Source organism: Peromyscus eremicus, chromosome 5 (assembly GCF_949786415.1).
Source record: "Peromyscus eremicus chromosome 5, PerEre_H2_v1, whole genome shotgun sequence".
Lineage (NCBI taxonomy): Eukaryota > Metazoa > Chordata > Mammalia > Rodentia > Cricetidae > Peromyscus > Peromyscus eremicus.
Genome location: NC_081420.1, coordinates 90,879,047 through 90,949,465, shown reverse-complemented (window position 1 = coordinate 90,949,465; position 70,419 = coordinate 90,879,047). Strand labels below are relative to the sequence as shown.

General features: G+C 46.0%; 4 protein-coding genes across 7 annotated transcripts in view; 1 reads left to right on the top strand and 3 right to left on the bottom strand.

Annotated features, from left to right (window-relative positions):
* Atmin (ATM interactor) overlaps window positions 1-15,853 on the top strand; it is an 18,969-nt gene extending 3,116 nt beyond the window's left edge. Inside the window, exons 2-4 of the mRNA XM_059263948.1 lie at window positions 7,952-8,077; window positions 9,720-9,919; window positions 11,580-15,853. Coding sequence (XP_059119931.1) covers window positions 7,952-8,077; window positions 9,720-9,919; window positions 11,580-13,383 — 2,130 coding nt within the window. The 3' untranslated portion in view covers window positions 13,384-15,853. The remainder of the gene's footprint in view (window positions 1-7,951; window positions 8,078-9,719; window positions 9,920-11,579) is intronic.
* A 10,659-nt stretch (window positions 15,854-26,512) lies between these two features.
* Window positions 26,513-39,876, bottom strand: C5H16orf46 (chromosome 5 C16orf46 homolog). 4 transcript variants are annotated; one of them, XM_059263944.1, is made up of 3 exons: window positions 39,642-39,876; window positions 29,047-29,294; window positions 26,513-27,579 (listed from the first exon to the last, which is right to left on the bottom strand). In XM_059263944.1, exons 2-3 carry the CDS (start codon window positions 29,254-29,256, stop codon window positions 26,542-26,544), a joined length of 1,248 nt encoding a protein of 415 aa, XP_059119927.1. In that variant the 5' UTR covers window positions 29,257-29,294; window positions 39,642-39,876; the 3' UTR covers window positions 26,513-26,541. The 4 variants fall into 4 exon arrangements, with proteins under 4 accessions (XP_059119927.1, XP_059119925.1, XP_059119926.1 ...); XM_059263942.1 differs by having other exon boundaries at window positions 39,662-39,874; XM_059263943.1 differs by lacking the exon at window positions 39,642-39,876 and adding an exon at window positions 39,468-39,582.
* Window positions 39,877-45,069: 5,193 nt separating this feature from the next.
* Gcsh (glycine cleavage system protein H) lies at window positions 45,070-57,502 on the bottom strand. The gene is made up of 5 exons (XM_059263946.1): window positions 57,234-57,502; window positions 52,665-52,744; window positions 51,016-51,079; window positions 47,103-47,234; window positions 45,070-45,849 (listed from the first exon to the last, which is right to left on the bottom strand). Exons 1-5 carry the CDS (start codon window positions 57,370-57,372, stop codon window positions 45,752-45,754), a joined length of 513 nt encoding a protein of 170 aa, XP_059119929.1. The 5' UTR covers window positions 57,373-57,502; the 3' UTR covers window positions 45,070-45,751.
* Window positions 57,503-59,990: 2,488 nt separating this feature from the next.
* Window positions 59,991-70,419, bottom strand: part of LOC131911091 (polycystin-1-like protein 2) — an 87,543-nt gene continuing 77,114 nt past the window's right edge. The window contains exons 37-41 of the mRNA XM_059263053.1: window positions 70,181-70,341; window positions 63,703-63,913; window positions 62,698-62,799; window positions 62,096-62,227; window positions 59,991-60,275 (exon numbers count right to left, since the gene is read on the bottom strand). Of these exons, the coding sequence (XP_059119036.1) occupies window positions 60,114-60,275; window positions 62,096-62,227; window positions 62,698-62,799; window positions 63,703-63,913; window positions 70,181-70,341 (768 nt within the window). The 3' untranslated portion in view covers window positions 59,991-60,113. The remainder of the gene's footprint in view (window positions 60,276-62,095; window positions 62,228-62,697; window positions 62,800-63,702; window positions 63,914-70,180; window positions 70,342-70,419) is intronic.

Below are 70,419 nucleotides of genomic sequence, written 5' to 3'. Positions count from 1 at the left end.
TTGTTATTCTATTTTTCCAGCCATGATAGTCTTTATTCCCTCTCCATTAGTTGTATGGTTATTTTATTCTAGTCCACCCCCAGCCGAATACCTAAGCTTCTGAAGGAAGCCGAGTGAGGTGGAGGAGCTGGAAGCCACCTTTGGTTTTATGTGGGTTCTCAAAATAAATGTCTGTATTCCACGCCCTGAAAGAAAATCTGGACGTGTCACCAGCCAGCTGTGCCTGGAGTGGGCTCGGCCGAGAAAGGGAGCAGTGATGCTTTGGAGTGAGAGCTAAAATGATCCAGAGGAAGAGTGGGAGGAAGCAGACTCTGCCTGACTGCTGGAGAAGCCTGTGAAAGCAGGGCAGGGGCAGGTGGGCACTCACGAAGCCTGTCACCAAGCAGCATTCATGTTTTAAAGCCTGGCTTAGCGGGTTCTGCATTCCGCTCCATCCAAGGGTATGTTTTCAGCAATTTCCTGGGAAGTTATTTCAGAGAGGAAAGAAAGGCCGTGGCAGGTTGCTCTGTAAACCATAGTGTGTGAAGATCTACTGACTGTCAGTTTAGAATAGGTTAAAAAAAAAAGTGGACTGGGCTCCTTGGGTGCTTTCTGTAAGGGGGGTGAGGTGCTAGGCAGTTTCTGCCGCCATCTTTATGGTCTTCTCCTTCCTTGCCTCTCCTCTTCAGCCACGTCCTTCCTTACCCTCCTTTTTCTGTTGTTTAAAGTGTGTGTGTGTGTGTGTGTGTGTCAAAAGTGTGGGTGCTTATAGAGGCCAGAACCCGGCACTGGGTCCCCTGGAGCTGGAGGGGGCCCCAGGTGCTTGTTACAGGTGGTTATGAGCTGCCGCTTGCTGTGAGCTGTGGGTGCTGGGAACCGAGCTCTGCAAGAGCAGCAGTGCTCTTAACCATGGCACCATCTCTCCAGCCCCTCCTCCTTTCATTTGTGTGGTTTTCTCCCAACCCTGTTTTTTGGGGGTTTTGTTCTGTGGTGCTGAAGATGGAACCTGGGGCTTCACTTCTTGGCCCCCACCATCCTGTTTGGAATTGTCTTTTTCTTTTGTAAATCTTTAGAATATACAATTATTGCTATTATTTAAATGTAACTGTTTATTAAATTTAATTATTTACTTGTTTAATATTAATGTCACTTAAATAAAGTATTCCCACGTTTCTATCTGAGAAAGGAGTGTTTTGTTGGAGTAGAGCACCCTCCAAGAAGAAAACAGAGCATGGAGCCAGCAGCAAGGCAGGAGGGTAAACATGTAGCGGTAGAGTGTGGACCATCTTTAATCGTACACACAAGACGTAGGCCCAAACTGGCAAGTGTTTGTGACTGTAGAGACTGCAGGTAACTGCTTTCCCGCTGTGATTCCTGGTGTGGTGTAGCATCGTGTCTCCTCTCCCTAGCCGACTTTGAACTCACTGTCTCACAATGCAAGTAGAAAGAAATCCCAAAGCCCTGTGGGTCTCTGTAATGATCTGTGATGAAGGAGTTGGCCCCCTGAAGGTGGGGATATGTGTGACGGTGGGTGGTTGCTGTGGGCAGGGGTTTTAGCATCCACTTGCACAAGTGTTGAGGTCTCATCTCCACATAAAGTACAGTTCTGGCTCAGGCAGGCCAGGTGAACAATATACAAGCTCGTATTGAACATTTACTGGTTCTGAATAATCCTGGAGCCACCAGGTAACACAAATGAAGAGGTTGGGAAATTAAAATTACAGGCTGAGCATCTTAAATGCCTCCAAATCCAGAACTCTTGGAGCACGAAGCTCGAAACCTTCAGATTTGGGAGCATTTGGGGGTTTTTAGCTCAGCAAGGGAAGTCTGTGCAGACATTTGAGTCTCAGGTCAGTTCTAGTCCCAAGCACTTTGTGAAGGATATTTCAGTCTGAGTTCCATTAGGTGTAACAACAGTACAAGGAAGGGTGGGGACTTTGAGTGTCCAGGCTGCTGAGGTCTGGACGTGGGGTGCACCGGAAGCTGGTGAAAATGATCTGAATGAGGCAATGGCATGACTGAAGGTAAGTTTTAAAAATACTAATCTGAGCTGGGCAGTGGTGACGCACACCTCTAATTCCAGCACTCAGTATCTATGAGTTCGAGGCCAGCCTGGTCTACAGAGTGAGTTCCAGGACAACCAGAGACACAGATAAACCCTGTCTCAAAAAACAAAACAAAACAAAACAAAAAACAAAAAAATTACTCTGGAGGCTAAAAATGTTTTAAAATTATTTTAAAAATATTAATTAAAGAGATAGCTCAATGGTTAAGAGTGAGTTCTGCTACCCCCCACCCCCAGCTGAGGACCAAACCCAGGGCCTTGCATACCACTGAGCTAAATCCCCAACCCCGAATGCTGCTTTTAAAGCAGACCAGGTTTGGTTCCTAGCACCCCCATAGATGCTCACAGTCACATGTAACACAGATTCCAGATAATCTGATGCCCTCTTCTGCCCTCCACAGGCCATGTTTGTGGTATGCAAAAACTCATGCATACACACACAGTATTTCAGAATAAATTTTTCATACAAAATATATATCTGGCAAAATATGCAGGATGCCATATTTGGGGCAATTTAAGAGCTTAGAATCTGATGATGGAGACAGCTCTGAGTATGAATTGGCTGGAAGGAACTCCATCGTGGACATGTGAGATAAGGAGTTGGGAAGCATCTTTCAGTTGAACACACACATATCCTTTTTCTCTAATAATACTAGATGGGAAAAGTATGAGTCAATTCAAACATTTTCTCTCTATCTGTCTCTGTTGAGATAGGGTTTCTCTGTGTAGCCCTGGCTGTCCTGGAACTCACTCTGTAGACCAAGCTGGCCTCGAACTCATAGAGATCTGCCTGCTTCAGCCCCCTGAGTGCTGAGATTAAAGGCTTGTGCACCACCACACCCCACACAAAAGTTTTCTATTAAAAAACATAACTGGGGGTGCAGCAGGAATCTATCCAAGCGCCCACCCCCGCCATGGGGCTGCTATGAAGAGCGAATATGTGATGGAGAGACAGGAAAGGTGGAGTATGAGGTGGAGAGGTGGGAGAGCTGGCCCCATCCTTTGACTGCTGCTGTGCCAGCGGGGGTGGGGACAGCAGAGACCTAAGCTGACCAGCTCAACCACCACCCAGGCCCAGATCCAGGGCCCTGAGTTGGCCCACCCCAACTCCCATCAATGGGCTGCTGGAGCACATGAAGGGGCTGGTCCTGCAGAACCGAAGCCACAGGATCTCCATGACCCTGGGCAACAGCAGGATATCCAAGAGGCCCAGTATGGCTAGTGTAGCTGAAGCTAGAGGCCCTGAACCAGACCAGCAACTCATTGCAGTGAAAGCCATTGGGACAAAAGTGTATACTGTGTGACACACCACAGCACCCAGTGCCACTATGACAAACAAGTGTGTGATGGAGAGACGGGGGCAGAGTGGGGCAAGTCCAGTGACAGCTGTGACTGACTGGGGTGAGAGAAGACTGTGATTGATTGATAGAGGAGCAGGTTGTTGCCCAGAGGGGTCGGCGAGTTTTTTTTTGTTTTTTGTTTTTTTTTTTTTAATCTTAATTTTTATCTTTTTGGGAGGGGAGGTTACAGGAGTGGAGGGCAGAAGGACTGGGAAATGAGTGGGATTGGGGTGCGTGATGTGAAATTCCCAAAGAATTAATTAAGAAATTATGTTTCAAAAAAACTGATGGGGCTGGAGAGATGGTTCAGTGGTTAAGAGCACTCACTGGGCTGCTCTTCCAAAGGACCCAGGTTCAATTCCCAGCACCCACATGGCAGCTCACAATTGTGTCTAACTCCAGTTCCAGAGGATCCAACATCCCCACACAGACATACATGCAGAAAAAAACACCAATGCACATAAAATAAATAAACCTTTTTAAAAAGCTGATAAATTGGTCAAGGAAATGAGGTTGGTGCTGAGGGACATTGTCGGTTGTCGTCACCCAGCAGGTGCCAATGTTCAGCAGAAACTGAATTCACAAGGGAACTAAGACGCCAGTTTAGTTTATTGATGGTAAGTCTTTTGGCAAAACACAAAAGCAAAGGTTTGGGGAGTGGCTCGGTTAGCCTCACAAAACAATACAACAACAACAAAAAAGATAAAGATTGAAGCTAGAGAGAAGGCCCAGTGATTAAGAGAGCTTTCTGCTCTTGCAGAGAACCGGAGCTCAGTTACTAACTCCCACATCAGTTCATTCACAGCCACCTGCAACTCCAGCTCCAGGGACTCCGATGCCCTCTTCTGGCCTCAGTAGGCACTGCACACGTGTACACATAACACATACACATAAATAAAAATATTCTTACAAATGATGATTATACAGGCAAAATGAGTAAAGTAAAAGCTGTGAAATCCTTAAAGGTGATTGGGGCAGTGCATGAAGAAAGAACAGAAAAAGACGATTGTAGTGGCAACTTAGATCAGGAGGAGTTGGAATTACATACTTCAGTTAAATAGTGATAGATAAATACTTTCACTGGAAACCGAAGAGAATGGAGAATTTTGGGGGGAGACCACTTAAATATCCAAATGAGCATGAGTCTAGTTAAGTGGTTCTCAACCTGTGAGTCTCAACCCTGCATATCAGATATTTACATCATGATTTATAATGGTAACAAAATTATAGTTGGAAGTAGCAACAAAAATAATTTTATGGTTGGGGTCACCACAACATGAGGAAGTGTATTAAAGGGTTGCAGCATCAGGAAGGTTGAGAACCACTGCTCTAGACAGTGCCATGGCATGGTCCTGATGGAGTAGGCCAGCACTGAAAACCTGGAGGGATGACTACATCCAAAATGAACAGAGGCAAGTGATAGAGTTTGAACAAAACGAGGCTTCTTTCCCTCTCAGTGAGTGGGCCGTCATCAAAGTCCCATGTTCCTCTTCAGAACCAGGGGAACATCTATGATCTGCTGGAGCACGTAGGGGGCTGGTCCTGCAGTCCCTAAGCTGCGGGATTTCTACGACACAGGGCAACAGGATAACCAAGAGGGGGTTCCAGTGAGGGCCCAGCATTGATAGTGTAGCAGGAACCAGAGGCCTTGAAACAGACCAATGACTGCAGTGAACACTTACAAGTACAAATACATGGATAAAAGGGTTTACTGCGTGACTCACTGTGTCACACTACAGCTTCCATGACTAGATTTTCCTTTTTTTTTTTTTTCTTTTTCTTTTTTTAGATTTATTTATGTATACAGCATATATGACTGCGGGCCAGAAGAGGGCACCAGACCTCATTACAGATGGTTGTGAGCCACCATGTGGTTTCTGGGAATTGAACTCAGATCCTCTGGAAGAGCAGCCAGTGCTCTTAACCGCTGAGCCATCTCTCCAGCCCCTTTTTCTTTTTTCTATTAAATTTTATTTTATTTTGGAGGGGAGGTTGCTAGGACAGAGGGCAAAAATGCAGGGGCGGGAAATGAATGGGACTGAGATGCATGATGTGAAATACACAAAGAATAAATAAAAGAAAGTTTTAAAAAAAGGACGAACCATGGGAGGACTTGGGCCAGGTAACTAGTAATGTCTCACACCCTGAGTGCACAACAGACAGAGAGAAGGATGTATCCCAGGACCATGTGCCTCTAAAAAGACTGGTCACCATTCCTGAGAGTATTACCCAAGGTGTTCTCCAGCCTCCACACATAGGACATACATATGCATTTAGATTTTTTAAATTTCCGGTTGACATCACTTATAGCCTGGTGTGGTAGTATGTATAAGTATAGACCTGTCTACTCTAGAGACTGCAGAGGGAGGCTTACTTGAACCTCAGCAATCCTGAGCAACGTATTAAAAACCATGTCTCTTAAAATACATTTTTTAAAATTGTTATTATTATTGAGGGGATGGCTCATGTATGGATGTCAGAGGACAACTTTCAGGAAATGGTTCACTCCTGTCTGGTTCCAGGGATTGGACTCAGGTCATCAGGCTTATGTAACAAGTGTCTTTACCCATGGAGCCATCTCACTGGCCCAGAATAAAAAATAAATAAAATAAAACATTTCAAAAGCTAGGCATGATGACACAAACATTCCAGGCTACTTCTGAGACTGAGAACAAATTCAAGGCCAGCCTGGACTACTTAGTGAAGACTTGTAAAGGGAAGTTCGGGAGGAGGAACTGGAGATGGGAGAATATTGGGTTAGGAAAAAATGAATTACATGTAGCAAAAATGTTAATGGACTAGACATTGTTAATGTAATTCTTGACTGTATATATTGTATATACTTACTGTATATACTTTATCTTATATTAGTTATAAGCTTCCTTTATTATTTAGAAAAAAAGGGGAAATGTGGTGATATTGTGTCCCCCAATATATTGTGCACCCTAATAAACTTATCTGGGGTCAGAGAGCAGAACAGCCACCAGATAGACAGAGAGGCCAGAAAATGGTGGCACACACACCTTTAATCCTAGCATTCTGGAGACAGATCCATCTGGATCTCTGCGAGTTCAAAGCCACACTGGAAACAACCAGGCATGGTGACACACACCTTTAATCCCAGGACTTGAGATCTCATATCTTGCTTAGGAAAGACTCATGCCTTTAATCCCAGGAAGTGATGGCAGGAAACAGAAAGGTATGTAAGTCGTGAAAACCAGGAACTAGGGCTTTTGAAGCCTTTAGGCTTTCGGCAGCAGTTCGGCTGAGATCTATGCGGATGAGGACTCAGAGGCTTTCAATTTGAGGAAACAGGATCAGCTGAGACGTTATCGAATTGAGGTTAGCTGTGGCTTGTTCTGTTTCTCTGATCTTTCAGCGTTCACCCCAGTATCTGGCTCCTGGGTTTGTTTTTATTGATAAGACCTAACAATTTGTGCTACACAAAAACTTACCAGAACTGGGGAGGTGGCTCAGTGGTTAAGAGTACTGGCTGCTTTTCCAAAGGACCTGCGTTAAATTCCCAGCACCCTCATGGCAGCTTATAAGATCTGGTGCCCTCTTCTGGCCTTGGTGGGTACCAGGCACACACAACACCAGAATTGGGGAGGTGACTTCGTTTATAAAGTACATGTGATGCAAGCATGGGACCCAAGTTTGGAGGCCATGCCTACATTAACACTGGAAAGGTAGACAGGAAGATCCCTGGAGCCCAGTGGAGTTGATGACCAATCAAAAGATCTCTCACAGGTGTGCCCTCCATTTCTGGACTATAGTTCATTCTAGATGTAGTCAAGTTGACAACCAAGAACAGCCATCACAGTGAGGGACTATTATCTCAAAAAAATAGGATAGAGGGCCAGTGAGACAGCCCACCAGGTCAGGGTGCTGCCTGCCAAGCCTAATGACCTAAGGGTAACCCCCTGGGCCCATATGATAGAATGATAGACTCTTTCAAGTTGTCCTCTGACTTCTACATGTGTGCTGTGGCACATGCATGCACATACTAAGTATATAAACATAATTTCTAAAAGTAAATAAAATGGAGACTGATCTAGGAAGCTGCCTAATGTTGACCTCTGACCTCTATACACTTGCACAGGATGCATGAGCACCTTCGTGTGTGAGGACTCAGACACCCATCCTGAAAAATGGAAAGCCACAGTGCTCCCAATGAGGCCCAGGTCCTATTCACAGGAGGTTTTCTCAGGGGCTCAAACTAAGAATGTGGGTGAGGATTAGAAACAGGAGCAAGGACAAGCCTGGGGGCTGGGGAGCGGTTCTACTTGCAGACATGCTGGCCGGGAGGGCAGGTGGATGCCTACTTCCGATACTTCTACCACCAGCCTGTTGTGATGGGCTTTGGGAGACGATTGCCGAGCCAGGTGTGGAGCACCCCTTAATTCCAGCACTCCAGAGGCAGAGACGGCAGAACTCTGATTTTGAGGCCAGCCTGGTCTACATAGAGAGTTCCAGGCTAGATAGGACTACATAGAGAGACCCTGTCTTGAATGAATGAATGAATCAATCAATCAATAATGATAATTGCTGGATTTTACTTCTGCAGGACGGCATAGTAAATCCAACAATAAGAAAAGATTTGAAAACTGTCCCAAAATTCTACTGTTGTCCAATCAAAGGATGTCCTAGAGGCCCTGACAGACCATTTTCTCAGTTCTCTCTGGTTAAACAGGTATGTCACTACTGTACCTTTTTCAAAGCGGACGTGTTAATTACTTTTCTGTTGCTGCAGTAAACTCCAGGGCCAGGTTGGAGAGGTGGCCTAGTGGTTAAGAGCGTTGGATGCTCTTCCAGGTTCGATTTCCAGCAGCCACCTGGCCATTTAAAAATGTCTGTAGCTGCAGTTCCAGAAAACCCAACACTCTTCTGGCCTCTGTAGGAACTGCACACATGTGGCACATACATGCACATTTAAAAAAAAAAAAATTTTTTTTAAAGTAAATAAATAAAAACCCCATGACTAAGGCACCTTATAGAAGGAAGTGTTTATTTGGCTTACGGTTCCAGAGGGATGAGAGTCCATCATGGCAGGGAAGTGGGGCAGCAGGCAGACACGGTGGCCACAGCAAAAGCTGAGTGTTCCCATCTTAAACTGCAAGCAGGATGCAGAGGGAGCAAACTAGGGAGGCATGTGGCTGTGAAACCCCCAAGCCCATCCCCAGGGCCATACTTCCTCCAACAAGACCACACCTCCTGAATCTACCCAGACAGTGCCACCAGTCAACGGGGGACCGAGTATCCAAACATCCGAGCCTCTGGGGCCATTCTCACCCAGAGCAGCACAATGACACACAGATGGGGGAAACTCATCTGTTCTCTACCTGCTGAGCAGCCATAACCAGGCTGTCTCGTGAGGAGGGAGGGATCCTCTACTGGGGACACAGAGGTTCAAGACTGAAGAGATTGATCCTCAGGGCTGGAGAAAAGGTCCAGTGGCTGAAAGCACACATGACTCTCGGGAGGACCTAAGCTCTATTCCCAGCATCCATGTCAAGTGGCTCAGAGCCTCTGTAACTCCATGGAAATCTGATCTCTCTTCTGGCCCCACAGACACTATACTCATGTTCACATGCATGCACAGACACACATACATAAAAATAACATTTGAAAAACAAAAGTGAAATGATTCCTAAAGTTCTGCTGTAGGGTCTTGAGAAGGGCATCGCAGAGACTGTATGTCTTAGTTAAGGTTGCTATTACTGCGATGACACACCATGACCAAAAAAGCAAGTTGGGGAGGAAAGGGTTTATTTGGCTTACACTTCCACATCATAGTCCATCATTGAAGGAAGCAGATCAGAAACTCCAAACAGGGTGAGAGCCTGGAGGCAGGAGCCCATGCAGAGACCAGGGAGGGTGCTGCTTATTGGCTTACTCATCATGATCTGCTCAGCCTGGTCCCGTGTCTTATAGAACCCAGGACCACCAGCCCACAGATGGCAGCACCCACCATAGGCTGGGCCCTCCTCTATCAATCACTAATTAAGAAAATGCCCTACAGCCAGAGCTTATGGAGGCATTTTTTTCAACTGAGGCTCCGTCCTTTAGGGTAACTCTAGCTTGTGTCAAGTTGACATAAATCTAGCCAGCACACTATATTCTTGGCCCACAGCACCTAATGTGTAGTTGAGAGTCTGAATACACGGATTGGTTCCAAGGCAGCCTGCCCACTCTGCATAAGGAGAAACATATGTTAAACTGAAGTTTGTCTGCTTGCAAATGCTGTACCTGGTGATCGCTGGGAAGTTGGGTGTGTGGGTGGATCTTAATGAGATGCTGTCTTCTTGTCTTAATCCCAACTGTGTTTTTTGCAGCACTTTATGAAAATGCATGCAGAAAAGAAGCACAAATGCAGTAAATGCAGTAATTCCTATGGCACCGAGTGGGACCTGAAACGACATGAGGAGGACTGCGGCAAGACCTTCCAGTGTACGTGTGGCTGTCCCTACGCCAGCAGAACCGCACTGCAGTCTCACATCTACCGAACTGGCCACGAGATCCCTGCAGAACACAGGTAAAGCACCAAGAGATGGTGTTGAGGAGCTGTGAGGGTAGGAAAGAGGGCTTCCTGGGGAGCCAGCCACATCGGGAAAGAGCCTGTGGCTTTGAAAAGGTTCTTTTGGAGTAGCAGGGTAATAACAGAGGAGCCCCCTGGCCAGGATCTCTTTTTATTTTTGTGTTTGAGGCTGGGCTGATGGTCCTCCTGCTGCAGCCTCCCGGGTGCTGGGGTTATGGGTGTGTACCCCAGTGCCCAGCACGGAGCCTGGGATGCTGACTGCTTGCTTTGTATTTCTCCTAAAGATTTTTATTTTTACTTATATGTATGTGTGTATGTCAGTGTGTGTGTGTGAATGGCACATGTATGCAGGTTGCTGAAGAGGCCAGAAGAGCACATTGGACTCCCTGGAGCTGGAGTTACAGGTGGTTGTGGCCTGCCCAGTGCAGGTGCTGGAAACCAAATTCAGGTCCTCTGGAGAAGCAGCAAGTGTCCTTAACTGCTGAGCTAGCTCTCCAGCACATGGTTCCTGAGGCTCCTTTCCTATTCCATTTGAAAATGTCAGCTTTCAGCATCTTCTCTCTAGAGAAATGGATTACTGGGCACTAAAAGTTGTATTGTAACTCAGTTTCATTTTGTCTGTTCACTTACATTCCATGGTGCTAAGGATTGAATTCGGGGCCTCATGCATGCTGGGTGAGTGCACAGCCCTAAGTCACATCCCGTCCTCATTTTACTTCCCTTTTGACACTGGCCCTGAACTCACTCTGTAGCTAAGGCTGGCCTTAAACTTCATGCCTCAGCCTCCTGTGGAGCTAGAGTTATAATTATAGGCCCAGCTTTAAACTTCATTAGTAAAGATCAGATTTATATTTGGTGTGATGCTTTCTGCTGTAGGTATGGTACTTACAAGTTTCTTGATCTGATTTGAAAGATCTAAGTTAAGGGGCCAGTGGGACGACTCAGTGGGTAAGGGTAAAGGTTCTTGCCATAAACCTGATGACCTGAGTTTGATCCTCGGGACCCACATGGTAGAAGAGAGAACCGATTCCTGAGAGTTGTTCTGAATTCCACACAATACATGTGCTGTGGCACATGTGTTTACACACAATAAATACATGTAATAAAAAAGTAGAAGAATTTTAAAACCCCAAGTTGAGGATGGGGTGTATGTCACATATGCCTGTAGTCCTTTAGGAGGCAGAAGCAGAAGAGGTCCCACAAGTTAAGGCCAGCCAGAGCTATATTGAGTTGCTGGAGAGAGGGAGTGAGAATGTTTCTGAGTGCAATTCTAACTCTCAGGGATGCTGAAGGGATGCATCGGCACTGTCTGGATCCCACCTTTCCTGTGGGAAATGGCATTAATAAGTAATGAAGATAATAGTATTGTCGTCAACAAAAGCTACATTTTAGGGGCTGAAGAGATGGCTCAGCAATTATCCAGAGAGCTTTCCACTCTTACAGAATACCTGATTCTGGTTTCCAGGACATAGGCCAAGCATCTCACAAGCACCCATAACTCCAGCTCCAAGGGAGCCTATACCCACTTCCAACCCCTGTGGCCATGTACACATACTGACACAGAGACACACGCGTGCACATACATTTTTTTTTTAAAATAAACCTTTGTAGTTTCATTTTAAAATTGGTTTTATTTTTGTTTTGTCACTGTTTCCAGAGACCCACCTAGTAAAAAAAGGAAAATGGAAAGCTACCTACAAAGTCAGAGGTTGTCCAGTAAAACCACTGAACCACTGAGTGACCACCTAGCCCCTCACCAGGATGTTCATGAACTGGAAGCATCGGCAGTAAAGCTGGTGGCGTCGTTTGAAGACTCTTGCAGCCCTCATGCCAAGAAGCCGAACATCGCAGCGCCTCCCCGCTGCCCCCAGAAGTTGCTTTTACCAAAGCCCAAGGTGGCTCTGCTTAAACTTCCCGTCATGCAGTTTTCCCCCGTGCCTGTCTTTGTGCCTACAGCGGACGCCTCGGCCCAGCCTGTGGTGTTAGGTGTGGATCAGGGTTCTGCGGCAGGGGCTGTGCACTTAGTCCCCTTGTCAGTAGGAACCCTGATCCTCAGCCTGGATTCAGAGGCCTGCTCTCTGAAGGAGAGCCTGCCTCTGCCGAAAATTATCAGTCCTGTTGTTGAGCCAATCAGTACAGGTGTTCCGGTGAACTTAGGGAAGAGCCCTTGTAGTCCTTTACAAGAACTAGGGAATGCATGTCAGAAGAACGGCATCTCCACCAACGTGCAGACGGATCTGTCCTACGCCTCCCCCAACTTGATACCTTCTGCTCAGTGGCTTGGCCCTGATTCCTCCGTGTCCTCGTGCTCTCAGACTGACCTGTCATTTGATTCTCAAGTGTCCCTTCCTGTTAGTGTCCACACCCAGACATTGGTGCCCAGCTCTAAGGTCACTTCATCCATAGCTGCTCAGACAGATGCATTTATAGATGCCTGTTTCCAGCCGGGTGGGATCTCCAGAGAGACCCAAACCATCAGGATGCGAGACCCCACAGATGACCCTGTGCAGGTGGGCCACACTGGCCTGTGTGGGGACATTTTTGAAAGTGTCCATTCATCATACAGTGTTCCCACGGACAGCATCATCAGTGGTGGTTTAGTTTCAGAGACAGTAACTCATGGTCTGTTACCTCAGAATGACCCTAAGATATTAAGCCAAGTCATTGAAAAGTCTGCACCCTTGTTACACTTCAGTGCCCAGAACAGCATGCTTCCCTCACAGAACATGACAGATAATCAGACCCAAACCATAGATTTACTGAGTGACTTAGAAAACATCTTGTCAAGCAATCTGCCTGGTCAGACACTGGATAACCGGAGTCTTCTGTCTGACACGAACCCAGGGCCTGATGCCCAGCTCCCATCAGGCTCAGCCCAGAATTCTGGGATTGATTTTGACATTGAAGAGTTCCTCTCAGCCTCAAATATCCAAACTCAGACTGAAGAGAGTGAACTCAGCACCATGAGCACTGAGCCTGCCTTGGAGTCCCTGGACATCGAGACCCAGACTGACTTCTTCCTCACAGACCCCTCGGCACAGCCCTATGGGTTCAGGGGAAGTTCAAGCTTCTTAGGCCTAGAGATGTTTGACACACAGACACAGACAGACTTAAACTTCTTCTTAGACAGTAGTCCTCACCTGCCCCTGGGCAGCATCCTGAAACACTCCAGCTTCTCCATGAGCACTGACTCTTCTGACACAGAGACCCAAACTGAAGGCGCCTCCCCGGCTCGACACACACCCGCTCTGGAGAGCAAGGTCCAGCTGAACAGCACAGAAACACAGACCATGAGTTCTGGCTTCGAGCCCCTGGGGAACTTGTTCTTCACCAGCAATGAGACTCAGACAGCAATGGGTGACTTTCTTCTAGCCGATTTGGCCTGGAACACAATGGAGTCCCAGTTCAGCTCTGTGGAAACCCAGACATGCTCAGAGCTGCATGCTGTCTCCAGCTTCTGAAGGTGCAGCCAGCTCCCCTCTCCTTGTGGGTTTAGAACTCGGGGACAGGACCGCTGCACCAACTGAGGATGTAGTTGGTGGGACAGCTCTGTAGATTCTCTGCAGTTCTTGGCGTTTTGTACTTGTGAACACAATTGGTGTACAAATGTGAGTGTATTATAAAGTGTAAGGTGTTAATCTAAAAAGTTTCAATGTTGCCTAAGTTTGCTCCTGTGTAGCTATTCTTTTCATCTTTAAAAAAAAAAAAAAAAAAAGCATTTCGCACTGTAAAACTTACAACCATTTAGCCGAAGCCAAGCTTATCAGGTAGTAGGGCGCAAGCTTTGCAACTGCTTTAACCCAAGTATGGCGCACTTGAATGGCACCTCCAACGTTAGACAACCATGTGTGGCTGCCGACTCTTCCGCTGCCACCCCTTGCCTTGTCACCTCCCTTCTGACTTGGAAACCCCAAGAAGCCCCAGCTGTCTTTAGGTTTTATGACAGTTTTTACACAGTCACTGCTGTCCCTTCTTTCCCGAGCAGTGACTGCTGCTGGCTTTGTATGTCCTTTTCTGTCTGTGAAGTCACTGGCCAGCACTGGAACAGCAAGCACTCTGTGTAACTAGCAGTCCTTCTAGTAAGAGGAAGGCACCCAAACCGTGGAGACAGTGCTGTGGAGTCCCGCTGTTTTGTTCATCTTGGGCTCACCCTGCGACATGGAAAAGCTTTCTTCTCATGATTGTTGATCAAGAAGATCTCAGTGACCAAATTTGTGGGATTGCCACACACTAGCAGGCAGCCAGCTGTGAACACACAGGAGCTAGAGGATAGTCACTTCTGTCTGGGGCCCAGGACCCCAGAGCTTCTAACTATCTATAAATTGGGGTTCCTGTGACTCCCCATTCTTTGGGCTCAGTTAATTTATTAGAGAGGCTTACAGAACTCAGGGACACAATTATTGCAAAGGGTAGAGTGGGTGGATAAAGGGGCACAGGGCTTCCATGCCCTCTCTAGGTAGAGCACCCACTGAGAATCTATATATTTAGCCTTGTAGAAACCCTCCAAACCCAGTCTTCTGGGGTTAATGGCTGCTTTGTTGTATGGGTAGAGTTGCTTAAATCATTGCCATTAATGATCAACTTAACCTTGAGTGCCACCTTCCCCACTGGGTTGGGAGATAGGGATGAAGCTGAAAATACCCCAACCTTTCAATCATGAATCATGCCTTGGTCTCTCCTGTGACTTGTCCCCACCATAACGCTACCTGGAGGCTACCGGCTACCAATGACCTCATAGCAAGCAAAAGCAAAACATTTCTTCTAAATATTTTGGGGTTTGGAGGTGTTGTGTGCAAATACATACTTCATATCATCACACCCACAAACATCCTTCCCGTTCCACAGTAGACCCTGGGGGCTACCCAACTGCTTCCCGTAATGTACGCACAAACTTTCTAAGAATTAAAAAGGAAAAGTAGGGTGAGGAAAAGACATTCCTGCCTAGTCCCTTTCAGTACTTTACACTTCTAATCTTGATAGGCGCAGCATGCCTACAAAGTCTTTCCATTCACCCACCTTTCCCCTCCCCACTTCACACACACACACACACACACACACACACACACACACATGCTTTTCCTTGAGGGAAGCACTTTGGTCTGGCAAGCATATTATGTATACCTTGAGACTGGCAATTGTAGAGTAGATCCATCTAAAGTATGCTAGTCTAGATTCTGTTGTGATACATTCTGTAAAGACAAAAAGCTGTAGACCATTTGCTTCAATAATCAAGAATAGTTTCTGCGTTTTGAGGGGAGAACGTGGTCCAACATGCCTTGCGGGCTCTCTGCACTAAGTAGATCATGGATTAGTAGTTGTTGCCCAACTCTCAGGCAAACCAGGATGAGCAGAGCCTGGGGAACCGTCCAGTCTACCCTGGAAAGCCCTGTGCTTTCTGTGGTGTATGCTTGTGCTGCCGAAAGCTGAACCCTTAGAATAAAACCTAAGGGGGCTGATGATTCATTAGATACATTGATGATATTGCCGCTGTTGTATCCCATTCACTTGACGCAAAGAACTCGGTAATGGGCTGATAACACACCCAGCGGGTGAGTGCACCCCAGTAGCTGAACAGTGGTTTTGGTTACAGTGCCCGTGAATGTGAGTGTCCGAACAGACATAAAGCCTTAACTTAGATTTCCTGTTGTGTTTTGGAATTGTCACTGCCTTAACTCAAGCATCTATTTAAGCCCTCTGGCTGAAGGAGAAATGCATGTCTGCTCGTGGCTCTTTGTAAATATAAGTGCAGCGATCTATGGCTTTAAGTTTTTGTTTCTGTGGCAATGTCTCTTTGATAGTTACAGAAAAAAAAAAATGGAGCATGTAATTGTCCTTCATGTGCAAGAACTGTCCCAACAAACCCTTAGTCACCTGAATTCTAAGGTTGTTTGTAAACACAAATTCGGTGATTAAAGAGAAACTAGAATTCTACCTTCTGGTGTGAGTTTTGTACATACTCATAATGTGACTCTGTTGCCCTAATTTCTTACAAACTCAGGGTTTGCAGAAGATGGTAGTGGGATAGTTGTGCTCAGCTGCTTTCATGGAAAGATGATAGTTTTCCCTAAAAAAAAAAAAAAAAAAAAAAAAAAAAAACGATACCCCAAAGGATGGAGAGGTGGCTCAGTGGTTCAGACAGCTTGCTGCCCTTCCAAAGGACCCAGGTTTGATTCCCAGCATCCATACCACAACCACCTGTAACTCTAGCTTCAGGGGATTTGATGTCCTCTTCTGAACTTGGAGGGCGCCCTCACACATGTGCATACACACATTCATAAATAAAAAATAAAAGTATATCCAGGCGTAGTGGTGCACGCCTTTAATCCCAGCACTCAGGAGGCAGAGGCAGGCGGATTTCTGTGAGTTTGAGGCCAGCCTGGTCCACAAAGCGAGTTCCAGGACAGGCTCCAAAGCTACACAGAGAAACCCTGTCTTGAAAAACCAGAGGGGAGAGAGAGAGAGAGAGAGAGAGAGAGAGAGAGAGAGAGATCAGGAGGAAGGGATATGCAACTTTGGGGTCAAGTGCTCTGAAGTTGTGTTCTCTCATCTCACAGTTGTATCAAGAGTGTTCAAGTGTCATTGATTTGACACTAGGAGAGGACAACATAGACCCCTGCACACTTAATATCCAGATGTGACTCCCATTATTAGGTGACATGAATTTTCGTCTACTGTCTTCAGCCAGATGCCACCTAGTACAACATTCTTAGGACCAAAGAGCGACTCAGTTGTCTGGTGCTCAAAGGGCCCTTTCTGTTGCTGGGGCTGTATTTAGCAGTAGACACACTGATGCTTTAGTTCACACACCAGGAGGCGTTGCTATGGAACAAATGGAGAGGGTCTCAGGCTCTTGGTTCTCAAGCAGTTAATAACATGGACTACATTGAAAAGGGAGTTTTTTGGAAGGAGCAAGGCTCAAACTGGGTAAATGAACAAAGACGTTGCTTGAACTGCATCAGCAAGGCTCCTTGTCCTTTCAAAAGACTTAGGGAAAAAAATACACTATCTTACTAAGTAACTAAAACATTTGTAACATGGTTCAAAATCTACAGATTTCACAGGCTAGCCTATGAGAAGCAGATGGACTTTAATAGACCTCTATTAAACTTCAGTTCTTTGAAGCAAGTTAGTATCACAGGACAGAGGCCATTCAAGGACAATGGCGGCAACAAAATAAAAAGTTTTGATAAAATGATAGTCATAGTTCATAAAGTATGTCTAAAATGAAAGTGAAGTTGAAAAAATATGTATCTATGGTGACTTGTCATCTCCTTCAAAGTCCTTTGCACAACAAGGGCAAAGACCTGTTGGGTCTGGAAGAGTGAACGTCTAAGCCTGGCATGTGCAAGTGAAACCTTGGTCTAAGCCTGGCATCTTCTTGCTGCTGCTGCTGCCGCCGCTGCTCACAGCCATGTGAGCTCTGCTGTCTGGTGGTCTGCTGCTTTCCCACGCCCTAGGTGAAATGTGGATGCATGACTGCATCTCAAATATGCTGACGGGAACCGAATTTAAAACGGATCCCTCTCTATTCTTTCCCGTGCTGGGCAACTTCAGAAAATGTAGAGCTCATGCTTCAAGCAAAGCATGGCAGTCAGTGTCTCTGAATTGACTTGCCATGGACAGATATGTAACCATTCAAATTCTCCTCAGCTGGGCTGGAGAGATGTTCTAGGGCACTTGCTGAGGACGTGGGTTCAGTTTCAGCACCCACATGGCAGCTCACAACCACCCATGAATCCAATTCCGGGGGCTCTGATGACCTCTTCTAATCTCCATGCATGTGGTATACATACATACACGCAGACAAAACACAAACATAACTAATAAATTCTAATTCTCAGCAACTTTTCTCTAAAATTGAAATTTCCATATTACATGTTTGAGGAATCACGCCAACCTTGGCAAACTGCTTTAGGGATTGTTTATACTGCTTTATTTCAGTTCACAGAAATTATTTTTGTCTCGCTATATTTGAGAGTCTGGTACTGTTAGCAAACTACACTGGTTTCGATCTCCCCTTTTTTTTTCCTTTTGCACCTTTTTATAACAAGGTGTATTTTTGTGGCTTTGTAGACACCGAGATTCCCATCTACTGCAGGAAGAAGTTTCTTGGATAATGACTAAACAAGGCACTGATCTCTGGGAGTAGCACTGGTACTAGGAGTCATTTTATTGCTATGTTCCTTCAGCAGAATAGTAGGGTATGTTTTCTCCTAGGTTCATGACCTAGCTAGTCTCAGGTTCTTGGCCACTTGAACAGTGGCCTCTCTCTAGACCAGTTTAGCTTGTTTCTCTGTGGATGGAGTCAGTCCATCTACCAGTCCTGTGATAAGTTGAGGGAGAGGCCAAAAGTGAACAGAATGCACACTCCCATTGGGATTCCCAGCCACTAACATTGAGGGGAACCCATGTCTCATGTGCTGAGCATGTTAGGATGGAGGTGCTGTGCCTCTTCCTACCTAGAGGTGATGGCCTTGCTTAGGTCTAGTCTCTAGTCCTCTGCAGACCAAGCACAGACAGCCCAGGTGTCCATGTGTCATTCTTCATCCCTTTTTTCTTTCTTTCTTTCTTTTTCTTTCTTTCTTTCTTTCTTTCTTTCTTTTTTTGTTTTGTTGTGTTTTTTTGTTTGTTTTTTTGTTTTTCAAGACAGGGTTTCTCTTTGTAGCTTTGCGCCTTTCCTGGATCTCGCTCTGTAGACCAGGCTGGCCTCAAACTCACAGAGATCCGCCTGCCTCTGCCTCCCGAGTGCTGGGATCAAAGGTGTGTGCCACCACCGCCCGGCCATCCCTTCATTTTTGATATAAACATTTCCTTTAAAACTGCCACATGGAATTCTGGCAGGACCCAATGGGGTTCCCACATAATCTGGGGTCACTTGTTGCAGGGGGTTGGGGGGGGGGCTGAGGCTAAACTGAGGTCAGGTGAGGCAGGGGAAGGGACAGAAAAAAAGGAATTCTCTCTTATCTCAGACAGCAGAGGCATTGCATAGAGATGAATGGTATCACTCTTGACAACAGAAAGACTAAATCAGAATAAAATATGGCTAGGCTTAGACAAATGTGTAGACTACCTTCGGCTCATTTGGAAGACTCATCCTGTTTTGTTTTGTTTGGGGGGTGTTTTGTTCTAAATTTTTTTGTTGTTGTTGAGTTTTTTTTCTTGTCATTTTTTGTTTTTGAGACAGGGTCTCTTATTCCAGGCTAGCCCCAAATTTGCTACATAGCTGAGGATTGCCTTGAACTCCTGAGTCCCCTACCTTCACTCCACAGTGGCTGGGATCATAGCTATGTACCACCATGCTAAGTTTATGTGGTGCTAGGGATGGAACTCGGGGCTCTGTACATGCTAGAGAAACATTCTACCCTCTAAGATACATTCTTGGCCCCTAATTTTGTCATTTTAGCACAGCTGCCTAAACTCAATGGAGACTCAGTCGTGGACAGTTCTTTATGCCCCAAGTTTCTTGTTCCATTCACCATGTAATCCTAGCTGGCCTGGAACTTGCCATGTAGATCAGGCTGGACTCCAATTCACAGAGATCAGTCTGTCTCCAACCCTGGAGTGCTGGGTTGGTTAAAGGCATGTACCACCACATCGTCTTAGATTTGCCCTGGATCCTGGACTTTCTAGTATGCTGAAAAATAAAAGTGAAGGGCTGAGAGATGACTCAGCAGAAAGGACACTTGCTGTGGCTTCCAGGACACTCAGGTTTCATTCCCAGTACTCACAAGGAAAAACACAGTTTGGCAGTGGTGGCCCATGCCTTTAATCCCAACCCTCAGGAGGCAGAGACAGGCAGATCTATGAGTTTGAAGCTAGCCTGATATACAGAATGAGTTCTAGGACAGTCAGGGCTACACAGAGAAACTCTGTCTTGAAAAGAAAGGAGAAAGAGAGAGAGACAGAGAGAGAGAGAGAGAGAGAGAGAGAGACAGACAGACAGACAGACAGAGAGACAGAGACAGACAGAGAGACAGAGACAGAGAGAACACAGTTGGTTAGGGGTGACTAGGACTTACCATCTCCGCAGCTTTTCTGACAGCCATACTTACACAATAAGCAGAAGCCTGGGCCCAGTGCAGAGGGAAGGGAGCAAGCATCCAGCTTGTCTGTCTGTGAAGGGGGAACATATCCTCATTGTGTTCTGGTCCTTTTGAATTTTCAAAAAAGTATGTTTATATGTGTCTGTGTATGAAAATGTGTGTGAATGTAGGTTCCTTCAGAGTCCAGAAGAGGGTATCCGATCCCCTGAAGCTGGAGTTACACGAGGTTGTGAGCCACCCGGCATGGGTGCTGAGAACTGAACCTGGGTCCTCTGCAGGAGCAGCAGGTGCTCTCAACTGCCAAGCATCTCTCCAGCCAGCGCCCCCGCCCTTATGATGTGCTTGCTCAGGTCTCTGGAAAGAAGCAATCCCAGACCTGTCTGCTCCTCTCTGAGGAAAGTTGCTTCTAATAACTGTGCTGACTAGTTCTACGTCTGCTTGACACAAGCTAGAGCCATCAGAGAGCAGCAAGCCTCAAGTGAGAAAATGCCACCATAAGATCGGGCTGCAGGCAGACCTGTAGGACATTTTCTTAATTACTGATCGATGGGGGAGGGCCCGGCCCATTGTAGGTGGTGCCATTCCTGTACTGGTGGTCCTGGGTTCTATAAGAAGGCAGGCTGAGCAAGCCGTGAGGAGCAAGCCAGTAAGCAGTGCTGCTCCATGGACTCTGCATCAGCTCTTGCCTTCAGGTTCCTGTTGAGTTCCTGTCCTGACTTCCTCCAGTGAAGGACTTCCTTCGATGACATGAAGTGTAAGCCACATATACCCTTTCCTTCTTAAGTTGCTTTGGTCATGGTGTTTCATCATAGCAACAGTAGCTACAACATAACAAAATGTAACCATAATATAACCCATTCAGGAAGAGCTATGAGCGTTCTCTTATCCAAGACTGTTTTTGAAAGGTTCTCATAATTCCAAGATGTTCATTTAATATTTACAAGTTGGAGATTGAGCTCAGTTGATAGAATGCTTACCTTAGCATGCACAAGGTTCTGGGTTCAATCCCCAGGACCATGTAAAACTGGGCATGGTGATGCATGCTTATAATGTATATTTAGCCCCTACCTTTCAAGTGATCCCAAACCACACGGGAAACCCATTCCTGCCAGAATTCCATGTGGCAGTTTTGAAGGAAATGTTCATATCAAAAACGAAGGGATGAAGAATGACACATGGACACCTGGGCTGTCTGTGCTTGGTCTGCAGAGGACTAGAGACTAGACTTAAGCAAGGTCATCACCTCTAGGTAGGAAGAGGCACAGCACCTCCATCCTAACATGCTCAACACATGAGACATGGGCTCCCCTCAATGTTAGTGGCTGGGAATCCCAATGGGAGTGTGCATTCTGTTCACTTTTGGCCTCTCCCTCAACTTATCACAGGACTGGTAGATGGACTGACTCCATCCACAGAGAAACAAGCTAAACTGGTCTAGAGAGAGGCCACTGTTCAAGTGGCCAAGAACCTGAGACTAGCTAGGTCATGAACCTAGGAGAAAACATACCCTACTATTCTGCTGAAGGAACATAGCAATAAAATGACTCCTAGTACCAGTGCTACTCCCAGAGATCAGTGCCTTGCTTAATGATCATCAGAGAAGTGTCCTCCTGCAGTAGATGGGAATTAACTGACTCACAACTCAACAATGCACAGAGAGTTGAGAGACTTGGGAGCACTCTGTCCTAAATGTCTTCCTCACAGCCCTTCCCTCAAGGCTCTGGGATCTATTCGGAAGAGTAAGCAGAAAGATTGTAAGAACTAGAGGTGATGGATGACTCTGAAGAAACAGTGTCTTCTAGACACAGCAGAGCTGATTGGCGCGCACGTGAGTTCAGAGCCTGTGGAAGCATGCACATGGCCTGCACAGGGTCAAGCCAGAGGTTGTCAGCGCTGAGAGGGGAAGTGGGCACCCCGAGCCAAGAAGCTATTTGCAGTCGGGACTCACTGACAAATGGAAAATGTTTTCTCCAAAGGAGTATCACTGGGGATGTCAACCTCACTCTAGGGCAGGCTCCATGCCTAGGAGCAGTTGGCCAACACAAAACACACTTCACGTTTTATTTTTGTGGACTTTTTTGTTTTGGCATTTTTTTTTTTTGTCTTATTGGTCTTTTTCTTGTTTAATTTTCATTTTTGTGGTGTTTGTTTCTGAAAGTGAGAGGAAGAACATAAAGTTGGGTGCAGGGAGGTGGAGGGATCTGGGATGAGTTGGGGGAAGGGAAGAAACATGATCAAAATATATTGTATGAAAAAAATTTCTTCCCAAAACGTATCCACTTCCAGAAGTGTCGTAAGACACACATACTCAACCCCCTTGGAGCACACTAGAGCTGACACAGCATTCTTGAAAAGAAATTATGTCAGGCACGGTGGCGCACTCCTTTAATCCCAGCACATGGGAGGCAGAGGCAGGAGGATCTCTTAGTTTGAGGCCAGCCTGGTTTCCAGAGTGAATTCCAGGACAGCCAGGGCTACACAGAGAAACCCCGTCTCAATAAACAAACTACCAAAACAAAGGACTTCATGAAGTGAACCAAGAGCATTCAAACACCCCCATGCCTTTACCCAACAGTTCTAGAAGTAAATGCCAAGAAATAGTTATAAATGTGGACAGAAATTTCTATGAAAACTTCAGTATGAGGAAAAACAAAAACCACTAAAAACACTCTAATGATTACTAGAGTAAAGCATTTCTGTGGAGTAGAATGGCAGGCAGCCACCTGCAATTCCATTTATGAAGTATGCTGATGATATGGCAAGGGAAAAATGATCAAAGTATATTGTATGAAAATAATTAATTAAAAAAATGATTGTAGGGAACTGTATCAGGCACTTGAACAGCTACCTGGGCAGGGAAGTGCTAATGCAAAAAGTGCTTCATGTGTCCCCAGAGGCATCTTCTGCATATTTTGTTAGATTATCTGGTATTCCCAGCAATACTGAGAGGATCAGCCATCAAGGCCAGCCTGGACTACACTATGAGATCTCACTTCAAAGGAACAAGGGAAGAGGGGCTGGCAGGATGGTTCAGTGGGTAAAGGAGCTTGCCGCCAAGCCTGATGACCTGAGTTCGATTCCCAGGACCAGCCTGGTGGAGAGAGAACTGACTCCAGTAAGTGGTCCCCTGACCTCCAAATACAGGTCATGGCATATCCACATGTATACACACATGTGCATGCACAAATACATTTATAAAGGATACTACAATTTCCATGGGGTTGCTGGGGCTCTTGGATTAAAGCCAGGGCCTTGTACATGCTAACAGTGACTACCTCTCCTGTGTTCCCCACAAACCTAAGGAAAAGTGGGCTCTTTGTTCAGATTGGTCCTCCTCCTAATTCTAGGTTACTCTGAGGTGCTGGGGGTGTAGCTTAGCGGAAGAGCACTATCGCGTGTTTCCGCCAAGGTTTGTAGACTTTTCAAGCTTTTTTGTGTATGTGTATGAATGTGGGTCCATGCGTGTGAAGGTCAGAGGACCACCTTGGGTGTTGGTCCTCACTTCTAGTGAGATGGGGTCTGCAGATGCTTTTCCGGTGTAAGACAATGTGGCTGGACCAACTTCCAGAGACTTTCCCGTCTCTGCTCCCTCCTCCTCGTAAGAGCACTGGTGTTATAGATACACACACTGAGTGCGGCCTTAATGTGGGTGTCAAGATTTGAACTCAGATGCTCACACTTGCACAGCAAGCTCTTTTACCCACTGAGGCATCTCTCTAGCCACTTAAAAACGTTTTAACACTAGCATACAAAGTAATTGTGGGGAGCAAGTTGAGGTCAGAGGACAACTTTCAGGAGTCTACTCTCTCCTACCATGGGATCCAGAGGTTCACCTCAGGTCATCGGGTTTGTGCACGTTCCTTTACTTGCTGAGCCAGCTCCAAGGCCCAGTAATGGGTTTTATAATGGTATTTCATGCACAACTTATTCTAACTTGTCCCTCAGAACTTAACTCTTATCTGAACAAAACACTTTCTAATTTTCAAAAACATTTAATTATTGTATATGTACATGGAAACACTCCTGCACTTGTCTATCATTCATGTGGGGCCCGAGGATTGAACTCAGGTCATCAGGCTTAGTGGCAAGTGCCTTTACCTGCTGAGCCATCTTACCAGTCCCCACCCCAAAAAACTTTTTTTCAAAAATTACTCCACCAGGTGTAATCCTTTAATCCCAGCACTCAGGGAGGCAGAGGCAGGAGGATCTCTGTAAGTTCAAGGCCAGCCTGGTCTACAGAGTGAGTTCCAGGACAGCCAGAGCTACACAGAGAAATGCTGTCTCAAAAAACAAAAATAAAAACAAAAATTACCCCATGCACGAATGTCATAATGAAACCCATTACTTTGTATGCCAACTTAAAAACTTATATTGTGTGAGCTGGAGAAATGGTCTAGTAGTAAAGAGTACTGGCTGCTCTTACAGAGGACCCGAGTTTGATTTCCAGCACCCACACAACGGCTCACAACCCTCTAACTCAGGTTCCAGGTCATCCGAACCCTTTTCTGACTTGTGTGGACACCAAACACACATGGTATACAGACATACATGTAGGCAAAGCATTCCTATACATAAAATAAATCTAATTAACTTTTAAAACATTTTTACATTGTGACTCGGTCTTTTCAAACTGTCTTAAACACTCACAAAGAAGGACCTGGCCAAGCAGGGAAGGCCTGGCCATCCATTACTGGTGGTACTCTCCCAGTACATGCTTTTTGCCTGCTTTACTTTAGAGCTTACTCATGCTTCTGCTGCTTTAAAAAGCGGGCTGGGGTGATACCCTGGCTCAGGCGGGCAGGCCCAGGGGCCTGGGTCCTATGCCACAATGCCCAGCAACTGAGATACCCAATTTCTCTTTGGGACAGATCAGGTGGCTTCCTTATTTGGAGAAGGAAGGGGGAGGGGAGAATCTCTAACAATTCCTTCTACACTACCAAGTATTCACCAGTTAACGCAATCATTATCTTCCCGACCCTGTGCTGTGGCCTTGCCTTTCTTTCCTAGCTTCTTTGGCTCTGTTTTGGCTTTCTGCGTGTTGGGACTGCAGGCTTATACTACCATTCCTGGCTAGCATTATGGTTTTTGTTTTTCAAAAAGGCTAGGCGTTGTGGCACATACCTGTAGTCTAAGCACTTGGAAGGCTATGGCAGGAAGATCAGTTCAAAGCTACTTCAAGGCCAGTGTGAGTTAGATGAAACCAAAACACCAGAAACTATGAAAACAAAATAGAACAAAACCTAAGCTAACAGACAAGATGTTAGAGATCAATTCTGTAAAGCAGATGTCTAGAGTCCTATTCTGTCATCATTGAGGAGATGGAAAAATCTAAGAGTTCAAGTCCAGCCTCTTCTAAGCAATTTAAACTATGTGATTACAAAGCACTTTAATGATTACTGCTATCACAAAATGGTCAGAGCATCTGTCCACATAGCAGTACCACTTGGCATTAAAATATGATTCATTTACATTTAATATACAACTTAGGGAGCTATGCACCGGTGAAAATAAATGAGGGCAGAGAGAAGACAGAAGGGAGAAAGTAACAGCTCATTCCCTAACTGTCCAAAAGCCGGGGGTTCCCACATAGGAGAGGCAAGTTAAGTTAAGACCTGCCTGGAGAAGGCAGGTCAGGCCAGCTCACAATGATCAGTGAGCTTTTCTCCCCAAACAACAAGTTATTCCTAACCTGCTTCCCAGGCTGGATTTTATTAATCTGTGACTAAGTCTTCCAGGCACAGAGATTAGCCTGAGGCTGCAGTACGAGGATGGGACTTCCTAGGCAGCTGAGGCACTGGACAATATATGTCCCTGAACGTAATACAAAGATACGGCACCTTGGACACTGGTGTGTCCACTTGGATACAGCTGGGATTTTCCACTCATCAAGTAGTTTAGATCTTAAATAGGCAGCAGGAGCTGCCTGCTTCAGAAGCCAAGACAAGTCAGCGCCTCTCTAAGCTCAAGGCACTGTTGTGGGCAGAAGCCCTGTCAGGTGGCTCCTGGGCTACTAGAGTAGAGGCAGCACAGAGCACCTTTCTGACCCTCCACCTCCCACCATGGGAGGCACCAGACAAGGAGAAGGCCAACACAGGCTGGCCCAACCTAAGTTTGTAAATGGCTTAGCAGCAGAATCAGGTAACATGAATACAGTGGGTTCTTTTATTTTTGATTGGTTAGTTAAAAAAAAAAAAAAAAAAAAGTGCCTCGTTGTATGGCCCAGGCTGGCCTTGAACTTTGGCATCCTCCTGCCTCGGTCTTCCAACTGCTAGGATTATAGGTGTATGTCACCTAGCCCAACAGGGTGTTTTTGAGAATGAAGCCAACCCCATTCAAATCTGCTCAATTTCCCCTGATTCTGCGATTAAAAAAAAACCCAAACCGAATGGGTGAGGAGTGGAGAGGAGAGGGAGGAGAGAGGAAGACCGACCGAAGGGTGGGCATGAAGAGGAGAGGGAGCAAGAGAGGAAGACCGACCGAAGGGTGGGCATGAAGAGGAGAGGGAGCAAGAGAGGAAGCGGGGAGACATACGAGCTCCAGGCAGCACTTATTCCCAGGAAATTATATTGTGACAAATCAGAGGACTCTGTGAGTAGAGACGGGGATGACAACTCTGCTCACTGTGAGGGACGGCAAGAGAGGTTTGGGGAACATTTTCTTCTCTAGCGCTCGAGGCCTGTTTTCCTGCTTGGCCTCTGGGAGAAGGTGCTTGTGGGTGCTCCTGGCAGGTTTGGGTTCCTTGGCTTTGAGCCTGGCTCTGCAGTTTTGCACTCCCTGTTTATGCAACACCTGCAAGGTGGCAAGATAGTGGATGTTGGTGGGGTTGGATGGGTACATAGAGCTCTTCTGGGGCAGGAGGGACCAGTGCAGGCAGCACCTTTGAGACTCTGCCCCCAGCAGGTGTGTCTGGGCCCCAGGGGGAGAGAAAGGCAGCATGTCGGTGACCTTCACGTGGCTGGCCAGCTCAAAGTGTCTCTTTTCACTTTTCCCATCAACTGTCTTCAATCCATCTGTACCAGCCACACACTCCTCCTTTTCCGTCCTTAGCGCCTTTTCTTCTGGCTGCCAGAAAATATTCCTGCTCTTCTTACTCAGCACATCCAAGCTGCTGGGGGGAGAGGTTTTCAGTGGGGGCAGAACCATGAGGGCCTTGGAATTGAGGGAGTCGGAGATGGAGAGGCCCCGGTCAGTGCTTCCGCAGGGGTTTCTGCAGGTCTTGCTGCTAACTGTCTCGGGAATGCCCCATTCTTCCATGCACCAGATAAATTCCTTGATTTGCAGGCTTTTTTTTTCTCCATGCAAGTATGTGGGAAAGCAGAGTTTGTGAGGCTCTCTGGAAGCAGTGCTGGGGCCCTGGGAGGGGCTGTGGCACTTCTCGGGGCTGCCGCACTTCTCGGGGCTGCAGCTCTTCTCGGGGCTCACCTCAGCCACAGCACCAGCCTCCAGTTTCCCGACCTCTGAGAGGGAATGAGCCTCCAGACTCCCTTGAGAAAGGCTCATACAGAACAAGCAGTTGCTGCCGCCGCCACTGGTGCCTTCTCCCACCTTCCCCTTTTTCACTTTCTTTCTTGACCAGATGCAGGCAGTTGGTGAGGTCCTTCCCCAGCCGTGGACCTGCAAGAAAGTAGCGTGTTACCCTCGAGCTCGCTGTGCTAGGGCCCTGCTGCCTCCATTTGGGCCACACTCCTGTTCTGGCAGTCTTATTTGAACCACATTTTTTTCTTAAAATTGACTTATCATAAATACACACACACACACACACATACACACACACACACACACACACACACACACACACAGAGTCTTATTGTGTAGACTAGCTGACCATAAACTTACAACACTCCTGCCCCAACCTTTGCTGTTTTAGCTCACACAAGCAACGGTCTTACAGCCATATATGCTAATCTCAAGTACCAGCAGGAGGAGCTGTTTACTGACACACTGACAGCGGCACCCTAAAAGCCACCGGAGTACCAACGACAGCTCCCTTCAGAGGCAATTCAGTTCAGCACTATGGACTCAAGCTGCCATTCTCGTCCAAGGAGTTCTTGTACTGTCGGTCAGTTTCCCAAACACAAGGAAGGTTGCTCAGAAAGGCTGGAGGGGCAGCAAGGAACAGAGGCAGAGTCCTAGGAACCCAGGATTCCTGAGTGCCCAAGGTACAGCTATGCCCACCTACCTACCCCTAAAGCCCCTGGCTGTGGCTGCCATCTAAAAATAAAGGACTGTAACTGTGATAAATGTAACACTAAGTAGTTAGGGGTCACTCATTTGAAACTCAAATAGGACAACCTGTATTTTTTGTTGTATAACCTGGAAACTCCGCATTTATTCTTGGATTTGACCAAGTTTCCTTATTATTTAAAGTTTTTATTTAGGCAGTGAGGGTGTATGTGTATGTGTGTGAATTCACACAGGCACGTATGACCAGTGTGTGGATAAGCATGCCATAGTGTGAGTGTGAAGGTCAAAGACAATTCTGTAGAGTTAGTTCTCTCCTTTCACATTTCTGTGGGTCCCAAGGATCAAACTCAGGTCTCCAGGCTTGTATTACAGGTGCCTCTACCTGCTGAGCCATCTTGTTGGCCCACAGTTCAACCAACTAAGTCATAAGGCCCCACATTCCTGATGAAATTGCGCTACCAAGGCACTTGCGTTACAGTTTTAAATGTCGGCTTCCACTCCTGGCTCTGAGAAACCACAGGCCTCTAGAGAGACAGGAGGAGACAGCCTATGGGTCTCCCAGGCACTGAGCACAGGGCTGGAAATATTCCAGCCCTCTCTGCCCAGTTACTGGTTGAGTGATCTCTGTGTACCGCATTTCACCTACTGGGTGCCTCAGCATCCTCATTCACAGAGGGAGGACTCAGGTGGCTACTGAGATGCAGAAAGAATAACTTAATGCTCAGCTGTCCATGCAAAGCTGTGCCACGTGTGCCCAGGAGCACACACTCCTGTCACTCTATTTCACTTCTGTCCCAAGGCTCCCACATTCATTCCAACATTTCTGGTAACATAAACTACTTTGGAAAAAGATCTGTAGTGAAGACCCAAGTGAGGAAGACCCAAAGAGACACTTACGGCTTCTTCCCACCCGGTGTTGATGGCAAATTCGCTGGCCCGTTCATCCTCTTCCAACGTGAGGTCGCTGATCCCGAGAAGACAGCAAACATGATTCCTCTCACTTCTCTCATCTGGACAACCTAAAGTCAGTGCGGTTTCTTCTGCATCTTGAATTTTCTTACTTTCATTATTTTCTCCAACAGTCTCACTTTCCGGACAGAGATCCATTACTGGGGTGATTCCTTATAGTTTTAAACATCTTCTTCCTGCAAAGTCCAATTAAACTTGGTTTTAATATTTGTTTTTTTTAAATTAAGTCAGTATCTCAAGTGGAATATTTTAATGTATGCAAGAAGACAGAATAAACATTTCAGAATTACCCATTTCCAACTGCTGACAGAAAAGAGATGGCTAATTTTAATTAAAAAACTATTTTTTTTAAATTTTGTGTGTGTGTGTGAGATGGGGGTGGTGGAGGGACATGCCAGGGCACTCTAATGGAAGTCAGAGGACAGATCATCAGGATTGTGAGTTGAGGGCATTTACCTGCTGAGTCATCGGCCATCCCGAGACTGATGAATTTAATAAAGACCAAAGGAATGAAGAAAAGGCAACCACAAGACACTGGCATTGGCTCTGTCTCTGGTTACTGCTACAGCGCTCATAAGGGACGCAGGTCTACAGATGGCACTGTGCTGCCATCAAGAGAACAGTGGGAACTCCCTCAGAGTTGGCTGGGGGTCCACAAGCTTCCAAGGAAGCTGGTCAATCACATGCTTCACTTTCCTTCCTACACTTCTACCTGCCCCCACTCTGCTTCCCTAAAACAAAACCAAGCAGTGAGTGTTGGCAGAGCTATGGAGAAATCAGAGCCCTCATCCCCCACTGTGGGAAAGCATCTTAGTAACCCACCATAAGGTGAAACCGGATTGCCACAGAACCTGATTAACTCTGCCCTGAGGTTTACACTTAGGAAAATTGATTCTGGGCTGGATAGTGGTGGCTCCCGCCTTTAATCCCAGCATTCAGGAGGCAGGTGGATCTCTGTGAGTTCAAGGACAGCCTGGTCTACAGAGCTAATTCCTGGACAGCCAGGGCTGTTACAAAGAGAAAAGAGAAACCCTGTCTTGAAAAAAAAGAAAAAGAGAAGAAGAAGAAGGAGGAGGAGGAGGAGGAGGAGGAGGAGGAGAAGGAGAAGGAGGAGAAGGAGAAAAGGAGAAGGAGAAGAGAAGAAGAGGAGAAGGAGGAGGAGGAAGAGAGAGAGAGACAGAGAGAGAGACAGAGAGAGAGACAGAGAGAGAGACAGAGACAGAGACAGAGACAGAGAGACAGAGACAGAGAAAACTGATTCTCACTCCTTTGCCAGAGTCTGGACACAGTGTTAAGTGCTGGGAAGGACTGAGGGACTTATAGAAGGATGCATGGATTTTTTTTTCTTTTTTTGCAACAAGGTCTCTCTGTGTTGCCAGACTGACCTTCCAGCTTCCTGTCTTAGCCACCAAGTAGCTGGGAATTTGGATGTGGGCCATCATTTCTAGCTAGGTGCTGATGCATATATGTATGTACTGTTTGGGGGTGAATATATATGTTCCACCTTTATATAGGTTCTGGGGACTGAACTAAGGTCATCAGGCTTGGAGACAAGAGCCTTTACCTGCGGAGCCATCCTGATGGCCTGAGCTGTGGTATTTTTTAAACCCTGCGTCATTCTATAAAGACCCATCAAATTAGAAAACTGCTGCTTTTGGGAAGCTCTTCCCAACACTGAAGCAACACTGGTTTCTACACACCAGAAACATCTTCTAGCCCTGCAAGCAGAGCGAGGCTTTGCAGTGGGAAGCGGGTGCACAGGCTAAGCCTATGGAACCTGAAAATGTCTGCATCCGAATCACAAAATGCCCTATCTGGACAAAAACACAAGCCTATCAAAGCCCCCATGTTCTTTCTTACAGAGTAGCCATTCCAGCTCTTAGAATACGACTCATGGGTCATGAGAAGAATTTTTTTTTAAAGATTTATTTATTTATTATGTACACAGTGTTCTATCTGCATGTATGCCTGCACTCCAGAAGAGGGCACCAGATCTCATTACAGATGGTTGTGAACCACCACATGGTTGCTGGGAATTGAACTCAGAACTTTTGGAAGAGCAGCCAGTGCTCTTAGCCACTGAGCCATCTTTCCAGCCCCAAGAAGAATCTTAATGTGTCTACACAGATTGACGGTGAAGACCAGCAAAGAATGAAAGATGCAGTTTAGGGTGAGCCCCGTGCTGCGGTAGAAACTGGAACCCATGGTGGTTTAAGAAGATGGCCCAGCTGCATTCCATCATACCGTAGCAAAGAAAATTCAGGAAAGCAATTTATACATCCATTATAAACAATGTTTTTATATGTACTTCACTCATGATCTGCACTGACTCCTTTGACGTCAGGAAAACTAGTCAAAATTTAGTTAGATCAGTGCAAAGCAATTCATTAGAGACACTTGGGAACACTGAGCTTCTTCCTTCCTTCCTTTCCTTTTTTTTTAAAGTTTTTCAAGACAGGGTTTCTCTGTGTAGCTCTGGCTGTCCTGGAACTCACTCTGTAGCCCAGGCTGGTCTCAAACTCACAGAGATCTGCCTGCCTCTGCCTCCAAGTGCTGAGATTAAAGGCGTGTGCCACCACCGACAGGTGAGAACACTGAGATTCTTGAGGTTCCACTAGCAAGAGAATGTGGCTGCCTTTGTCCTAATTAAAAAAAACAAAAAACCAGGGCCACTGAGATGACATGCAGATGGTAGGTAAAAGCCCTTGCAGTACAAGACCGATGACCGGAGTTCAATCCCCAGAAGCCACAGGATCTAATTTAAAACAAACAAAAACAAAACAGAAAACCTGAGGCAGTGATAGGTATCTATAACTCCTCCTACACCCCCAGTGAAAGGGGAGGCATTGACAACAGAACCTCCTAGAAGCTTATTAGCCAGCTAGCCCAGAATACAGAGCACAGAAGATAAAAAACAGATGGAGGAGGGAGAAAATCAACTCCAGAGAGCTGTCTTCTGACTTCCACACACAGCCTGGGCACATCTGAGTGGCACATACATGCCAATGTAAACACCCCCACACATTAATAAACACACTTTCATTATTTTAATTATGTGTACATGTGTGGAGGGGATAATTTGCATGTGAGTACAGTACCCATGGAGGCCAGAGACAGAGAAGCCCCAAGAACTGGAGTTACAGGCAGTTACAAGGTACCGGATATGGGTTGATAGGAACCAAACTTGGTCCTCTGTCAGAACAGTTGGTGCTCTTTTTTTCCAGCCTCAAAATTAAAAACAAACCAGTTCATGGTCTGGATTTTAAGTTTTCCGGCTATAAATATACCTTCAACTTTTGCTACCCATTCTGCCATTTAATACATATTAACAGTTTAACACAAAGCAAGAATAAGCGGGTGGTGGTGGCACACACCATTAATCCCAGCACTGGGGAGGCTGAGGCAGGTGGACCTCTGTGAGTTTGAGGCCAGCCTGATCTACAGAGCAAGATCTAGGACAGTGAGAGCTATACAGTGAAACCCTGTCTTGAAAATCCAAAACAAACAAATAAGCAAAAAACAAAACAAAACAAAACAAAACAAAAAGCAAGCATCAACTAAAGCATGATGGTATACATCTGTAATCCCAGCACTTGGGAGGCTGAGGCAGGAGGAATTCAAGGCCTGTTTCAGTCTTCCCCATCACCATCACCAAAAATAAAAATAAAATTGCTAAAAGAATAGATTGTGATTTCTAATCTGAAAAAAAAATACATTGTGGTATTTTGTTTGGTTTTGGTTTTGTTTTTTTGAGACAGGGTTTCTCTGTGTAGCTTTGGAGCCTTTCCTGGAACTCACTCGGTAGTCCAGGCTGGCCTAGAACTCATAGAGATCTGCCTGCCTCTGCCTCCTAAATGCTGGGATTAAAGGTGTGTGCCACCGCCACCCGGTGTGTTCATTCTTTTGTTTATTTTTGGCTTTCTTTTTAAAATTTATTGATTTATTTATTTTGGAGCTGGAAAGGTTGTTTTGCTGTGCTTGGAGAGGACCCATGTTCTGTTCCCAACACCTACATGGCAGCTCACAATTGTCTGTAACTCAAATTCCAGGGAATCTGATTCCCTCTTCTGGTCTCTGCAGCACTGGACTCATGTGGTACACACACACACACACACACACACACACACACACACACACACACACATATATGCAGGTAAACACTCATATTCATAAAATAAAAACAAAATTTTATTAGATTTATTTTATGTATATTGGTGTTTTCCCTACACGTACATATGTACACTCAGTGTGTGCCTGCTGCTGCAGAGGCCAGAAGAGAGCACTGGATCCTCTTGAACTGGAGTATGGAAAATTGTGAGCCACCATGTAGGTGCTAGGAATCAAACCTAGTTCTCTGCAAAAACAAGTGCTCTTAACCACTGAGGGACCTCTCCAGCCCCTCTAATGTGTCTTTGAGACAGAGTTGGCCTTAAACTTGAAGCAAATCTCCTGCCTCTGCTTCTCTAGTACCTCAGTGCCTAGCTTGTGGTTTCTCACAAATTACATGCAGATTTACTCTTCTGTTAGAATGCAGAAGTTTGTACTGATATATTTTCATTTTTAAATTTATTTATTTTTATGTGTATGGTTAGCACGTATGTGTACCACATGCTTGCCTTGTATGCTAGGAGACCAGAGGAGAGTATTGGATCCCCTGGACTGGAATTATAGGCCATTGTTAGCCATCATGTGGGTGCTGGGTATTGAACCTGGGTCCTCTGCAAGAACAGCCAGTGCTCTTATCCCCTTAGCCATCTTTCCAGCCCATATTTTCCACTTTTTAATTCATTTTTTTGTTTCTGAAAACAGGTTTTCTCTGTGTCCTGACTGTCCTGGAACTTGCTTAGTAGACCAGGCTGGCCTTAAACTCACAGAGATCTGCCTGCCTCTGCCTCCTGAGTGCTGGTATTAAAGTTATGTGCCACCACCGCCCAGCTCTTAACTCAATTTTCACACAGGGTTTCATGTACCACAGACTAGCCCTGAACTCTCATAGTGAATTCATGAATCCCTGATCCTCCTGCCTCTAACTCCTGAGTGCTGTGATTACAGGCATTGGCCAGCAAGCCCAGGGCTTCAAAACTAAATTTCATGTGTGTATGTCTACTCACGTGATCAGTGAATGTGTGTACAGGAGTGTGCACATCAGGTGGCCTGCTCTATTACTCACCTGCCTTGTTCCCTTGAGACACTCTCATTGAACTTAGAGCTTACCATTTTCTGATTAGACTGCTTGGCTAGCAAGCCCAAGTATTTCTCCTAGGGTAGGCTTAAAAGATGCCTCAGTCAGGCTGGAGAGATTGCTCAGAGGTTAAAAAGAACACTGACTGCTCTTCCAGAGGTCCTGAGTTCAATTCCCAGCAACCACATGGTGGCTCACAGCCATCTGTAATGAGATCTGGTGCCCTCTTCTGGACTGCTGTCATACATGCTGTATACATAATAAATAAATAAATCTTTAAAAAAAAAAAAAAGATGCCTCAGTCATACAGTACTTGCCATACAAGCTTAAGAAACAGAGTTCAGATCCCCAGCACCCACATAAAAAGCCATGTGCTGTATGATACGTGCCTTTAATCCCAGTGTTGGAAGGGCAGAGACAGGAGGACCCTTCAGTGAGAGAAGATGTCTCAAAAAAATAAAGTGGGTAAGGGCTGGAGAGATGGCTCAGCAGTTAAGAGCATTTGCTACTCTTACAAAGGACCCAGGTTTGGTTTCTGGCACTGAACTCACATGGCAACTCACAAGAACTGGTAACTAACTCCACTTTCAGTGGATATGACACCCCTTCTGGCTTCCATGGGCACCTGACATGCCCATGATGCACATACATTGAAGCAAAACCCTTGTATACATGAAATTAAAATGAATCTTAAAATTATACAGATATAAAAAAAATAAGGTAGAGAGAGATTGAGGAAGACGCCCAATGTCAACCTCTGGCTCTCTGCACGCCTGCACGCACTCAAGCACATCTGAACACATACACACAAAGACACACAAGGAACATGGAGAACACTTTATAAACTAGGAGGTGCATATGACTGACATATCTTCTCACAGAGCTGGGAGGTTAATCATGGAATCTAAAGCCTCAAACAAGAAGTACGGGGTGGGGGGGTGGTGGTGGATGGGCAGTGGTGGCACACTTGGGAGGCAGAGGCAGGCAGATCTCTGTGAGTTCAAGGCCAGCATGGTCTACAAAGTGAGTTCCATCTACAAAGCGAGTTCTAGGACAGGCTCCAAAGCCACACAAGAAACCCTGTCTTGAAAAACAAACAAATAAAAAACAAAACAAAACAAAACAAAAACACAACAACAACAAAAAAACCCAAAAACCCCCAAGAAGTTCACATTTATATTGGCTGGGGCCATCTGATGTAAACAACACAACCCTCACCAGTTTGGAGTTTTGTTTTTTGGGGTTTTTTAATTTATTTTTATTTTATGAACATTGGTGTTCTGCCTGTAATGTATTTCTATGTGAGGGTGTCAGATCCCCTGGAACTGGAATTACAGACAGTTGTGAGCTGCTGGGAATTGAACCTGAGTCATTTTTAAGAGCAGCCAGTGCTCTTGACCATTAAGCCATCTTGATTTTTTTGTTTGTTTGTTTTTTTGGTTTTTTTCAAGACAGGGTTTCTCTGTGTAGCTTTGCACCTTTCCTGGATCTCACTCTGTAGACCAGGCTGCCCTCAAACTCACAGAGATCCACCTGGCTCTGCCTTTTATTTATTTATTTATTTATTTATTTATTTATTTATTTATTTATTTATTTATAAAGAAAGTTTTGCTATAGACCTCAGGATGTCCTGGTACTTGTTAGCCTCAAATTCATGATCCTCTGGCTTGTGTCTCTGAAGTGCTAGGATTACAGGGGTAGGCCAATATATATACATCTACAGTGTTTTAATAGGTAAACAACCCTAATCAGGGCTGGATACATAGCTCAAGTCAATAAAGTGCTTGCCTCATAAGCATGAGACCTGAATTTAATTGCCAGCCAGGAGCCAAAATGCTAGGTATGATGTCATGCATTTGTATTTCTGATGCCAGTCAGGAAAAAGATAGGTGGATCCCTGGGGTTTGCTGATCCAATTGGTGAGTCTCAGGACCCAGGGAGAGACCTTACAGCAATGAAAATTATTAAAAGTCACTATGTAACCTGTGGTGGTATTGTGTTCCCCAAAATATTGTGTACCTTAATAAACTTATCTGGGGTCAGAGAACAGAAAAGCCACAAGATACTTAGGCTAGAAAATGTTAGCACACGCCTTTAATCCTAGCATTCCAGAGACAGAAATCCCTCTGGATCTCTGTGAGTTCAAGGCTGCACTGGAAACAGCCAGGTATGGTGACTCACGCCTTTAATCCCAGAAAGCAGCCTTTAATCCCAGGGAGTGGTGGTAGAAAGCAGAAAGGTTTATAAGGCGTGAGGACCAGAAACTAGAAGCATTTGCCTGGTTAAGAATTTGGCTGGTTAGGCATTTGGCTGGTTGAGCATTTGCCTGGTTAAGCATTTGGCTGGTTAGGCATTTGGCTGGTTAAGCATTTGGCTGGTTAAGCATTCAGGCGTCTAGCAGCAGTTGAGCTGAGAGCCATTGGGATGAGGACACAGAAGCTTCCAGTCTGAGGAAACAGGACCAGCTGAGAAATTGGCAAGGTGAGATAGCTGTGGCTTGTTCTGTCTCTCTGACCTACCAGCATTCACCCCAATAACTGGCCACAGGTTTGATTTTATTAATAAGAACTTTTAAGACTCATGCTACAGTAACCTGCAGAAATCTTCAGGGAAGAAGTGAGTTCCAAAGCCAGACTTTGAAACTGGGAAGCTGGGACCATGCCCAGCCACATTACTTAGTATCACTTAGTACATGACCTTACTCTCAGAGGCAAGACACTTGGGACTGGATTGTAACACTGCCACCTCCAGCTCTTATAGCACAAAGAATCTTCTTCCACCCCTCTGCAGCAGACCCTTGTTAGTCACTCTAATTGTGTACAATGCAAAGCTATTCAATGACAGAACCCAGGTCAGATGCCAAACGCTCACTGTATGGAGGAGGCTGGGGGTTTCTGTTCTATCTTGAGGAGGCTATACATACACGGGCCAAGTGTTCAGGGCACAGAGATGCTGTGCCCCTACAACAGACCTCCAAACACAGCAGATCTCTGAAACACTTTGATTTTGAACTATCAGTTGATCAGCTTAGATAATTCAGAAAGGGACTCTGATGTTCTATAGTTTGTCCTTTTGCCTGAAAATGCCTTTAATTTGCCAGGTATGGTGGTATACATCTTTAAACCCAGCATAAGGGAGGCAGAGGCAGGTGGATTTCTGCAAATTTGAGGCCAGCCTGGTCTACATAGTGAAGTCCAGGATAGCCAGGGCTAGATAGAAAAATAGAAAAAGTGCTTTTCCAGAGAACCTGAGTTTGAATTCCAGTACCCACATGGCAGCTCACATCCATTTTTAACTCCAGTTCTAGCCCCTGAAGGCACCAAGCACCAACATGGTGTCCAGACATACATGGGACAAAACACCATACATATAAAAAAAAGTGTAAAGAATTGAAAAAACAGGGCTGGAGAGATGGCTCAGAGGTTAAGAGCATTGGCTGCTCTTCCAAAGGTCCTGAGTTCAATTCCCAGCAACCACATGGTGGCTCACAACCATCTGTAATGAGATCTGGTGCCCTCTTCTGGCCTGCAGGGATACATGCAGGCAGAGCACTGCATGCATAATAAATAAACAAATCTTTAAAAATAAAAAAAAAAAAAAAATAAATAAATAAATAAATAATCTTTAAAAAAAAAATTTATGCCGGTCGGTGGTGGCACACGCCTGTAATCCCAGCACTCGGGAGGCAGAGACAGGTGGATCTCTGAGAGTTCGAGGCCAGCCTGGTCTACAGAGCTAGTCCAGGACAGGCTCCAAAGCTACAGAGAAACCCTGTCTCAAAAAAACAAACAAGCTGGGCGGTGGTGGCGCACGCCTTTAATCCCAGCACTCGGGAGGCAGAGGCAGGCGGATCTCTGTGAGTTCGAGGCCAGCCTGGGCTACCAAGTGAGTCCCAGGAAAGGTGCAAAGCTACACAGAGAAACCCTGTCTCGAAAAACCAAAACCAAAAAAAAAAAAAAAAAAAAAAAAACAAACAAACAAAAAAAAAAAAGAATTGAAAAAACAGGAGGATATAGATACAGTTTTGTAAATGGAGCGATTACACAGCACATACAAAGTACTGGGTTCCACCCCCAGGAACCAAGCATGAGGAAGATGTGGGCAGGAGGATTACAAGTTTAAGGTCATTCTTGACTACCTAACAAATTCAAGGTTAGCCTGGAGTACATAAGACTCCATCTTAAAAAAAAAAAAAAAAAAGTTAATTCCTATTCCAATTATCAACTCCACACAAGCCGAGGCTACCTAAATGTGTTGAAGAGCTTGACACCTGCCCACAGCAAGAAAAAGTTGTGTGGTTGATTAATTATGTCTGCCACAAAAATAAAGTGGTAGTGTACACATTTGCGTTTATCAGCGCTGCCAGAATATGACCGACCAACCTGAGATTCCTACCTCTAAGTGACACATTCCTAATCTATCAGCGAGCATGAAAAGCAGGCTGACTGGCAAGAGACAAAAGCCCAGGGTATTGAAGGCAAAAGCATGCTGCTGATGTCAGGGCAGGCTACCTCGAACTTCCTTACCGCCTTGCCACAGCTTCTCATTGCTCTGCATCTCATCTTACTAAAAGCTATGGCTTTAAGGGACTGGTGTATCAGCTATCAGGATTCAGTCAGAGTAGAGGTGTGGTAGTATATGCCTCAACCACTCAGAAGGTCTCTGAGGCAGGAGTATACCAAGTTCCAAGCTAACCTGGGCTACATAGCAATACTGTCTCAAATGGACAAAACTAAATAAAATAAATGTATCTTCCTATGTTAATTAGCTGCGACATACTTATATGCCTATGGGGTACAGCTGCCATGATGAAGTAATCCTTGAGTTCTTCCGAATTCAAGTAGGACATGTACAACCTTGAGATGAAGCCACTTCTATTCCAACCACTTACAACTCTTGCCCTTTTTCTCTTTTGCCTAGGGTCTCGATTTTTGTTTTTTGGCAGGGTCTCACTTTGCCCTTTTTCGACTTTTTGTTTCTGAATTCACTAGGTGCCTAGTCCTGAAAGGATGGCCTTCCGAGGGCTCCCAAGGTTCAAGGCAGACAGAAAATACAAGCCCGAATCCTGGCGCCCAGACCTTCGTATCTGGTCCCTTCCTTCACCTAGTGGTCCCATCACACTCCTTCCACTTCATCAGGCTCCTCTCCTTCCTCCCGCGGCTCCTACCGTGCCACAAGCTGCTGGTTTGCCCTTCTTTCAGGAGGTCACTGAGGGCTGCACCAAGCTCCGCCCTTGAAGCCTCGGCCACGCCCTCAGGGACCACGCCCATCAAACGGCCCCTCCCCCGAGGCCCGCGCGGCTTCCACGCCCCGCCCAATGCAGGCCCGCCCTGAGCCGTACCTCCTCTTCGTCTCGCTTACCCGCCTTGAGGGTTGCTTCCTTCCTCGGTTCTGCCACCCGCGAAGTGTCCTGGACACTTTTTCTTGGGAGAGGACGTAACCACGTCCACTCAGACGCTCCGACGGGGCCGCGAGGGAAGGAAGGCCCGGAGCGGCTCGTCCCCGGCCGGCGGGCATGAGCCGGGCCGTTGCCCTAGGTTACGGCCGCGTCGGGGGCGGGGCGGGGGGTGTGTCCTGGCAGCTTGGCGGAAGTGACGTAACGCCTCAACAAAGCCTCTCAAGGGAGGTAGGTCTCTCTGAGGGCGGGGTCAGTGAACGTTCCCTTGGTGCTGTGCGCGGTTGCCAGCTGCCTCCAGCGGCCTGGGATGTAGTTTGGGGCGTCTGTCCAGCGGCGCCTGCGCGTGGTGACATCACTTCTGGGAAGCTGCGGCCCGCGTGCTTCGAGGGTTTCGAACTGTCGACGTTGGGCGGCCCAGTTGCGTTGGGAACAACCTTTTGCCTTCAAGAAGGGACACAGAGAAGCCAGGCAAACAATACCTGCAGATTTGGCACTTGTCCCTTCCTTCTTGAGATCCTGCGTTCTATTGGAATGCATATCCAGAACTTCATGAAAAGACTCGTTTTTGGTTTGCGTGCTGTATAGCCTGGTGTAGCCTCGAACTCTTGGCAGCCCTCCTTCCTCAGTCTCCTAAATCAACATTAAGAGGATTACGGACGTGGCTTCTATACCTGCTGATGAGAAGGATTTCTTGTTTTGTTCTTTTCAGTGCCACCCGCTTTACTGGGGCAGTAGCAGCTAACACTCGATGATCTTTTGGCAAGTTGATCCCCCCCCCCCCCACCTCGCCGCCATGCTGCTCTTGTTGCTTTTGAGCACTGAAAGACATACCCCAGGCTAGAAACCTGTGCCTGAAGTGAGGCATTGGGTGGTAAGTCTAGCACCCCAACTCAGGTCTAGTACCAGGGCCCCTCTGCTTTCTGATTTAAAAAGTATTCCTACAGCAGGAAAGCAAGTCTCCAATACCACTATGACTCAAAGGCATTTGGAAAACTAGCTAAGAATGACTAATTTTTACAGATTTATAGCGTTAAAGGACCGTAAAGATGTAATGTATGTAGTACATTATTCAATAAGGTTGGAACAAAGTCCTCTTCTAGAATATGACTACTTGTTAGGTTTTTCCCCATACATTGCTATCCCAATATGTTTCATAACATAGAAGTAATGGTATGATGCATTTCACAATTTTATTTATATGTAATTTTAGATTTATTCATGTGGATGAGTTTTGCCTGTGTGTGTGTATGCTTGAAGTTAGCTAGTTTGTTGTTTTCCAGGACTTCACATGCTAGTCTATCACCAAGACGTGTGTCCAGTCTGTGTTTTGGGGTAGGGTCTCACTATGTTGCCTAGTCTGGCCTCCGAGTCCCTATCCCCCCTCTGTCCCTGGGCACTGGAATTACAAGCCTGTGTCACCAGACCTGGTCACTCAAGCCCAGCAATTTGGAAAAACAATCAAAACTTCCAGTCTGCTGAGGACCTGAGTCTGTTGGTCTGAAGCACTGGTCTTTTATAATGGAGCCTGTGCCCAGAACTCTCTAGTGGTTCACTAAAACCCAATATGGTCAACCTTACGGGGTTTTTTGTGGGGTTTTGTTGTTGCTTTGGGTTTCTGTTGTTGTTGTTGTTGTTTTAAGTTTTAATGCTTTCTGAGCAATCTCGTTTTTTGAAACTTTAGTATATTTTATTTTTTTAAGCACTTAAAGTTTTTGACTGCACGTATATCACGTGTATTGGTGCACCACTTCCGTGCCTGGTGCCCATGGAGGCCAGAAGAGGGATTGGATCCTCTGGAACTGGAGTTACAGGTGCTCTGAGCCTCCATGTAGGTGCCAGTAATCGAACCCTAGTGTTTTGGAAGAGCAGCTAGATCTTTTAACCACTGAACAATCTACACACACACACACACACACACACACACACACACGTTGTATTTCTGAGGTTTTAATTCCTTGAGAACATTCAAAAGCTTGAAGTCAGGCCCAGTGTGGTGGCACATGCCAATCTTGGGAGAGGAAAGCAGGAAAACCTGGAACTCAAGATTGTTCAAGCCAACTAGGGTGGCAGGAGTGGTTTCCCTGCCAAACATAAGCACTGCCCCTGGAGACCTCCAGCCACCAGGTTCCTAGACTACTGTGGTGGTTGAGACCCCTTAAGGCACAGAAGCAGCCAGGCCCTGCCTCCCCTTCCCTAATCAAGGTTCCTAGCCCCTCAAGGCAGGAGAGTGGCCAGGCCCTGCCCTACAAGAAAAAAAAAAAAAATCCCATCTGTCCCTGAGCCTGCCCCAAGATCAGGCCACATAATCCCTCCATTTCCAGGCCACCCTGGAAAGTGTGTGTGTGTGTGTGTGTGTGTGTGTGTGTGTGTGTGTGTGTGTGTGTGGTTGTAGTTGTCCCCCGACCCCACCCCCAGCAAGAAATCCTATATAAACTCTGTGTTCTGCCCAATTCTCTGCTGCTTCACCCTCTCCCCCCTCCCCACCAGCAGAAAGCAGCCACCTTCCTGGGTTTTTTACTCCTAATAAATCTCTTGTGTGAGGTATTCCTTGGGTCCCAACTGCCAGGATACCTTTCATCTGAGCTGTAACACTTACAAAGGTAGTCCTTGGCTACACCCTCCATACCAGCTTGGGCTACATGAGAGCCTGTCTCAAAAATATAAAACAAGCCAGGCAGTGCTGGCACTCACGAGGCAGAGGCAGGCAGATCTCTGTGAGAACAGCTTGGTCTAGAGTGAGTTCTGGGCCAGCCAGGACTACACAGAGAAACCCTTTGGCAACAAACCAAACCAAACAACAAAAACCCAAAACAACAAAACAAAAAACATCACAAAACATTGAAGTCAAACATGGCTCAAACCTGTAATCCCAGCACTACAGAGGCTGAGGCAAGAGGATTGCCGTGAGTTCAAGACCAGCCTGGGCTATAGTATGAGATCCTAAATCAACTGAAGCAGTCTAGAAAAAGAAAATTCCACTGACAAACTATGTTTAAGAGGGCTGGGGATGTGGCTCAGTGGTTAAGAGTGTTTGCCTGCTGTGCATGAGCCAAATAAAGAGAAGAAAAAATGTACCACAGAAATGGTAATAGAATTGAGTTTATATTCCAGATAGTTGAAAAAGCAAGTTAGCATATATTCTGTTCAGTGTGTGTGTGTGTGTGTGTGTGTGTGTGTGTGAGAGAGAGAGAGAGAGAGAGAGAGAGAGAGAGAGAGAGAGAGAGAGAGAGAGACAGAGAGATGAGGTTTGCATGTGCCTGGAAGGTAGAGGGAAGGTAGAGGTGTCTTTTGACCTCTTCCATTGACATAGGGTTTTCTCAGAACCTGGAGCTACCTTAGAGGCCATCAAGCCCCCAAAGATCCTCCTGTCTCCTTGCAGCCACACTTAGCTTTCTAGGTGGGTCTCAGAAATTTGAACGCAGATCCTTTTGCCTTCAAAACAAGAGCTCTTACACTGAGCCATCCTCCAGCCTGATTTTAAACTATTTTTACTACACATGAATTTTGACTTCCATATCACATGAGGTCAGGTAAGAATTTTCCACTTGTGCTATTTTCAAGCATAAGATTTGGGAGCATTTAAAAACTTATGTGTTCAGATTGGAACAGTTCAAGTTACAGTTATATTTGCTAAGGGACAAATGAAAAGTTAGACCAGGAAAGGTGAGAATCCTCCCCGTGACCAATCTGTGTTCAATACCTTATCCACATCATCTTCCTTTTCTGTGAATTGGGGTATAGTGATAAGATGATGGTTATAAAGATCAAGAACACTTATGTAATCATTACCTAGTCCGCAGGCAGTAAGAGTAATTAGCCTAATTGCTAAGCACACAAAAGACAGTCATCCATGACACCTCGGGTATTTTTTTTGGTGGGGACACCAGGATACACTTGGTGGCAGCTGTTTTCCACCAGCAGTGTGGGAAAGTGCTTTCCTCTCCTGAGGAAATTGCTCCTTTGCTGCTCGCTCATCACCAGGTGTGTCTGAATCTCTTCTCTACTGTAGTCGGAGGGAATGACAGAACAGTCTGTCTACTCTTCCTTTGTGTATGTAGTCACACACACAGTTGTTTTGCTTTTGTTTGGTGGTGGTGAAGTTTGTACGCTAAGTTTGAGCTTGTCTGAGCCCAGACTCACTATAGGATCTGTAGCCAAAAGATGACTTGAACCCCTGATCCTCTTGCCTCCACCTCGCAGTGCTGGGATTATAGGTGAGAGCCAAGCTTAGCTATACATATTTGTGTGCATAACCCCTACCCCCGTTGGCATTTTTATAGTTTACTAAATTAGAGAATATGTCTGAAAATACCATTTGGCAGTAAGCACACTTGAGCTGTAAAGAACAGTTACTAAGTCAGTATCAGAAAGTTCCAGTGTCTGCTATCCCTAGTAAATGGAAACCGGAATATGATTTAAATTCAGTCATACCATGTGCAATGCCGATCAATCATCACCCTCTCTCCCTCTTCTAAGCTAGCATGATGAGAAGTGAAGATGGTAATTTCACTCTCTGGCTTTTTTTTTTTTTAAGATTTATTTTATTTATTATGTATAGTGTTCTGCCTGTATGTATCCCTGCAGGCCAGAAGAGGGAGCCAGATCTCATTACAAATGGTTGTGCGCCACCATGTGGTTGCTGGGAATTGAACTCAGGACCTCTGGAAGAACACTCTCTGGCTTTTTATTATTGCAGGGAAAGAGTGGATACAGTCTCCCACTACCGCAGGTTATATAAACTAATTTGCCTTTGGGGAAAAACACAAGGGTTAATGCGTGAACCTTGACCTGGAAAAACCCTGCTTGATCAGTCTCCCCTGCCAGGTAAACATTAGTGATTCCTTTCTAATCATTAAAATAATTAAATGTAATAATTAAAATGACAGTGCTAAGGGATTTCTGGCCAGCGCATCTTTACTTACTTCCTCACATTTTTCTTTGTTAAGGCATACATTTCTTTTTAATTTTAGATTGTTTTATGTACTCTATGCCTAAATGTATGCATGTATACCATATGTGTGCCTGGTACCTTTAGAGGTCAGAAGGTGGCAGATCCACTGGAACTGGAGTTAGGGATAGTTGTGAGCTACCATGTGCATGCTGGGAACTGAACCCAGGTTCTCTGCAAGAACAGCAACTGCTCTTAACCTGTGAACCCTCTGTCCATCCCCTGGCTTAATTTTTTTTTTTTTTTTAATAATTTCCCATAGCTAGGCAGGGTACAGCTCAGTGGTATCCCTAGCACCAGACACACATGCTCTCACACACATGTGCACATGCACACATACAAATAACTTCCTAGAAATTAAAATTAGCCCTCGAAAACTAGTCGTCACTAAATGAAACATTAACATCCTAATAAAAACCGAGATGAACAAAGAGGATGAATGGTTTATTTGTTTCTCACTGTGTGGCAAAGCCAGTGCCTCACAGTGGGAAAAGAATGGCAGTCAACGCAGCACATGGTAAAAACAAGACAGCACTGTCCTTCATCTGACACTGTACAATACGTTCCTATGCTCCCAGGCATTTCCAGTGAGAAGACACATTAAGTCTTGACCAAAATCCAGTGGTGGATATGGGCAAGTTACAATATTATGGGAGACTTACAACACTGTTATCCTGAATTATGGAATTCTTATAATCACTAGGTCGGGTCTCACCATGTAACTCTGGCTGGCCTGGAACTTGTTAGTAGACCAGGCTGACCTCGAACTAACAAGAGATCTGCCTGTTCAGTGCTGGGATTAAAGGGTAGTTCGTCACCAAACCCAGCTTTATAACCATTTTTTACCATAGATGATCTCAAGAATGCTAAACACCAGAGCTTAACCCCTAGTCTAAATACCTAGTATGGGCATTATTAAAAACATGTACATTGTATTTATCTGTACCCATCAGGAAGTTGGGTTTTTTAAGTAGCACTGTCGAGAATAGTTTCTTTCCATCAGTATTGCTAAAAGTTATTTCAAATCTTCTATTCTCCACTAATTTAAGACAAGCATGCTGGAGCAGGCTGCTTCCCAGTTTTATTTGGGAGTGGGGTGCAGTGTTCACTCCTCAATGGATTTCACGTATTTCTCATACGCTTCTTCACTCATTAATTCATCCAGCTCTGAAGGGTCACTCAGTGACATCTTGATCAGCCAACCTGTAACCAAAACAAAATGTCATTTCAAATTTCCTTTTTCGAAAGTAAAATTCCAGCTCCAGGGGATTCAATGCCCTCCTCTGGCCTCTGAAGGCACCTGCAGGCAAATGTAAATATCCTTACACAGGATATATATACATATATATATATTTTTTTTAATTACAATATTTTTTAATAAAATCTTGGGGCTGGGGAGATGATGGCTCAGTAGTTAAGAGTACCTGTACATACACACATACAAATTTAATTTATATTTTTAAAAAAGGCATGCCAAACACTATAACTATTAAGGTGTAGACGAATTTCTAAACAGTCTTATTATACAGGGGTGCAAGCCGTAGAGATCAGAGGAATAGTGAGAGCCACCAGCTAACCTTAGCTCACCACGCCACCGTAGCGCTTCTTCCTGTCTAACCTGCGCCTTTATTGCCTTGTTGTTCTGCCCTCTCATTGGCTCTTAGCCCAGCTACCTCACTTCCTTGTCACCGCCTGTCTGTACAGATCTCCAGGTCTCTATGGTTGGTGGTACTGGGATTAAAGGTCACCACGCTTGGTTTTTCCCTAGTGTGTCCTTGAACACACAGAGACTCTGCTTAAGGGTATGTGCTACCACTCCCTGACTTTTGTTTATGGCTGGCTATGTCCTCTGATTTCCAGGCAAACTTTATTTATTAACATACAAATAAAATATCACCACATTAGGGCAGAAGAAAGACCCAGAGCCAGACATGGTGACACACCTCGAATCCCAGCACTTGAGAAGCAGAGGTAGGCAAATCTCTGTGAGTTTGGTACTAGCAAGGGCCATATAGAGAGACCCTGTCTCAAGCCACCCAAATCCGCCCCCCAACAACAACAACAAAAAAGAGAGAGAGAAGCCGGGCGGTGGTGGCGCACACCTTTAATCCCAGCACTCGGGAGGCAGAGACAGGCGGATCTCTGTGAGTTCGAGGCCAGCCTGGGCTACCAAGTGAGTCCCAGGAAAGGCGCAAAGCTACACAGAGAAACCCTGTCTTGAAAAACCAAAAAAAAAAAAAAAAAAAAAAAGAGAGAGAGAGAGAACGCCCCTAGAAAGTATGAAGGGCAAGCAGCAGGTCAAAGAGAACCACAACCAAATCCTAATGTAGCCACTTACTGACTATGACCCTCCAGTTATACTTTTGGGGTCCTCCATTCATCTATAACATGGAGAAAACTGCAGCTGGCCTAGTTCACTGGTTACTGTAGGGCTGTGATTCTGAGCAGCAACATACCGTCTTCATAACAGGATTTGTTGACGAGCCCTGGGTTTTCTGCAAGTGCTTCATTGACTTCTGTTACCTCTCCTGACAGAGGAGAGTAGAGTTCACTGGCAGCCTTCACACTCTCCAGAGCACCAAACTCATCTAAAAGGAAACAGTGAAAGAAAATAGTTAACATCAGGTCCATGACTAAAAATCCAAAATGTGGCCAGGAGTGGTGGCCCACCTTTAATCCAGCACTTGAGACAGAGACAAGAGGATCTCTGTGAATTTGAGACCAGAGTGAGTTCCAGACCAGCCAGGGATACATAGTGAGATGCTGTCTAAATGAACAAAAAAACAAAAGTAGAAACTATGGTGAGGGATGTAGCTCAATGGATACAGCACTTGCCTAGCATCTCAAACCAAAAAACTTTAGAAAAACAGACCCCTTGAGATGGCTCAGTAGGTAAAGGTGCTTGCTGCTAAGCCTGAAGACCTGAGTTTAATCCTCAGCACCAAGGTACAAGGAGAGAACCATCTCTTGCAAGTTGTCCCCCTGTCACCCTCCCCAATAAATAATGTTATAAAACAATTTAAAGACAGACTAAAAAAGTGGCCACCTCCCATACAGTCATGCTAAAAAATTCTCTCTCTCTCTCTTTCTAGTTTTTTGAAACAAGGTTTCTGTGTAACCCAGGCTGTCCTGGAACTCAGAGATCCACCTGCCTCTGCCCACCGAGTGCTGGGATCAAAGGTGTGTGCCACCACGGCCCAGCGCTGAATTTCTTTATTTAAACTATAGGTTCTGTTAGGTTTGTATGAGAAAGGGATAAGCGGCAGGACAAAGTGAACATACACATTCTGCACACAGTGAATGGCAAACGACAGTGTGTCTGAACACCAGTGTGCGGATGTTCAGGAAAGCATAATTCTTTCAGTTTACTAGCCACACATGGTGTCACATGTCCTGGTCTCTGATGGAGCCTTAAACCTTGTGTACATAGGACATCACCCAAGGGACTTTGTAAGGCTGAAATAACTGTGCCAAGATTTTAACTACAGCTCACCCCAAGGGACACTGCATTTTAGAGTAAAGATTAGCTAGTAAAATGGAAGCCAAGTATCTTAGTTACTGTTTTATTCCTGTGAGACACCATGACCAAGGCAACTTATAAAAACCTCACAGCTCACCCCCAATGACACACATCCTCCAAAAAAGCCACACCTCCCAATCCTAGACAAACAGTTCCACTAACGGGACCAAGCATTCACACATACGAACTTATGGGGGGGCCATTTTCATTCATACCACCACACCAGGCTTACACCTTAAGAACCTAGAAAAGAGCCAAGCATAGTGGCACACACCTCTAATCCCAAAACGAAGGAGGCAGAGGCAGGTGGATCTCTGTGAGTTCAAGGTCAGGCTGGACTCATTAGTTCCAGGCCAGGCAGGACTACACAGTGAGACCTGGTTTTGTTTTAATTCATTTTATTAAATTTGTTTCACTTGACTATTATTATTTTGCCTACATTTATGTATGTATTCTATGTGCATGTGTGCTGATGCCCTGGAACTGGAGGTACAGATTGTTGAGTCACCCTATGGGAGCTGAGAATCAAACCTGGGTCCTTTGAGTTCTTAACCACTGAACCATCTCTCCAGCCCTGAGACCAAATTTTTCTTTTGTTCTGTAAAAAAGGTACCTGCTGCCAAGTCTGAGGACTAAATTCAATCACTAGACCCATAGGGTGGACAGAGAGAACTGGCTGCCCCAAATCACCCTCTCACTTCTACATATGCACCATGGCATATGCACAACACACACACACACACACACACACACACACACACACACACACACACACACAAATCTTCTTGATGGGTGGTAGTGGTGCACGCCTTTAATCCCTGCACTTGGGAGGCAGGGACAGGGGTCTCTGTGTGAGTTTGAGGTCAGGCTGGTCTACAGAGCAAGTTCCAGGACAGCCAGAGCTACACAGAGAAACCCTGTCTCAAAAAAAATCAAAGAGAGATCCTAAGTTGAAGGAGCCTGGGCTACACACAAGGAAACAGGCAAGGAAAAAGAGTATGCCCACTCTCTTACCAAGATAAACATAAAATCCAGCAAAACACACACACACACACACACACACACACACACACACACACACACACACACAGTTTTTAAAGATCTGGTCTCACGATCTGGCCCTGGCCAGCCTGGAAATAGATATGTAGATCAGGCTAGACTTGAACTCAAAAGACCCACCTGCCTCTGCCTTCAGTACTGGAATTAAAGGCATGCACTACCAGCCGGGCGTTGGTGGCACACGCCTTTAATCCCAGCACTCGGAGGCAGAGCCAGGCGGATCTCTGTGAGTTCGAGGCCAGCACTAGCAAAATATTTTTGCTTCATTTGTTTTGATATAGGGACTCTTTTTGTAGCCCTGGCTGTCCTGAAACGCTATATGTAGACAAGGCTGGTCTGGAACTCACTGAAATCCACCTGCCTCCACTCTCTAGTGCTAGGATTACAGGCATGCGCCACCACCTCCCAGCTACACACCCAGCTTTCTAATAGAGTCTTTTTGTTTGTTTGTTTTTGTTTTTTCGAGACAGGGTTTCTGTGTAGTTTTCTGCCTTTCCTGGAATTCCCTCTGTAGTCCAGGCTGGCCTCTGCCTCCCAAGTGCTGGGATTAAAGGCGTGTGCCACAACCGCCCAGCTAGAGTACTTTTATTTTTGGTTGTGAGCCTAGCCTTTAACGGCTGAGCCATCTCTCCAGCCCTAGAGTACTTTTAAAAGTGTATATATCATAGCTTGGTGGGATTTATTCTAGTAAAGTAAGGTTGGCTAGACATGAAAACTAGATCTGTGTTTTATGATGAAGTTCAGGGCTCCTGTGGCAGCAGTAGACATGCACCTTACTGCAGTAGACATGCACCTTACTGCTTAAACAGCAGTGGATGGAAGCTCTGGGATAGATTACACAGGATTGTTTTACATCAAAGATTAAAATAATACCTACAAACAAACAAAAATCCGATGCTGGCAAGACAAGTGGGTGCAGGTGCTTGCTGCCAAGCCTGATAACCTGAGTTTGATCCTCAGGTCCCACATAATGGAAGGAGAAAACCAATTCCCAAAGTTCTTGTGTTCTCTGACTTCCACATACATGTCATGGCCTGTACATGTGAACACACCTCACATACACTAAATGTAATTACTAAGTCTTGTATTAACAAAATAAAACATATAAATCATTTCAATAAATGAAAATCAGTTTGACAAAATTCAGCATTCAGTAACGATAAAATTCTTTGCAAACAGGAAGGAGCCTCAGTGATACTGAGCATCTGTGAACTGCCCCACAGCCAGCATCACACCTACTGATGAGACAGCAGCTGCTTCCTCCTAAGAGGAGGAACAAGACAATGACACCCACTCTCACCACTTCCAGTACAACGTTTCCCAGACAGTCCCAGCCAGTGCAAAAGGCAAGAGAAAGAAAATGCATAACGACTAAAACATGGCCTCTTGAGTCAGGTGTAGTGGCCGCACCTATAATTCCAGCACTTGACAGGAAGTTCAAAGCAAACTTGAGGCCATCCTAGTCCACATAGTGAATTCCAAGGCAGACCTTATCTCAAATAAATAAACAAAATATATCTTTCCGCAAATTATGCTGTGATACATGAGTAAAACATATAAAAGAAGAAAATGAAGTCTCCAAAGCAAACTTAATGGCCTACACATAACCAGCTATGGTGTACGGTGGCACATGCATGTAATCTAACCATGCAGGAGTCTGAGGCCAGCCTGGGGTGAAACCCTGTCTACTTCAAAATAAAGCCTGAGCTGGGTGTAGTGGCTCAGGAGGCAGGCAGATGAGTTTGAGGCCAGACTGGTCTGTGACATTCCAAAATGAGAAATACACTCACCTTGTTTTTTCAATTTTGTTCCAACTTCAGGCAGACTACAGTAAACAACATCTCCCAAAGCTTCCTGAAATACAAAACAACATAAAAATGTCTAAGAAGTTGACCCCACCAAAGAACAGGAAAGAGACAAGCACCTCATTGCCTAAATTTTTGTCTATGTATTTCACACATTCTTTGCTTTTCTGTACAACCCTTTAAACATGTAAAATGGGCCAGGCGTGGTAGCATATACCTAAAATCTAGCACTTGGGGGACAGATGTAGGAGGGTTAAGTCCATCGCATAAAAAGAATAAAATCAGGTAAGATTTGGCACACCTCTGGTACACAGAGGCTGAGGAAGGGGGACCCAGGTTCAAGATCCACCTTGGCTATAGAATTGGTTCAAGGCCAGCTAAGGCACCTTAGCCAGAGCCTATCTCAAAATGAAAAGTAAGAAAAGGCTAGAGATGTAGCTCAGTGGTGGAGAACCTGCCTCGCATGTGTGTGACCCAGGGATCAGCCACAGTACTGCGTAAATAATACTTTAAAAGCAAAAGCACGCGGAAGTCAGCGGATAACTTGCAGGAGTCGGTTCTTTCCCCCTACTGCGTGCATCCCGAGGATCGAACTCGGGTCGTTAGGCTTGGTGGCAAGCACCTTTACTTGTTGAGTCATCTCAGCAGCTCTAAAAATAATCTTTGTAACTTGGGAGCTGTAGTACAAGAAACAAGCCCCCAGCCAGATCTGACCTCTAGACTGGAGTAACCCCAGGCACAGAGCACATGCTCCAAACAAGACTACAAGGTGTTCTGAGCACCCTGTGCTTTCCACCTCTGCAGTTTTAGGCCATGACCCAAACTGCACTGTCTACTCATTCATCCACAGTGGTCCTCACAGACCTGCCTCCCGAGGCACCACCGCATCAGGTGACTGACCCACCTTCCTCACGCCCCCCACATGGGCTCTCTCCCATACATTTTGTAAGTTGCTGTCGCACAGGTGACTCCCGTGTAGATGAACTACCTGTGCTCAGCCCCCTCAATAGATATACAGGGATGCCAGGGAAGGTACCAGAAACCCGGAGGTCTTCCCAACAGTTCTCTCCTGCCTCACTGCACACATGCATGCAGTTGAAACCACTGGCCATGCGACTGCTTGGCTTCACTGAAAAGGATCTCAGTATGAGGGTAGTGACATAGGGTTACTAATATTATTAACAGAGAAAAGGCCAGCTAAATAAAAGGCTTCGTGTCAGCAGTGTTTATCTGTGTTTCCTGTCTGTCTTTGGTCATGTGGGTTCTCACGTGTCTACAGTGGCACCCCTGAGCCCTTGAGCTTGCTCTTCTCAACTGTCCTCAAGTAACATTCCCTGCTTTTAAGTGTTGACTCCGTACTTTAAAAAAAAAAAAAAAAAAAACTTTCTGTTTGCAGTTTAGCCCAGGCTAGTCTCAAATTCATAACCTCCTGCCTTGGCCTGAGGATGAGGTAACAGGTCTCTTTTAACCCCGTGTGCTGCTCTAGCTAATTTACATTTGACCTGTTTGACTTCCAACTTCTCCCTAAGGGTCTCCAGAAGAGCCCCAAAGCACCGTACGTTTCGTAAGGTAGAGACAATCCAGACTACTCGAGAGCAGACTGTACAAACACTTCAAGACAATCCAATCAATACCTGTGCAAAATTGCTGATTCCCACTGTTCCAATACCATTCTCTGTGGTTATCCATTCATGTTTCTCTGTGAATTTACGCACTAAAACAGAAGACCAGCATTTCAGAAAAGCAGCATCACTTCTTCAATAGCCCTTCAAACGCCATTCTGTCAAAAGCTAAGACCTCCCCAGGACTGGTGACTGACCACTGACATTGTCTTGCAGCAGTCTGATGCCCAGTAAAGAACAACAATGTGTAAAGACAGGGCGTTTTTAAAACAAAGGAATTTTGTAAAAATTGGTTTTTATGTATGTGAGGGTTTTACCAGCATGTATGTATGTGTACTACATGTGTGCAGAGTCCATGGAGGCCAGAAGAGGATGACAGAATCCCCTGAAACTGGAGTTAAAGAAGGTGGTGCTGGGACCCAAACCCAGGACCTCTGGAACAGCAACTAGTGTTCTTAACCACAGAGCCACCTCTCCAGGCCTGAGAGCACATCTTAAATGGAACACCTTGTACATGCCTGTGCTTATCTGTTTTAACATCAGTCTAAATCACTCAAAAAAAAATTTCAGGGCATATTTCCTATGCCCTATGTCCAGACCTATGACTATAGGTCTGTCTTGAAGAAAGACCTCTATTCTTTGGAAAACAGGCTTGGGGTGATGGGTTTGGGGAGGCAGCATAAAGAAAATGATGTACAACAGGAAGAATACAGCTGACTCCTCTGAAATACCTGGGCTGAAGTGGGAAGATTGCAAGTTCAAGGGCAATCTGTAAAGTTTAGCTGGACACAGTGGCATACACCTGTAACCCAGCACTTAGGAGGTTGTAGCAAGAAGATCAAGAGTTCAAGACTATTAAGGTGGCTGAAGAGATGGCTCAGCAGTTAAGAGCTACACTTCCAAAGGAACCTGGTTCAATTCCCAGCATCCACATGGTGGCTCATAACCATCCCTAACTCCAGCCCCAGGGGATCTGACTCCCTCTTGTGGCCTCTACAGGCACTGCATGCACGTGGTGCACAGATATAAACACAGGCAAAATACCATATATAAAAAGATAAATAATAAAATAACATTAAGACGATATCAAAAAACAGGAAACAATTTTTGAAGGAATGAGAATGCAGCTCAGTAGATGATCACTTGTCTATCATGTAGGGCTGTGGTTCGTTCCACTAATGGGGGAGGGGAGTTGATTTACACAAGGCACAGTGACCTGCAACTGTTAATACTGGGAAGGCCAAGGCAGGAGATCATTTGAGTATGAGAGTTTAAGGGAGCTTGGGCAACACAAGACCCTGTCTCAAAAGAAAAAAGGAGGGCTGGAGAGATGGCTCAGAGGTTAAGAGCATTGGCTACTCCTCCAGAGGTCCTGAGTTCAATTCCCAGCAACCACATGGTGGCTCACAACCATCTATAATGAGATCCAGTTCCCTCTTCTGGCCTGCAGGCAGAACACTGTATAGTGTTTTTATATAGTTTTTTTTAAAAAAAAAAAAAGAAAAGAAAAGATTTGAAGCTGGAGAGGTGGCTTAGCAGTTAAGAGCATGTGTTCCTCTTTTTTTTTTAAATATAATTTATTTTTATTTTATGTGCATTGGTGTTTTCCTGCATGTATGTCCATTTGAGGATGTCAGAACCCCTTAAATTGGAGCTACAGACAGTTGTGAGTTGTCGTGTGGGTCCTCTGTAAGAGCATCTCTCCCACATGTGTTCCTCTGGCAGGGGACCTGGGTTCAGTTTCCAGCACTCACTTGGTGGCTCACGACTGCCTGTAACTACAGTTTCCATAAATCTGATGGCTCTCTTCTGACCTCCAAGGGCACCAGGCACACGTGTGGCACACAGACATGCATGCAGGCAAAACACCTATAACATATATCCTTTAAGATAGAAAAACCAGGGGCTGGAGAGATGGCTCAGTGGTTAAGAGCACCGACTGCTCTTCCAGAGGTCCTGAGTTCAATTCTCAGTAACCACATGGTGGCTCACAACCACTTGTAATGAGATCTGGTGCCCTCTTCTGGCCTGCAGGGAACATGCAGGCAGAATACTGTATACATAATAAATAAATCTTAAAAAAAAAAAAAAAGATAGAAAAACCAGCCTACATGTACCAGACGTGGTGGTACGTGTAGCCTTTTATCCTAGCACTCAGGAGACAGAGGCAGGTGGCAGGTGAGTTCAAGGCCAGCCTGGTCTACAGAGAGTTCTCTCCAAAGCTACAGAGAACCCTGCCTCGAAAAACCAAAAGTAACCTAAAGAAGACAATGTGACTTAAGGTAGCGTTGGCTAAGGATACTGCAACTTAGTTCTAAGGACTGAAATGAACTCCTATAACAACTGTAACTTGGCCAAGTTCTTAGAATTCTTCAATCATTTAAGCCTGTCCTAAAAGAAAATGGTTACTGTTGTTCAGAGAAGAAAACCAGGGCCTGAGCTCAGTGGAAGAGAGCTTGTCAAAGCCTTGGCTTCAGTCCCCAGCACACTACAAAATAAAGGAAAGGGGGTGGGGTCAAAGATGATGTACAGCTATGTGGCTGCTGCACTCAACTTTCTTTCTCAACAAGTCTAGAATTCACTGACCACATCACCAATCATGAGCAGGTCAAAACCAGCAGAGTGTCTGACCGTAAGGAGTGGACAGTTACAAATATGTGTCACCCTGCTAACATCGAGTGTCGCTACTCTGGCCTCAGTTTTGCAGCTGAGCCAGCACACCTAGGTCTACTTGACTTCAGAGTCCATATCATCCTTTTAGACCAGGCAGGCTGCTGAGGCTAACCACAATAGGATCCCAATTGTCCATTAACCCTTGACCGCACTCAAAAACAAAGCAGATTAGGTAAATAATTACTTTTCTTCCTAAGCCTTGAAAAACACGGTTTGAGGCCTGGGGATGCAGCTTAGTTGGTAGGTCGCTGCCTATTACTGAGGTAGCTCTGGGTTCAGTCCCTAACACTGCATAAGCTGGGTGTGGTGGTGCTGGCCACCATAGACTCAGCAATGTCAGAAGGATCGGAAGTTCAAGGTCATCCTCAGCTACACAGGAATCTTCCAGCTGAGCTAAGTGAGATCATGCCTCAGAGAGCAGAAACAAAACCCACCTTGGTTTGAGGCCTCAGAAAAACTCAGCTGTAACTGAGGGAAGCCCTTCATTCCTTTCCTTTCAATTCTCAAATACAATCTATTCTCTCTAATATGGCCCGGTGTTTGTTGTGTGTACGTATTGTTATGTAATACACGCTACTATAACATCAGTCTGTGTTTATGTGTCAAGTTGCAGGTGACAGGACCTTAATTCAGTTCTTCCTCCCAGTAACTGAGGTAGCTATTGTCTCCACCGCTCTAATGCAGGACACTCAGGTTCTGAGACGTTGAGGGACTGTGCCCAAGACCTCACAGCTGTAAGAGGAAGAACCAGAATTGAGTAATGTCTGTGTGCTTTTCCAAGTGCTCTGCACCCTGCAAAATAAGTGTGTAAAATTCTGCCAGGTAAAAGAGGGTAAAAATAAAAAACCTGAGTAGTTAAGCAGACCATGGGAATTGATATTTTGGGCAATATTTAACTAAATACTGGAACTCCGTATGTAGCTCAAGCTGGCCTCGACCTCACAGTGATCCTCCACCTCAGCAGTGCTGACACTGTTACAGGTGGGAGCCACTCACATACCTGGTTTGAAGTGGAGTTCTTATTTGTACTCCAGTCAACACACTGATGTGTCACAGACTAAATAGAGAAATGTTAGCAAGAAAGGAGCAAACTTTGCACTCCACACTGAGGAACACCGTGATCGACATTTTGAGCTCGCACAGATTTCTGACCCAAGAGCCTTGCTGAGAGCAGCCGTTCAGATTTGTGCTGCCTGAATAGGGATCGTACAAAGGGCAGTTAGGGGCTCCACTATTTGCGCATAAAGAAAGAAAACTGTTTTCCAACTAACTGTGCGAACGCGTATAATGGGCAGGTCTCCCAGTTATTTCCAGTCCGTCAAATTAGCCTCTTTTCAGCCCCAGTACACATCAATGACTCCATTACAGACGTTAGCAGAACTCTAAAATCTAGAACACTTTTCCTTGCCTTTCTGTACTTCACTGCTGAATCTTCAATGCCTTGCTTGCTTTGCGGGGGGGGGGGGGGGTAGTAAAGCTTTTTCATTTCTGCACTTTGACTTTTCTTTCGTTTATCTGTGCGTGCACTCAGTGCTAAATTTTAGCAAGTGCTTCTGTTTGACTTCACTTCGCAGCTCCCCGTTATGGTTCACTTAGCTAAGCACTCCACATTCGGGGTCTCTGTCCACCCAAATGTAAGCCACTCCTGCACGAGTGGCCGGCTTACCTGCCGGTCCAGCCGGCCTTCCCTCCCAGCTCCACCTTTCTACCCCGGGTACAAAGTTTGCTCGTGTCCTCTCGCGCCTACTTCAAGAGGGAGAAGGGCCTCAGAACCAGGATCCCAAGAGTGAGAAGCAGTGCGGATAGGGCTGCAGCTCGCTCGGGCCGGGAGGCTGGGTTGTGGGACGCCTGACGTCCCCCGGCTGCTCGGCGGTGAGCAGGAGCCGTGACCACGTGCCCCCCACTTACCCGACAGCACAGCGGATCCAGTGCTCAGCGCGCGGAAGGCGAAGGCACTAGGCACCCAGGGCCGTGGTGGGCAAGAGGCCAGGGCAGTGCGCAGGCTGCAGGCCACGGCCCGCGCGCTCCTAGCCACTCGCAGCGACATGATCGGGGGGGTTCCTAGGGTAACCGCACTGCGCCTCCGCCACCGGGCAGGCGGTAACCGGGTGGGCCGGAGTAAGCGGAGCACCGAGCCCGGGGCGGGGCTCGGGCTAGACGCACTCTGATTGGACAGCTCGAAGGTCCCACTTCGGATAGGACGACCCGCGCGAGGGGTGTGTCCCTGTGGAAGAGCTGAAGCCCGGATGGGGCTGTGTGAGGGGCGTGGAATGGCTGGGCGGAGAGGAGGCGGGGCCTCGCCGAAGGGCGGAGCCTCGCACTAAGACTGTGAGTTTGGGAATGGAAATACTGAGTTAACAGTCTGTGCGTTCCCGTAAACTGCATCACCTCAGGGGCCAGGGAAAGACTCCAGCAAGGATGGCTTTGCTGGGCTAATGCAGTATCATGCCATTAAGCCAAAAAGTCCTAGGGAAGATGAGGTGCCGCTAGGCCCTTTAAAGCATACAGTTAGGCCTATCTGCACAAGGTCACTCCCAAGGGGATTCATTTCATCTGAAGACCAGTCAGTGCTAGGCATTGGACAAAGTCACTCTGACACAGATCATATGCGGTTTTTTGGCTTTTTGGTTGTTTGATTGTTTGGTTTCTCTGTTTAGTCCTTGCTGTCCTGGAACTCACTTTGTAGACTAGGCTGGCCTTGAACTCAGAGATCCACCTGCCTCTGCCTCCTGAGTGCTGGGATTAAAGGCGTGTGCTACCACCGCCCAGGCTTGTATGCATTTTTAAATGCTGAAAATAACCCAGCCGCTTTATCAGTTTACAGATCCCAACTGGGTCAGAGACTCTTAGCCCCAAGGGAAAGAGAGAACCATGCAGTTTATGTGGGCCTAGTACTATCTGTGGTCACAGCTGCTGAATGAACCTGGGTCCTCTGCAAGAGCAGCAAGCACTCTTAACCACTGACTCCTCAGCCCCCTAAGATTTCTAATATCTAGCTAGAAAGTAGGAGTTGTCCATCCCCAGGGTTGACTATCAAGTCAGAGACCTCCATTCCTTACCAGCATCAACCTGGCTTCTCTAAACTCTTCACTGTCAAGGGAAATGGGTTGCCATAACCAAGACAAACCAGGATTTACCTTGTGGTGGCTGCAGAAGTCCTGTGGGAGAAGGGGGAGAGGACTCCCTGAAAAGGGTCACTTTCCCTTAGCCAAGAGGAAAGCATGGGATGGGTTTGGGGCAGGGAACCCCCAGGGTCTCCACAGTGGATTCGGGAAAGAGGGAGGGGCAAGACCTACTAGAAGCTGTGCTAGATGCTCACTCCTGGCTGCTGGTGAGGAGGAAGTAGGAGCAAGACAGACTCCCTCGTAGGCAGACAGGGAAAAGGGCCATGACTAGGTAACAAAGGTGGTTAGCTTCCACGGTGGCCAGCCTCTTCCTCACCCTCCTGACCTGAGACAAAAGGCTGGCAACTTAAAGGCCCTGTAGACTTTTTGTCCTGCCAGCAGGGCCCCCTGCGAAAGGACTGGCTCAGTAAGTTCAAGGCCACACCGGGATTCATTTACACAGCAGTTGTGGGCCAACCAGACAGCCTGGCTTTCTTCAAACTGACCAACCCTTACAGGGAAGCCGCTTCAGAGACAAAAGCAAACAACAATAAGCAGCCCTCCAGAAGAGACTGGAATCCCCCCCCTCTGCTTTACAAAGGGTCTTTTTTTTTCCCTGTGCATTTGCTGCATGCCTGTGTCCCCATCCCCAACCCCAATAAAAAGCCTTTCTTCAACTGCTGATTTCTGTTTGCTCCTGTTTACTGTGTCCAAGAGTTCTCAGATGCCACCTGTAGAGACTGTTTCCTGCTTCTTAATTATTTAGCAGTGAAAACAAAACCAATCAAGACCCCTAGGCCGGGCGGTGGTGGCACATGCCTTTAATTCCAGCACTCAGGAGACAGAGACAGGTGGATCTCTGTGAGTTCGAGGCCAGCCTGGGCTACCGAGAGAGTTCCAGGAAAGGCACAAAGCTACACAAAGAAACCCTGTGTGTGGTGGGGGACCCCAGAGGAGCTGGATGTGGTGGTGCACAACTTTGATCCCAGCATTTGGAGGCAGAGGCAGGCTGATCTCTGAGTTCAAGGTCAGCCTGATCTACAAAGAGAGTTCCGGGACATCCAGGGTTATACAGAGAAATCTTATCTCAAGAAAACAAAACAAAACAAAGCCCTAGAGAGTAATAGTGCTCCTCCTGGTTTGTGGCTTTTGTTTGTTTGTTTTGGCTTGGTTTTTGGTTTTCTGAGACAAGGTTCCTGGCTGTTCTGAAACTCACTCAGTAGACCAGGCTGGCCACGAATTTACAAAGATCCATCTGCCTCTGCCTCCCAAATGCTGGGATTAAAGGCGTGTACCACCACCGCCCGGCACTCTTCCTGATTTTTAAGTCGCTCAATTTGTCATTCTTGGTCCCAGAAAGCTAACAGGACACCTATTAGCATTTGGAGAAGTTTTGGGAATCATTCAAAGGCAACGGTCAATGATCAAACTGGTGAATTAATCGTTCCGTAGAGAATATTCTTTTCCACACATGTGTGTTTTATTTCTAGGAGGAAATACATTTGAACAAGCAGGCTCTCACACGGTGACACTATTATAAATGTATGTATTGTGACTATTTTACTACCGGAGTTCCAGAACTCCTCTATAGAAAGCAAAGCCAGTCCTCCGGTGAGACTCCAGAGTCACTACTGGCAAGTGCAGGCTGGACGCTCTGGCCTTCTCCCACATGTGGTTATACAGTTTAAATCCGGGGCAAAGTTCGTGCTGGTTGAGGGGAGAGAGCCTGGGAGGATGGCTCTGGCTGCTCATTGCTGCTCTGAGGCTCTTCCCTTTTATATCTGACACCCAAAAAGCCGAGGATTTTCATCAGGAGCAATTCCGCAATTTCTCCTTCCTCTGACAGCTGCAAGAAAAAAGAACCAAGAGATATATCTGGAACCATCCCAAGATTTTACTGTCCCTGTCAGTCCCGGGCTGAGGCTACGGCTTGCTGGTAGAATATGTGGCTAATAAGCTCAAGGCTCTGGGTTTTATCTTCAACACCACAAACAAACAGAAGCAGCCTGTTGTTTCCAAGCCTAAAGTCACTAGGTTGTCCTAGGGTTGGGATGATATACTTCTGGGACTCTACATCTACTGGGGTGGGTGGGGGTAGGGGGTGTTCTTCATGTTGTCTCCAGTGGGCCCTCTTCCTCTGTGTTGAGCATGTCTGGGTTTTCCTGGCAGGGCTTTCCATCCCAAACTGGACAGAGAAACCTTGGCTGGTTACTGCACCTGAATTTAAGCACCGGACACCTTTCAGAGATGACTGTCACCCACCTCACTCAGCCCTGCAGTGGGGCTTTTCCCGTGTTACCATTTCATTTCTGCCTCCTCTGCTGACCTCTCAGTCTAGCCCAGCATGGGAGGGATTGGGATATCTGGGGCATGAAAAACTGAACAGGCGTTTCTCACTATACCTTTCCCATACTTAACCATAGACGATAGATGGATGATAGGTAGGTAGGTAGGTGATAGGCAGCTAGGTAGCTAAGTAGATAGATAGAAAGATATGTAGACAGGGCTCTAAACTAAAGAAAAAGGCATAGTGACACATACACCTGTAACCTCATCCTTTAGAGGCTAAAACAAAATCCAGCCTGAGCTGCATATCAAAATCCTGTCTCATTCATAAAGAAATAAAGCAAAGCAAAAACAAATTGTAGGACATAAGAACGGCAGGCCATACTCCTCCCCCCCCCCACCCCCGGAGACAGGGTTTCTCTGTGTAGCTTTGTGCCTTTCCTGGAACTCGCTTGGCAGGCCATACTTAAAGGCTGTAGGTAGAGCCACATAGACATGGTGGAACATGTCTATAATCCCAGCACTTGGGAGGCAGAGGCAGGAAGATCAGGAGTTCAAGGCCAGACTGAGATCCATGAGATCTTGCCTAAAACAAACAAACAAACAGCAAAACTGTACATATATCAACAAAGCTGTCCTATTGGATTAGGGATCCAGAGCAACACCAATTACATCAACACCGACTACTCTCCAATATGGTCATATATGGAAGTAGTAGGACTTGGCATTTTGACCAAATGACCATTTTTTAGAGGACAAAATTTCAATTCATAACAGCTGCTAACCCCTCTCAAAAAAGCTTCTTAGACAGTGAAAACATAGGCAATATTTAGTTGCAAAAGATTATGTAGGCCCAGTGTGGCGGCACACATCTTAGATTCCATCACCTAGGAGGCATAGGCTGGTTGGTCTGTGTGTTACAAGGCCAGCCTGATCTACTTTTTTAAAAAAAAAGAGTGAGTTACTGATAGCTACCACAACATGGATAAGCCTAAAAAATAGTGTCCTCAGGCTGGAGAGATGGCAGTTAAAAGCACGTGCTCTTCTTGCTGAAGACCCAGGTTCCATTGCTAGCACCCACACTGGGCAGCTCATAACCATCTGTAACTCCAGTTCCAGGGAATTCCAGTTCTGGCCTTCACAGGAACTCTAAGCAGGTAGTAGCACACATACAAACACACAGGCACACAGGCACACACACACACACACACACACACACACACACTAAATAAATAAATAAATAAATAAATAAATAAATAGATAGATAAAGGAATAAGTAGTAAATAAAATAACTGTCCTAAGAGGAAGCAGCCAGAGGCAAAAGCACATTCATATGTGATCCCATTTATATGAGGAATAAGTGAAAAAAGAGTGATTCACCTGATCATATTTTTGCTCCTCACTGAAGGCCACCAGAATGACAGAGATAAACAGATTCAGTACCACAAATGTCATAAAAACTATGCAGGAGCCAATGAGGAAGGAGCCAAGAACTGGGCTGTAGTCCAGGACCTGCCAGGAAGAAAGCCCATCTTTCCCATCTCCTGTAGCCACTATCCCCCTGAGAACCCCTCAGCAGTCAATCAGGTCCTTTGAGCTGAGTAGAGTCAGGAAGATGCCCTGTGCCTGGGGCTGGAAGCGTGGACTGGGCTCCCCAGAGCTGGCCCAGAAGGGGTATCAGCTGCACCGCTGCCCATCACTGCTTCCTCTAAAAACAGGCACCATTTCTAGCTAGGGTCGGGAATTTCTGCAACCCAACATGGCACTCCCCAGGGTCTGGTGTTCTTCTGTAAGCAGAAGCCCCCAGAGTGGGCTGTCTAAAGGAGGGAAAACAGTTGTATTGGTCTAGAGAAGCTCCGTGCTTGCCAGGCTCTGCACTGCACCCGGGGTAGTACAGGGGAAGGTGGGCAGGGAGTGATTTTAACACAGATTCTGCACAGATCGCAGTAGCCACGCCCACTTCCGTCCCCCTCTCCCATTACCTCTTCATAGTTGAAGATCCCCAGCTGCAGGCTGATCATTGTCTCGGCTGCATCAAAGAGGGTTTTGTAGGAACGGAGTTTCCAACCAAATATTAAGTTCGACTGTCACGGAAAGAGTCTTCATGAACAGGGAAAGAAAGTGCAAAGCCCCTCCCCTAGTCCTGCTGCCTGAGATCTTGACTGGGATATACAGAGGGGGTGAAGGACTAAAATGGTATGCAGACAAGGACACATGGGCTGCTGGTACATATGATCTGTGAGTGCTGGGGGTTGTGAGACTGGACAAAGCTGGGGTGAGAGATGACCAAAGCAGGGCTAAAGGTCAAAGACAAATGGCTACCCAGGACTGTGTTGGAAAATCATGGACCTATTGTGCCTCAGGGTTGGAATGTGCATTTGGATAGAGAGCAGGAAGAGGGCAGAAGCCTTTTTCTTAGTACTTGATAATAAGAGTTGAAGGGTCAGTGTTGGTCATGGTTGGTTGTTGGCCTTTTTTTTTTTCTAGTGACAAACATGTTAACTGTCAACATGTAGTGTTAAGCAGCTGAACGAAACAATATTGGCACTCCTGAGTCCAAGTATTTAGGTCTGCACCCTGACCTCTCCACCTCTGCCCTAGCTCAAGGAGAGGGTGGGCCAATTCATTCATGAGCACAGTAGGTGCTCACTGTTCATACCTGGAAAGTAGCCATGAGGCTTCTAAGCAATTGGGGTATCAGAATTGGCTGCAGGGCCAGCTGCAGAAAGCAGCCCATCACGAGAGGCCACTGGGTCCTCCTGGTCTCGGACCTTATGCTGCCTCACTCCTGTTCTACTGAGGTCTTGTCTTTGTTCTTGGAGGTGGAAATTTCCTAAGGTCTCAGCTAAGAGATCCTGGATTGACAAGCACTGTATTTTCCTTTGGAATCCCAGTCCCCCACTAACCCTGACTGTCCCCTTCACAGTACCAAGTAGCCTTACTTCCATCAAGACCTGCCCTGAGGTTTTCCCAAAGGAGGCACTCACTGCAATGGAATAAGCCAGGAGCATAATAAGGATGACGGTGACAAAGCCTGAAATGTCACCCCAGGCCCGGCGTAGTGCTGATGTGATCATGTTCATTTTGGGATTCAAGCGGAGCAGGTGCCAAAGCTTCACTGTGGACAGCAGGACCAGGAAGGCAATGATGTAACCAAGCACAGCATCAGTTGCTGCTGTCTCACTGAAACTGATCCCCCTGTGGGAACAACGGGAAAGCCCTCTCAGATACCAGCATGGTTGGAGTCCATCCAGACACAGGGTTATATTTACTGTGATATCCGAGGTCAACATGTCCTGAAATAGGTCTGGGAGTAATTCCAGTTCCCCATCCAGTCAGGTGATGATGGTGGTGGTCATATCGAGGAGCATGTTGTTATTCTTGTTGGTGATGATGGTGATAAGAATGATAGTAGTAGATGTACCAATAAGATGGCTCAGTGGGTAAAAGTAATTTCTAGGCAAGCCTGGTCACCTGAGTGGGTTCCCAGAACCCATGTAAATGTGGGGAAGGTGGAAGGAGAGAACCAACTCCTAAAACTGTCCTATGGTCTCCACACATGCTGTGGCATGTTTGTGCCTGCTCTGTCTGTCTGTCTGCCCACCCCCCCACCTGTGTGTGTGTGTGTGTGTGTGTGTGTGTGTGTGTGTGTATCTCTGTGTCTCTCTCTCCTTCTACTCCCCCCCAATACTCATAAATAAAATATGCTAGATGTGGTGGTGATGCCTTTAATCCAGTATTTGGGAGGTAGAGGCGGGCAGATCTCTGTGTGAGTTCAGATCCAGCCTGGTCTTCAGAGTGAGTTCCAGGACAGCCAGGGCTATGTAGAGAGCTGCCTCAAAAACACAAACAAGCAAAATAAGTTAGCAACTCAGTTAAAACAGAAGAATGATCATGGTGTCAGGAGTGATGATGACATTGGTGATGGTGGAGTGATGGGGATGTAGTAATGGTGACAACAGTGGTGACCAGGATGAAGGTGATGCTGTTGGTGATGGCGGTGATCATGATGATGAAGGGGATGAGAAGACTGAGAGTGATGACGATAACAATGATGCTGAGAATGCTGAAAATGGTGATGAGGATGCTGATGATGATGCTGAGAATGCTGATGACGATGGTGATGAGGATGAGGATGATGATGGTATTGATGATGATGATATTGATGATGATGATGGTATTGATGATGATGATATTGATGATGATGGTATTGATGATGAGAATGCTGATGATGATGGTATTGATGATGATGATAACAATGATGATGAGAAGCTGATGATGGTGATGATGATGATGATGATGATGATGATGATGAGAATGCTGATGATGATGATAACAATGATGACAAGAAGCTGATGATGGTGATGAGGATGATAATGTGACCTTGAAGATTCAGTGGCTTATTCTCCGGGCCTTCAATCAGCAGTTTTGATTAATGGCTAGAGAGCTAGAGAAGGATGACAAAAGAGGAATATATTGGGGTAGGGGGTTGGGAGGATGGAGAGAGAGTCTTTTGTGAGTCTTGACCTTCCTGCTCTGGGGTCACTAAATGCCACTCCCTCCTGCACACTTTTTTGAGTGTGCATTCCCAGCTGCCTTCATACTGAAAGAAGCATAGAGCTGTTATCTGTTTGTTGTGCTAAGTGAGAATCTGATTTGAACTTCAGGATGGAGCAGGTCTTGCTATCTCCAGCTCAAAGATAAGAACCGAGAGTTGGCACAAGATCACTCAGCTGGTGATGTACAAACTTGTGAGAGGAGGAAAGAGTTGGAATCCAGGTGTGTCTGATTTCAAAGCCCTCCATTCTCCTTTGGAGCCGATGTATTCCAAATTCAGTCTAAACACTAGTGTGGCATTTTATTGTTTTGAAACAGGTTCTCATGTTGGTTGCCCAGGGTGGCCTCAAACTCACTATGTGGCTGAGGATGACCTTAACTTTCTAACCTCTTACCTCAGCCTCACAGGTGTTAAGATTTCCAATGTGTAGCACTGTGCCCAAGCCAGCTCTAATGTATAGCTTTTTCTGTCAGCTTATATTAATTACATAGTAATGAGTTTCACCAAGATAGTTCCATACATGCATATGAGGTGTTTTACACAATGTGTTTTGATTCCCCCCATTAACTTCTCTGGGCCCCTTAACCCCACTCCTGCTGACCCTGCCTAATCCGTTCTCCTCCTTCCATGCCCTCTTGGTTTTTGTTTTGGTGAGCCAATGGTTTTACTTAGGGTTGCTTACATAAGCACCAGCAACTAAGCACGGTTTATAGCTTTTAAAATCTGTTTTTCTAATCGGTATTTTAAGTTAGGTAGACATACCACGTTTCTCATTTATTGAAAAAATGACATCTACTTTACAGGAGCAGTCTTGCCGAACAGGCCCAGAGCCTGCCTCTGTCAAGATTTCCCTTACACCTGCTGGCTTTAGCCACCCACCAGGGCAGCTTTCTGTAGGGAGCATTGGTAGGTATGGACTGGCTTTGCCCCTTTAGGTCCTAGTCAGGCCTACTACAAAAGTCTCCAGCCTTCCAGAATCTTCCTCCTCCTCTCTGAACAAACTGGAGTCCTGGTATGGATGGCTACTTCCTCTTTGGTGTCTTTGAGCATTTTCCGACCCCTACTCCTGAGCCGGCAAGATGGCTTAATGGGGAAAGGCACTCACTGGCAAGGCTGATGACCTGAGGTTGATCTTGGAGACCTACATGACAGAAGGAGAGAGCTGGCTCTTTCAAGTTGTCCTTTGATGTCCATATGCATGTCCCTCCCAAAAAATAAATAAATAAGTATAATTAGCAAAATAAAATACCAAATCCCTTTCATGTCATTGAATTGCTCAATACATGGAAACAATAACAATTCCCAGGCCCTTGTCTGAGAAGGCAATTAGCTTCATTATAGTATGCCTCTCAACTTTGGCGACATACTGGAATAAGCCAGAGGAAAAATAAAATGCTGGTGCTAGAGTGCCATCTCTGGACATCACGAGCAAGTCTGGGAGGCAGCCTGGACCACAGGGCTGCCTCCCTTCCTTCCAGAATCCAGCTGGAGAGCCAGGGCTGAGGACCACTGGGTTGCAGAGACCGTGAAGCAAATCGCTTGGTCTTAAAAGGTGTTTTAGGGTTTTTTTTTTCTCCACTTTTTTTAAAATTTATTTTTCTATTATCAGCTTGATACAGTATAAATTCTTTTCCTAACTGTGAAATGTTTCATTGAGGTTTGCTCAGTAATTGAGTAAAGCCAAAAGTTATTATAAGCCACAGTCTTACTAGGGTACCCCTCCTATATAGCCTCCCTGGTTCTGTGGGTTGCAGTCTGATTGTTCTTAAAAGGTGTTTTATTAATGGGTTGGAGAGATAGCTCTGACGTTAGGAGCACTGGCTACTCTTCCATAGGACCCAGGTTCAAGTCCTAGCACCTACATGGTGGCTCACAGCACTATAACTACAGTTCCAAGGAATCCAGCACTGTCTTCTGGCCTCCTTGGGCACCATCAGGCACACATGCAGTGCACAGACATACATTTAAGCATTATCCAGCCAAATAAAAATATTTTTTTAAAGATGTATTTATTATGTAAACAATATTCCCTGCAGGCCAGAAGAGGGCACCAGATCTCATTACAGGTGGTTGTGAGCCACCACGTGGTTGCTGGGAATTGAACTCAGGACCTTTGGAAGAGCAGTCGGTGCTCTTAACCACTGAGCCACCTCTCCAGCCCAAAAATATTTTTAAAAACAAATAAAAGTATTTTATTAAAATTCAGGACTTGGGCTAGGGGGTTATCTCAGTAGTAGAGTATGTACTTAGCGTACAGCAAGGCCCTGGGTTTGATCCCCAACAAAAGAAAGGAAAAGAGAGAAAAAGCGGGGAGGGTACGAGGGAGGGAGAAGGAATCAGGTAGGTTCTTATAGAAAAAAAAAAAAAAGCTTATCTATTTAAAAATTTGTATAGGCTTCTGAAAAAAGATTTAAAAAAATGACTTTACTTAAAATGATCTGACAGCATAGACCTGTAATCCCAGCTATTTGAGGAGCCAAGGCAGGAAGGTTGGAAGTTCAAGACCTGTATAGACTGCAGAATAAGTTCAAAGTCAGCCTGGGTGAATCTTTGAGACCCTGACTCAATTCTTTTTAAGTAAAACTAAGACTGGGATGGGGTGTGTGGTTCCCTGGGATGGGGGTGTGGTTCCCTGGGATGGGGGTGTGGTTCACTGGGATGGGAGTGTGGTTCACTGGGATGGGGAGTGTGGTTCACTGGGATGGGGAGTGTGGTTCACTGAGATGGGGGTGTGGTTCACTGGGATGGGGAGTGTGGTTCACTGAGATGGGGAGTGTGGTTCACTGGGATGGGGAGTGTGGTTCACTAGGATGGGGAGTGTGGTTCACTGAGATGGGAGTGTGGTTCACTGAGATGGGGTGTGTGGTTCCCTGGGATGGGGGTGTGGTTCCCTGGGATGGGGGTGTGGTTCACTGGGATGGGAGTATGGTTCACTGGGATGGGGAGTGTGGTTCACTGGGATGGGGAGTGTGGTTCACTGAGATGGGGGTGTGGTTCACTGAGATGGGGGTGTGGTTCACTGGGATGGGGAGTGTGGTTCACTGAGATGGGGGTGTGGTTCCCTGGGATGGGGGTGTGGTTCACTGAGATGGGGTGTGGTTCACTGAGATGGGAGTGTGGTTCACTGAGATGGGGGTGTGGTTCACTGGGATGGGGAGTGTGGTTCACTGAGATGGGGAGTGTGGTTCACCGGGATGGGGAATGTGGTTCACTGGGATGGGGTGTGGTTCACTGAGATGGGGGTGTGGTTCACTGGGATGGGGAGTGTGGTTCACTGAGATGGGGGTGTGGTTCACTGGGATGGGGGTGTGGTTCACTGGGATGGGGGTGTGGTTCACTGGTAAACCGCTTGCCTAGCATGTGTGAGGTTCTGGGTTCAAGCCCTAGCATTAAAAAACAGAAACTAAAAATCTTTGGTTAATAGATTAATAAAATTATCAAATTCAACTAAAGGTTTCAAATTAATCTTCAAACTGAAGTTTAACTGCACTTAGGTCGGCTAGGCTCAGTAGTAGAGCAATTTCTAGGAAGAGTGAGCCCTGGATTTAAGGGTTTTATCCTCAGCACCACATCACCAAAAAAAAAAAAAAAAAAGAGCAAGCTGGGTGTGGTGACAAATGCCGTTAATACCAGCACTCGGAAGGCAGAGGCCAGTCTGGTCTACAAAGGGAGGGCTGTTACACAGAGAAACCCAGTCTCGAAAAACAAACAAACAAAACCCAAGGGCTAGAGAGATGGCTGAGCAGTTAGGAGTGCTTACTGCCCTTCCAAAGGACCCAGGTTTGGTTCCCAGCAACCACATTGTTCAGCCCATAACCTCCTGTAACTCTTGCTCTGGAGGAACTAATGCCCTCTTCTGGCTTCTACATGCACCTACACACATGTGGCAGGCATTCACACACACACACAGATGCATGAATAAAAAAGTCTTTTAAAAAATTAATTCAGACTTGACTTCGGTTTCTGAAAACTGGAAGATTTCTTTTTTATATTTTTTTTCTGACATCCACTGTAAAGAGAGAACTGTCTAAGTCAGTTCAAAACCCAAGAAAATAATAAACTATGTGGATGTCTAGAATGAAGTATGAGGTGAAGGGAGGAAGGAACTCATTTGTCAAAACACTGTGGTGTATGTATGATCTCATGGGCCACCTGTCACAAACTCCGCATTGTTCCTCTGAGAACCCAGCCTTTGTTCTCTGGACGGCCAGCTCTTTGTGGAAAGGTCAGAGAGTCCACACTTGGGGCTACATGGGCCAGATGGTTCCTGTCTCAGTGACTCAACATTGCCACTGTAGCAGAAAAGCAGCCATAGGCGGTATGTGAGTAAACGGGTGTGCCCACCCATGTTGTAATAAAACTTTATTTGTAGCAGGGCATGGTGGCACATGTCTGTAATCCCAGAACTAGGGAGATAGAAGCTGGAGGACCAGAGTTCATGCTCATCTGCATGAGCAGCTAATGTTCTTAACCACTGAATCATCTTCCAGCCCTGTTACTGTATTTTGTATTAAAGATTCCTCTCTACCTAGATATAGAACAGCAAGAGAGGGTAATGGTGTGTGTGTGTGTGTGTGTGTGTGTGTGTGTGTGTGTGTGTAAATATGATCAAAGTGTATTAGATGCATGTATGAAAATGCCACAATGAAACCCATTATTTTGTATTCATAACAAATGTATAATTTTAGTAATTAATACATGCTAATTTAAAATACAAAATGAAAGAAACCTTTCTAATTTCATAAGTTCCAGACCCTGAGGGTGAATCTAAGAGCAGCTGAGGTTATATCTTCGAGAACTGCCCTCCATCCACTCAGGGTCGGCAGGGTTTCCAAAGCCTTCCCCTGAAGGAGCTATAGGAAGGAGAGGTAGGGGAGGGCCAGGGAAGCCAAGAAGCAGCTACATACTCGCCCCTGTGCTTCCGATAGCTCTGGAGGTCACGATCTGCCAGAATAGCCCTCTTCACAAACACCACCAGGGCGCTCCAGCTGGTGAGGATGATAGTCAGTTCGAGAAGATTCCACTTGCTGCAAAAGTAACCCCACTTCTGCTTCCTCATGAGCTTGCCCTGGGAAAAGGGTCCAGAGATTCTGCTTCAGGCTATGGCAGTGTCTACCCCTTCAAACCAAAGACCTCTGGCAGGATG

What these genes read in the sequence shown, in the direction of transcription:
- C5H16orf46 (XM_059263944.1), bottom strand. Translation starts at nt 29,256, where the DNA reads ATGGATCTCTGTCCGGAAAGTGAGACTGTTGGAGAAAATAATGAAAGT. An exon ending in ACACCGGGTGGGAAGAAGCC is followed by an intron (nt 27,580 to 29,046) that starts GTAAGTGTCTCT and finishes ACTTTCTTGCAG; the next exon opens with GTCCACGGCTGGGGAAGGAC.
- Gcsh (XM_059263946.1), bottom strand. Translation starts at nt 57,372, where the DNA reads ATGTCGCTGCGAGTGGCTAGGAGCGCGCGGGCCGTGGCCTGCAGCCTG. An exon ending in GAATCAGCAATTTTGCACAG is followed by an intron (nt 51,080 to 52,664) that starts GTATTGATTGGA and finishes TTTGTATTTCAG; the next exon opens with GAAGCTTTGGGAGATGTTGT. An exon ending in CAAATCCTGTTATGAAGACG is followed by an intron (nt 45,850 to 47,102) that starts GTATGTTGCTGC and finishes TTTTGGTTACAG; the next exon opens with GTTGGCTGATCAAGATGTCA.